The sequence below is a fragment of the Rhinoraja longicauda genome, chromosome 5 (genome assembly GCF_053455715.1).
Source record: "Rhinoraja longicauda isolate Sanriku21f chromosome 5, sRhiLon1.1, whole genome shotgun sequence".
Classification (NCBI taxonomy): Eukaryota; Metazoa; Chordata; class Chondrichthyes; order Rajiformes; family Arhynchobatidae; genus Rhinoraja; species Rhinoraja longicauda.
Genome location: NC_135957.1, coordinates 39,328,363 through 39,400,451, shown reverse-complemented (window position 1 = coordinate 39,400,451; position 72,089 = coordinate 39,328,363). Strand labels below are relative to the sequence as shown.

Here is a 72,089-nt window from a genome sequence, read left to right as displayed (position 1 = left end):
TAATGCGGATCAGGTAACATCTTATATATTAAGATCAAAATCTATGCACAATAGAGATTGAAGTCAAGTCAAGTTTATTGACATATGCACAAGTGCGCTCAGGTGCAGATACAATTGCAGCAGCATCTCACACAAAATACAAAACATTTAGACATAAATTATACATTAAAATCACTGAAAGAAAAATGACGGTGCAGTAAACACGACATTAGTGCAAAAATATAATTAGAAAAAAATGTCTATGGTCGTGCAAGAGGTGGACCATGATGTTGCATTGTCGAGGTAGCATTAGGATTGAACTAGTTGGTTCAAAAACATGATAGTTCATCTGTAAAAGTTCATTATAGTATTTGGAGACATATCAAATCTCTAAATCTTTGAGAAAGTAGAAGTGCTGATACACCTTCTTCATGATTACGCCAATGGGTTGGGTTCAGGACAGGTCATCTGAGATGTTAATGTCTAAAATTTTGAAACTATTAACTCTTTCCACCACCAACTCACCGATGATAACTGGCTTGTGATCTCCTGACTTCCCCTTTCTGAATTCAACAATTAGTTCCGTGGTTTTGTTGACATTGAGCAAAAGGTTGTTGTTGTGACACCATTCAACCTAGAGTTCTCTCTCCTGTACACTAACTTATCAAGTTAGCGGTAAAGTTGCTGCCTTACTGTGCTCGGGTTCAATCCCGACTACGGGTGCTGTCTGTACGGAGTTTGTACGTCCTCCCTGTGAACCGCGTGGGTTTTCTCTGAGAACTTCGGTTTCCTCTCACACTCCAAAGACGTACAGGTTTGTAGGTTAATTGGATTGATATAATTGTAAATTGTCCCTAGTGTGTGTAGGATATTGTTAATGTGCGGGGATCGCTGGTCGGCGTGGACTCGGTGGGCCGAAGGACGTGTTTCCACGCTGTATCTCTAAACTAAACTAAACATCTGAGAATCAGCCAATTACCGAGGTGCCATTGGCAAATTTATAGATGCCATTAGAGCTCGTTTTACCCCCACAGTCATGCATGCAAAATGAGTAGATCAGGGTGCTAAGCATGCAGCCTTGAGGTAAACATGTGTTGATGAACAGTGAGGGGGAGATGTTGTTCTCAATCCATACTGATTGAGGTCTGCAATGAGGAAGATAAGAATCCAGTTGCAAAGGTACAGGTCATGGAGGTGGGTGATGAGTTTGGAGGGACTGACAGTTTTGAAGGCTGAGTAGTAGTGGGCGAGCAACATCCTGATTCTTTGTTCCTAATATCCAGATGGTCCAGAGCAGAGTGAACAATCAGTGAGTTAGCATATGCTGTTGATCTGTTATGGCATTCAGCAAACTGAAGTGAATCTAGGTTGTTTCTGAGGCAGGAGTTGACTTGCATCATCACCTCTCAAAGCACAGTAGTCATTGAAACAGGTCACCATGCTCTTCTTGAGCATTAGTATGATAGACGGCCTTTTGAAGCAGGTTGAAACCTCAGACTGCAGAAGCGAGAGGTTGAAGATGTCCTTGAATAATCCAGCCAGTTGATCTGCAAAGGCCTTCAGCACTTGGCAAGGTACACCGTCAGGGACAAGAGGCAAAGTACAATAAAACAATTCATATTTGCACATATTTCAGTTTGGACGCATTAGAATAGACTATACCTATTTTGGAAAATGGTGGTACGACACATGCACATTGTGGTGTTCAATATGAAGGAAGACATGTGCTTGTTAAGGTCACTTCTGATGGGTATTCTGATACCATATGACCTGAATTGCATAGCTTATCAGGAATATGTCATAGGAATAGCAAATGAATGTTGCACCAGTCCTTGGTCGTCTGGTTGCTTTTGTTTTCCTGGTTGCAGAAGTTTTGTCTTGTTAAACAAATGGAAACTAACAGAGTGCCCCCAATCAGTGCCAAATATTTGTGATATGGTATGTGGAACTCTGTGGTCTTTAATTATCTTTAAATAAATAGAATGCTCTATCTTAGATGAAGGTGGGGAAAGCTCGTTTTGCTTTTGAATGTGCAGAGAAATAGGATTAACATTTGATGTGATTCCAAGAGAAGGAATAATATCACAAACCCTATGGAAGCATTGTGAAAGCTCATTCGGATCCAGCTATTGGCCTTGGTAAGAAAGATGTGCCTAATCTCACGGGGTATACTGGCTTCCAAGTTTAGAACGGTGCTATTAAAGGTCGAGGATGTGGAAAGCTCCATTATATGCAGTCCCCACCTTTAGCTCCACCCACATTATCAGTGGTGGGTGGGATGGAAGTAGTTGAGGCTCCAATACATCTGAGGATCTTTAAAATAGTGAATCAATTCTTACAAGCGTGCAAATAAAAATTACCAAAAAAATATTTGAAGACTTATATATGATGTCCTGATATTAATTATTGAAGTATTGAAACAACAAGCTTTGGACATTTTATAAAAAGCAATGAAAACTCCATGGAAAATATTAGTTTCATTGATGGTTATCAATAAAAAAGATTGCAATTAAATTAGAGTGACAGCAGCTCCAGAGATTTTTATGGTTCTTATCGAAATAGTTGTAAAAATGCTTTTAATCACAGCATGTTGATCTGAACAATCAGGCAGAGATGTGAGTGCGCAATACATAGGTCACAAACTATAGGACTTTGCACCCCTAGCTTGGCTTAAACTTTGAACAAGATAATAAATCTGTGTGCGTGGCAAGAATGACACTTGGTAAAAAACTTCATTACACAGTTTAAAAATTAGGTCATTTTACTTTTAATGTTATTTTCTTGTAGCAATTTTTACACGTGGAATCTCTTTTTTTGTGCTTAATGAACAGAATTCTATAAAATTGTGTTTATTTTTCGCTTAACGAGATGCAGTTAACAAGGCAGGAATGATCAGATAGCTTTCAGTATTTGTTTAGAATAACTTTTTTGACCGTTATCCTGTACATACGAACGAGTGTTTGGGAGATGGGTGGGATGAATTTGCCGGCTGCTGCAGGACTACAGATGACTGTTCTTGACGCTAGCTGTAATTTTCCAGGAAGAAAATGTTGCTGTCCATTTTGCAAATCCTATCTCAGAGACACACCATTCAGGCCAGCAGCAGTGTCCTTTTAAAACCAATCAATGACAAGGTATGTAGGTTAATTAGTTGGGTAAAGGTAAAAATTGTCCCTAGTGGGTGTAGGATAGTGTTAATGTGCGGGGATCGCTGGGCGGCACGGACTTGGTGGGCTGAAAAGGCATGTTTCCGGCTGTATATATATGATATGATATGATATGATTTAAAACCTCATGTGCAGTAAAATTGTTTAAAAGGTATTATTATCATAGATCAGTCTGAAGAATGGTCTCGACCCAAAACATCACCCATTCCTTCTCTCCAGAGATGCTGCCTATCCCGCTGAGTTACTCCAGCATTTTATCATAGACTTGGCTACCCACCTCTGTGGGCATCAACTGCTCTGTGGGAACTCAGTTTGTGGCCACATTTGTAACTTGTATACTGTTCAGGTTATGAACTGTTGTCAGGAACAGAGCCCTGTGATAACCTGGGGATGATCTGTATTCAACTTTCAGATTGATCCTATAATAAGGGTGCGTCTTTTGACATGCCATTAAATTCAATTCAGTTTTCACAGACAATAGCAAGAGGCAGGTGGGTTTTTCATGGTCACCAGCACAAAGTTTGATAACCAAATCATCTTGTTGGAGTTTAAGATTATGTTAGATAGCCACTCATGCATTTGAAATGCCTTGTAGAGCAGTGTTAAAATCTGAAGACCCTACTACCAAATCCAAACAGCACAGACACATACAGCGATGACAAGAGGCAATACCTCCAGGAATAACGTCTCAAATGTTACAGGCCAGGTTCCTATATTTTTTTCATTATTAAGAAGCCTAAGGCAACCATTATAGGTTAAGCCATATTGGCCCATGTGCAAATGAGTAGAATTGAATAGATCATAGGCAATAATTAGGGTAAAAATAAACTTAATGTAATCTTTACCTGCCAAAGTTTGCAAACCCAGATAGTTTGAGACAGTTTTACTGTGTGTGTTTTAAAATTTCCTCTTTTGGGATGTGGCCATCATTGGCAAGGCCAGCATATCTCCAATTCCATCTCCAATTCACCTAGAAAGATGGTGGTGAATATAATAGAAACAGAACTACAGTTGCTCACTCATCAAGATCATTCCTGTTCCTGTATCTCAGCACCATTTTCCTGCATTAACATAAGCAAATGGGATTAGCATAGATGGGCATCTTGGTCAGTGTGGACGAGTTGAACCAAATATACTTTTTCCCGTTCTTTATGACAATATGACTCTAACCCCACATCCTTTGATTCCCATAACATCCAGAAATCTATCAATTTCAGTTTTGAATGAACAGTAGCTGAGTTCATTGGTCCTCCAAGAAAAGAATTCTAAAAAAAATCCCATTTCTCTGCATGAATGGACATAGTATTCCAGGAGGCAGCCACATCCCTTAATTTAACTATCTCTAAATTGGCAAATAGTCAGGGAATAGTCAGTATGCTCCAGATGGTACCACCCTAATTTCATGCTATTTAACCTTCTGGTCATCTCCCAATATTCACTTTGCACTATTACAGTATACATATGTGTTTTCAACTGGTTGGGCATCCTCCCTGTAATCCCCACCCCTATCCACACAAGGAGCAAAAGAGGCAGGTAGAACGATCAAGAGGCTAGTTCCAGAAGAGTCTTTGGCCTTACCCCTGTTCAACAAGTACAAGGTTCTTGCTCCCTGTGTGGACATGGAAGGGAATTACAGGGAGGATGTCCAAACAGTTCAAAGCACATCTAAGTCGACTGTCATGGTGCAAAATGAATAGACAGATTAGTCAGAGGTTAAAAAGCAGGAATTTTAGGGTTGCAATATCTGGATTACTATTTATGCCATGCACTAGTGGGGGCATGAATAGGAGTTTATAAAAATTGAAAATGTGACTAATGAACAGGTACAGATGAGAAGGAAAGCACCTGGACCTGATGGTATACCCAGTCGAGTTCTCAAAACCTGTGCAGACCGACTGACTGGAGTTTTTGCAGACATTTTCAACCTCTCATTACTGAGGTCTGAGGTTCCCACCTGCTTTAAGAGGGCATCAATAATACCGGTGCCCAAAAAGAGTAAGGTGACGTGCCTCAACGACTATCGACCAGTGGCACTAACATCTGTGGTGATGAAGTGCTTTGACAATAGACAATAGGTGCAGGAGTAGGCCATTCGGCCCTTCGAGCCAGCACCGCTATTCAATGTGATCATGGCTGATCATTTTCAATCAGTACCCCGTTCCTGTCTTCTCCCCATACCCCCTCACTCCGCTATCCTTAAGAGCTCTATCATGCTCTCTCTTGAGTGCATTCAGAGAATTAGCCTCCACTGCCTTCTGAGGCAGAAAATTCCACAGACTTACAACTCTCTGACTGAAAAAGGTTTTCCTTATCTCCGTTCTAAATGGCCTTCCCCTTACTCTTAAACTGTGGCTCCTGGATCTGGACTCCCCCAACATTGGGAACATGTTTCCTGCCTCTAATGTGTCCAACCCCTTAATAATCTTATATATTTCGATAAGATCCCCTCACATCCTTCTAAATTCCAGTGTATACAAGCCTAGTCGTTCCAGTCTTTCAACATATGACGTCCCGCCATTCCGGGAATCAACCTGGTAAACCTACGCTGCACGCCCTCAATAGCAAGAATATCCTTCCTCAAATTTGGAGACCAAAACTGCACACAGTACTCCAGGTGCGGTCTCACTAGGGCCCTGTACAACTGCAGAAGGACCTCTTTGCTCCTGTACTCAACTCCTCTTGTTATGAAGGCCAACATTCCATTGGCTTTCTTCACTGCCTGCTGTACCTGCATGCTTCCTTTCAGTGACTGATGCACTAGGACACCCAGATCTCGTTGTACATCCCCTTTTCCTAACTTGACACCATTCAGATAATAATCTGCCTTCCTATTCTTACCACCAAAGTGGATAACCTCACACTTATCCACATTAAACTGCATCTGCCATGCATCCGCCCACTCACACAACCTGTCCAAGTCACCCTGCAACCTCATAGCGTCTTCCTCACAGTTCACACTACCACCCAGCTTTGTATAATCTGCAAATTTGCTAATGGTACTTTTAATCCCTTCATCCAAGTTGGTTATGGTGGTAGGTTGAACTCCTATCTCAACAAGAACCTCGATCCACTACAGTTTGCCTACCGTCGCAACAGGTCAACGGAGGATGCGATCTCACTGGCTCTCCACTCCACACTGGGCCACTTGGACAATAAAAACATTTGCATCAGGCTGTTGTTTATAGACAACAGCTCGGTATTCAATACCATCATCCCCTCCAAGCTGGTTACCAATCCATGGGTACCCTGGGGGATTTCCGAGACCTTTGGGCACCGCGGGGGATTGGATGCATCCTGGATAGGGATTGTAATATAGTTGTATAATAGTTTCATTTGGTATATTTGTTTGTATTGTATTCTGGTGGTGGGTTCTGTTTTGTTCTATTGCATCGTAAATATTGTTTTTAAATAATTGAATACATTTTTTATAAAATATAAAAAGCTGTTTACCAAGCTCAAGGAACTGGGTCTCTGCGCATCCCTCTGCAATTGGATCCTCGACTTCCTCATTGGAGGTGGCAGAAATTTTGGAGGATTATGTATTGTATGCGACGGCTGATGGGGTGGAAGGTAAGAACTAGGAGGACTCTGACTATGTTGTGAGTAGAGAGAGGGGGAGCAAGAGTAGAGCTGCGGGGTAGCGAGAAGACACGAATGAGCGCATTATCTATGATGTGAGAGGGGAACCCCTGTTCCCTAAAGAATAAGGACATCTCGGATATCCTGGTATGGAACACTTCATCTTGGGCGCAGATGCGCCATAGACGAAGGAATTGTGCGTAGGGCATTGAGTCTTTGCAGAAAGCAGGGTGGGATGAAGTGTAGTTGAGATAGTTGTGGGAGTCAGTGGGTTTGCAATAGACGTCAGTCAAGAGTCTATTTCTTGTGATGGAGACTGAGATCAAGAAAGGGGAGGGATGTGTCGGAGATGGTCCAAGTAAATTTGAGTGCAGGATGAAATATTGGTGGTGAAGTTGATGAAGTCCATGAGTTCTGCACAGGTGCAGGAGTAGCTCCGATGCAGTCATCAATGTAACGGAGATAGAGTTTGGGGATAGGGCCAGTGTATGCCTGGAACAGGGATTGTTCAACGTACCCTACAAGGAGGCAAGCATAGCTGGGGCCCATAGTTACACCTTGGACTTGGAGGAAGTGGGAGGAGTCAAAGGGGAAGTTGTTGAGGGTGAGGATCAGCTCCTCTAGGTGGAGTAGAGTGTTAATAAAGGGAAATTGAATGGTTCTGTGGTTGAGGAAGAAACCGAGGGCTTTAAGGCCTTCCTGGTGGGGGATGGAGGTGTAGAGTGACTGAACGTCCATAGTGAAGATGAGGGAGTGGGGGTTCAGAAAGCGGAAGTTATTAAAGGGACGAAGGGCATGTGATGTCTCTTGGACATAGGTCGGGAAAGGTTGGACCAGGGGGGTAGGATGGAGTCGAGGTACGTGGAATCATTTCCGTTCGACAGGAGCAGGCAGAAACAATAGGTCTGCCAGGGCAGTTGTGTTTGTGGATTTTGGGGAGAAGGTAAAAACGGGGTGTGTGGGGCTGGGAAACGTTAAGGTTGGAGGCTGTGGAAGACGGACAGACAGAAGTGATGATATCAGTAATGGCGTTTGAGATTAAGGTCTGGTGCTCCAGCAAGGCCATTTGGGTAGAAATTAGAAATAAAAAGGGGAGATCACTTTGATGGGATTGTTCTATAGCTCCCTTGCCAATAATTAGCAGGAATTAGAGGATCAAATATGTAAGGAAATCACATATAGAACTAGGATTAATAGGGTTATAATAGTAGGTGATTTTCACTTCCCTAATACTGACTGGGACTACCAGAGTGCTAAAGGATTAGATGAGGCGGAGTTTGTTAAGTGTGTCCAGGTATGTTTTCTGAAGCAAAATATAGACGACCCTACTAGAGAAGCTACACTCGATCTTCACTGAGCAAATGAGGTTGGGCAAGTGCTGATGTGTTTGTCGGTGAGGTCTTTAGGACAATGATCATAATTCTATCAATTTTAAATTGGTTATGGAAAAAAAGATAGGACAGGTCTGCAAGATAAAGTCCTAAATTGGGCGTCTAATTTTGATGGCATTAGACAGGACTTTGCAAAAGTTGATTGGGAGAGGACGTTTGAAGGTAAAGATATGTTTGGCAAGCCCAAGAAACAGGTGAATTTATAATGGGAAACAAGGAAATGGCAGACCAGTTAAATAAGTACTTTGGTTCTGTCTTTACTAAGGAAAGCACAATCTCCCAGAAATAATAGGGGACCATGGATTAGCGTGAGGGAGGAACTGAAGTAAATTCACATTAGTCAGGAAATAGTGTTAGGTAAACTGTTTGGACTGAAGGCAGATAAATCCCCAGGGCCTGATGGTCTGCATCCCAGAGTACTCAAGGAGGTGGCCCTAAAAATCGTGGATGCATTGGTGATCATTTTCCAATGTTCTATAGACTCTGGATCAGTTCCTGTGGCATGGAGGGCAGCTAATGTAACCCCACTTTTTAAGAAAGGAGGGAGAGAAAAAACAGGGAATTATAGACCAGTTAGCCTGACATCGGAAGTGAGGAAGATGCTTAAGTTGATTATTAAATATGTAATAGCAGCGCATTTGGAAGGCAGTGACAGGATCGGTCAAAATGTGTAAGAAGGAACTGCAGATGCTGGTTAAAACCGAAGATAGACACAAAAGCTGGAGTAACTCAGCGGGACAGCCAGCATCTCTGGAGAGAAGGAATGGGTGACATTTTGGGTCAAGACCAAAGTCAACTTGGATGTATGAAGGGGAAATCATGCTTGACTAATCTTCTGGAATCTTTTGAGGATGTAGCAAGTAGAATGGATAAGGGAGAGCCAGTGGTTGTGGTGTATCTGGACTTTCAAAAAGCCTTTGACAAGGTCCCACACAAGAGATTAGTGTGCAAAATTAGAGCACATGGTATTAGGGGTAGGGTATTGACATGGATAGAAAACTGATTGGCAGCCAGGAAGCAAAGAGTAGGAATTAACGGGTCCTTTTCAGAATGGCAGGCAGTGACTGGTGGGGTGCCGCAAGGCTCAGTGCTGGGACCCCAGTTATTATCCATAAATATTATCGATTTAGATGAAGGAATTAAATGTAACATCTCCAGGTTTGTGGATAACACAAAGCTGGGTGGCAGTGTGAGCTGCGAGGAGGATGCTAAGAGGCTGCAGGGTGACTTGGCAGATTGGGTGAGTGGGCAGATGCATGGCAGATACAGTATAATGTGGATAAATGTGAGGTTATCCATTTTGGTGGAAAGAACAAGAAGGCAGATTATTATCCGAATGGTGTCAGATTAGGAAAAGAAGAGGTGCAACAAAACCTGAGTGTCCTTGTACATCTGTCATTGAAAGTAAGCACGCAGGTACATCAGGCAGTGAAGAAAGCAAATGGCATGTTGGCCTTCATAGCGAGAGGATTTGAGTATAGGAGCAAGGAGGTACTACTGCAGTTGTACAAGCCCTGGTGAGATCGCACCTAGAGTATTGTTTTGCAGTTTTAGTCTACTAGTTTGAGGAAGGACATTCTTGCTACGAGGGAGGGCAGCGTAGGTTCACCAGGTTAATTCACGGAATGGCGGGCTGACATATGATGAAAGAATGGATCCACCGGGCTTATATTCACAGGATTTTAGAAGGATGAGAGGCAATCTTATAGAAACATATAAAATTCTTAAGGGATTGGACAGGCTAGTTGCAAGAAAAATGGTCCCGATGTTGGGGAAGTCCAGAACCAGGGGTCACAGTTTAAGAATAAGGGTTAGGCCATTTAGAACTGAGATGAGAGAAAACATTTTCACCCAGAGAGTTGTGAATTTGTGGAATTCTCTGCCACAGAAGGCAGTGGAGGCCAATTCACTGTGTGTATTCAAGAGAGAGTTGGATATAGCTCTTAGGGCTAATGGAATCAAGGGGTAAGGGGAGAAAGCCGGAACGAGGTCCTTCAAAGGAATTGGAGGAAATCATTATTGCCTAATTTGAGTTTACTGGATTAATGCCCGAAAATACAAAAAAGTGAGTAATTTTGAATGTGTGAATTAGACAATAAAAAGGGTTCATGTCGAGTTAAATTATGCTTGAGAATATTTTCACAGCTCCACTCCATATCTTGCAATCTTCGTTACTTATTGGACACGTTTAAGGAATATTGACCCTGATTTTTCCTTTTAAGAATGACTCGTCAAGCTATTTAATTCAAAAATACTTCACAGATGTGTGGCCTCCAATTCCAATGTCTGTGCATTCCAGTAAAAGTATCTAAACATCTCAAATTCAGGTTCATTTTGTCACCCTGGAGCACTCTGAAAACTAGGCAACCCATAATTCTTGCTCAGCCTGAGATCAACTAAAACGATACATATCAGGAAATGACCTAACACCCTTTATGCCATATGGTTTATTCTATCATCTGATGTTTTTATGCTCTTGAAGAATTGTAAATATTAATTTTCAGGATACCATTACATGTTTCGTATTATAGAATACTGATAGAAAAGATAACTTGCTTATATGTACTTCATTGTACTTTCGACCTGTAAATGGACGTGCAACAGCCATGAACCATTTGTAAACATTTCACATCCCCATTTAAAACCTTGACATATTTGAACGGGTTTAGCTACTTTATTGACATATTGACAAAGTCAACAGGCACAGAACACGGTATCACTAATTTCAACTTATTAAGAATCTGGTCTGCATCCCAGGGTACTTAAGGAGGTGGCTCTGGAGTCAATTAAAAAAGACAAAATTGCGGAGCATTTGGATAGCAGTAACAGGATCGTTCCGAGTCAGCATGGATTTACGAAGGGGAAATCATGCTTGACTAATCTTCTGGAATTTTTTGAGGATGTAATTAGGAAAATGGACGGGGGAGCCGGTGGATGTAGTGTACCTTGACTTTCAGAAAGCCTTCGACAAGGTCCCACATAGGAGATTAGTGGGCAAAATTAGAGCACATTGTATTGGGAGTAGGGTACTGACATGGATAGAAAATTGGTTGGCAGACAGAAAGCAAAGAGTAGGGATAAATGGGTCCCTTTCAGAATGGCAGGCAGTGACTAGTGGGGTACTACAAGGCTCGGTGCTGGGACCGCAGCTATTTACAATATACATTAATGACTTGGATGAAGGGATTAAAAGTAACATTAGCAAATTTGCAGATGACACAAAGCTGGGTGGCAGTGTGAACTGTGAGGAAGATGCTATGAGGTTGCAGGGTGACTTGGACAGGCTGTGTGAGTGGGCGGATGCATGGCAGATGCAGTTTAATGTAGATAAGTGTGAGGTTATCCACTTTGGTGGTCAGAATAGGAAGGCAGATTATTATCTGAATGGCGTCAAGTTAGGAAAAGGGGACGTACGACGAGATCTGGGTGTCTTAGTGCATCAGTCACTGAAAGGAAGCATGCAGGTACAGCAGGCAGTGAAGAAAGCCAATGGAATGTTGGCCTTCATAACAAGAGGAGTTGAGTATAGGAGCAAAGAGGTCCTTCTACAGTTGTACAGGGCCCTTGTGAGACCGCACCTGGAGTACTGTGTGCAGTTTTGGTCTCCAAATTTGAGGAATGATATTCTTGCTATTGAGGGCGTGCAGCGTAGGTTTACTAGGTTAATTCCCGGAATGGCGGGACTGTCGTATGTTGAAAGACTGGAGCGGCCATTGTATACACTGGAATTTAGAAGGATGAGAGGGGATCTTATTGAAACATATAAGATTATTAAGGGGTTGAACACGTTAGAGGCAGGAAACATGTTCCCAATGTTGGGGGAGTCCAGAACCAGAGGCCACAGTTTAAGAATAAGGGGTAGGCCATTTAGAATAGAGATGAGGGAAAACCTTTTCAGTCAGAGAGTTGTAAATCTGTGGAATTCTCTGCCTCAGAAGGCAGTGGAGGCCAGTTCTCTGAATGCTTTCAAGAGAGAGCTAGATGGAGCTCTTAAGGATAGCGGAGTCAAGGGGTATGGGGAGAAGGCAGGTACAGGGTACTGATTGAGAATGATCACCCATGATCACATTGAATTCTGGTGCTGGCTTGAAGGGCCGAATGGCCTACTCCTGCACCTATTGTCTATTGGCATACACGAGCTATTTGATTGGAGTATTTACTTTAGTAGATAAGAACAGTGATGTTCGACCATGCTATTTGCCTAAAAACAAGAACATATAGAAAATACCATATTCAGCATTATAGCTTGGCTACCCAATTTGACTTTGATGGGACCTGACACAGTGGCTGGGCAGGTCACCTGTATATTCAAATGAACTATTCGGGATTGTATTGAATCGGGTAGGGTCAGGCTGCACCACACTTGCTCAGTTCAGCATCCTGTCCAGTTCAGGATGATCCACCAGCGTTCCTGCCACGTGAATACATGCCCAAGAGTGCTGTAGTCATGGACAGAAAATCACGCTGACGGAATGACTGAACGACTTATTGTTTTTGAAACTGAATAAACTGCAAATATTCTTCTTTCTTTATAATATTTGTAACGTACTGCTAGATATTTCTGATTCTACATGCAAAATTCTGTACATTCTCGAGCTTTAAACGATCACGGAGATGATCCTCCAATGTTCTTAATTCTTTCATTGTCCCTAAATGATCAAAATGTGTTCAACATTGAGGACTGGATGACCAGTAGGTTGATCCAACTATAGGTTGGGAAAACCAAAGTGCTTATCGGCACACAAACCTTGTTCACTAGACACCAACTTCATCAACCTCTGACAACTGCCTGAGGATTAACAACCCCTGTGTCACATTTTAACCTGAAATTAACTTTACATCACATATCTTCAACCTCCATAAAATTGCCAGGCTCTGACCTGCCATATCTCATCTACTGCTTAAAGCTTTATGAAGCACTATTGTTTCAAAACATCACTGCTCCAATGTAATTCTGGCCAAACTCCCTCTGTAAAGTTCAGTTTATTTATAATTCAATTCTCCATTTCTCTTCACTCCAATGCTTGCTTTGTCATAAATTACAAAGAAGCTGTGTGAATAGGTCCATGAGGTTATAAGTGATAGGAGTAGAATTAGGCCATTCAGCCCATCAAGTACTTTGCCATTCAATCATGGCTGATCTATCTCTCCCTCCTAACCCCATTTTCCTGCCTTCTCCCCATAGCCTCTGACACCTGTACTAATCAAGAATCTATCTATCTTTCTCACAGTTCCCAGCCCTCAAATCCAGCAGTGGAAAGAAACTCTCTGTAGATCCACTTTTACAAAAATAATAAAACTGCAGATGCTACAATCTTAAACAAAAATAAAAATGCTGAAATAATTCCTTTCCCTTTTTGAATCTTTCTGTCTCTACCTCAGAAGATAGACAAACTGTTAACGTCATTTACAAGCCCATAGAATCCTACAACTATCTTGACTGTACGTTCTTTCACATTGCCTTCTGTATGAAGGCCATTCTTCCTTCCAGTTTCTTCAATTCCATCAGATTTGTTCCAATGATGAAGCATTCAGCTTTGGTAACTCTGAAATGTCCTCCTAATTCCTAAAACATAGCATCCCCACTGCATATCCTCAATTTCCCCCATGTCTGCCCTCACCCTATGACCCCATTTCCCAGCTACACACCATTCAAGGGAGCACTTAGTTTGTGAGTCCCTGGTCTGTTCTTCCATCCCTACTCATCACTCCCCTTCCAACCTTCCAACCTTCCCATGCAACCAGAGGAAAAGCAATACATGTCCATACACCACTTGCTTTCCCACTATTTAGGAACCCAAACAATAATTCCAGTTGGTGCAGAGATTTTTCTAATCTAGTCTGTTGCATCCCATCTTTGCAATATGACCAGCTCTGCATCAGAGAATCCAGATCCAGATTGGGTGATTGCTTTGTGAAGAACCTGCACTCAGACCTCAAGGGTTATTTGACATTCCCATTACACGCCACTTTAATTATCAATCCCATTCCCATTCCGCTCTATCTGCCTGCAGTGTCATCCACTGCCACAGTGAGAGCCAACATAAATTAAAACATCTTCTGTTTAGGCAGTTTGCAACATTCTGGAAGAAACACTGAATTTTCTAACATCTGACAAATTGTTCTCTTGATGTTTCCCATTATCATAGTCTCACAACCCTTCCATTGCAATCTCCTATACACCACAATCCAATTATGACCCTGACTATGACCAATGTCACATGCATACCCTGATACCCTCTTCACAATATGCAATCTGTTTTCCACTACTTGGCCCATAATGGTGGAACCATGCCATTTCATGGTGTTTTGTACTGGCAAACTCTCAGAGAAAGCGATCACCATTTACTGCACTTATTACGTGTTTTTTCAGCCACCAAATCATTTTGCGACCTTGCCTTCCATTTTTTAGGTTGTGGTCTCAAGAAGCGTGGCGAGGCAGATGGCTTGCTTAAATTTGAAAAATAAATTGACTGAATCATCCATCGCAGGCAGCATTTCTGGAGAGCGACACTGTGAGTGGGTTAGTTGTTCATCTCCCAACTCTATTTAAAAAAGAAGTAGGCATGTCGAGATTAGGATTGATATTTTTTTTTAATTCGCATTTCATCTGATTCTAACCCACCGTTTTTGAGGGTTAAACTTCCTCTCACTGAATCAGGTGATTGCAGTTCTTGTTATTTATCCATGACAAATGACCAGGTACAGAAACAAAACGATAAAGTTCTAGGTCATTTGCTGTTTGCAAATGCAATGTTTTCTTCCAATGTTTAAATAAAACATTTTCAAAGAAAATATTGACTAGTTATTTCATTTGAACAAACTTTGAAAGAGACATCAGAAGTTTTTGAACTAAAATGAACAGCCTTCAAATAATTGGCACACATTCCCTTAATTTCAATATAACATGAGCAGATTTTTGACAGGGCCATAACATGGGCTAAAGTCAGCAGATTGGCCAATTCAGGGCTAGTTTCAGGGGTCCTGAACAATCAGAGTCAAGAGTGTTTTATTGTCATATGTACCAAAAAGTAACAATGAAATTCTAACTTGGTGCAGCACAACAGGTTTGTAAACACATAACTCAATAGATAATATAATAAACAAACATAAAAAAGTTCAATAAATAAAAAAACAATAAAGTGCAAAACAAAGCCCAAATTCCCTAGTGCAATCAAGGCAGTTCATAGTTTGGAGTTTAGTAGGAGTTTGTAGTGTTCAATAGCTGATGGTCGTTAAGAAGAAGCTGATCCTGAACCTGAACGTGACAGTTTTCAGACTCGTATACTTTCTTCCCAATGGCAGGAGAGAAATTAGAGCAAATGACCAGCTAGCTCCAAGAACCAGTTAAGCATTGTACCATTATTTCCTACCTATAAGAAGGCAGGTATCCTACACTGCAGAGAGGCATTCTGGACTAACAGGTGCTATTGTTGATTCAGGTCTCACGCTGCGTAACAAATAAGGGCTCCAGGAGGAAACTACAGTGGGTTTGTGATGGTGTATGTATGATTTGCCTGTTGAAGGAAACTATATCTTCGGAAATGTAAAATTGTTAATGAAGGAAGGTGCATTTGGTTTCAGCAATGCAAAACTTTCCAAATTGAATTTGAATTGAAAAACTTTGAATTCCCTGAGACTCCTGAGTTGTATACAAGTATGTTGTGTGAGATTTCAGGCAGAAGATTGTATATGCTATAGTGGTTGTGAGCGGCAATTGTTACTTTAAGGCCGGTACCCTTTTAAAGATTGTGTCAGGTGACTACTGCTCTTTGGTTTCCAGTGGTATTTTGTTGATAACACACTTTGTCTGATCTCTACTTTTCCCCTGCATATACATTTGTAGATTCTACAGTGGCCTCTGTTAGGTATTGAAAACTTGTTCAGTGAATATAAGTACAATGGTGATGAGGAAAGCAAGAATCATAGCCACCAAAAGTAAAAAAGCTGTTGATAACATAACTGCAATTACTAGGTGAGCCTGAAAGTCTTGTGAGTTACTGCTGAAGGTCTGAGGTGCAAACTCAAGTGTGAGATTAAAAAGAGAGTAGACATACAAAAATTGAACAATAAATTCAGTCCAGCAATCTTTGCAGTTGTAGACTATGGTATGTCAGTCACAGAACCATCCATGCTTATGGCAAGGCCCAGGAGTCCTTAAATTTGTACATCAAATGGACAGATGTGTGCTTTAGATTATTAACGTTACTGAAATAGAGGAGGGGGGGGGGGCAAAGATATTCAGAATGAAGCCATATACAAACACAGGGAAATTGATCTTGTTAGTAGAAATAGGACCAGATATCTTTCCATTGTGGGTAAACATATTTGCACCTTGCATTGAAATGTATGTCCCATTATGGAGGAATAGATAAATTACAGAATAATTCCAATCCAGCAACATCAGAGATTTAAAGAAGTTACAAGTTTAGAAGTCACAACCAGAGGTCAGGATAGACAATTACTGATTAATTAATGATTATATAGTTACTCTAAAAAATCTGTCATAGCATTGCAAGTTTGATGGGTATCTAGATTGCTTATCAAGGGATATGTTTATGTCTGGATTTATAAATGAGGATTTCAAGTTTAAGTCACTTCATTTTCAAGATTTAATATTTGAATGACATGCAAAATAGAAAGAGGAAGAGGAAGAAAACCTTCAGCTATTATGTTTAGGAGCCTATATTGATATAAAATGAAACAAATAAATCATATTTTCTTTTGTCCAAATGGAAGTAATTGATCCAGGTGTGAGAGTAATTGCTGAAGAGAAAGTTGATGCTGTACTGGTGCCACAAAAAACAAAATTGTAACAGAGCTCTGGTTATTTCTCGGTATGATCCGACGCTACACTAGATTTCTGTGAGACTTTACCTCAGTTTGGCATCACTTCATCAGCTTTTAAAACCATGATAGTAAAGATCTGTGTTAAGTATATGATCTGTGCAAGAAAAGCCTAGGGAACAAGTCATGGTGCATGATGATATCTTGTAATGTTTCAGTATGGCAGTGATTAGCTAAGTCATGTTCACCAGACAGAGTTCCAACTTTAACCAATATTTGCTGGAAATACCATTCACTTTAGTTATTAACCATTAGTTTGGGCATTTCATGTTCTGAGGTGAACTATAAATAATCGCATATGTAAAGGGAAAAATAAACCTGTCTTTATTGTGTGCTTTATTCCTTTTTCAGCATTCCATAACTAATGGACTACTTTAAGAAGTCCAGAGAGTTATTATTATTACACCAGTAAGAAATCCAACAATTTGTGGACAGCAAAATGTCACAAACTGCAAATGAGTTGAAAGAACATTTCATTTTGGCCAATGTTAATAAAAAAAGAAAATTTGCCCGAGATATGAGAGAGACTGCCTATTTTTGTCTAATGAGCCAGTGAGTACATGACATAAAGTCCCATTACAAAAAGGCACCATGTCCAATGCTGCTGTTCTTTTAGCACAATTTAAATGTTTAAACCAAGATACTCTGTTTATGAACAAAGTCCGATTTAACCCAATACCTATACCGCAACCAACAGAGAGATCTAAAGTTGACTATAAGAAAAATATGCAATGTAAGCCTACCTGAATTTCCAATATGCTCCACTAGCAGGCATACATCCTACTAGAAAAATGTGAGTAAAACTTTACAGCTTCCTTATAAGATATAGTATCCACAGTTTTGTATTTTGCAAGAGAATTTTTTTGCTTTTTTCATAAGTGAAACCCTATCTGATATCAAATTAACAAAAAATAGGGACAACGACATTTATAGATGTTTTGGAGCCTAGGATGAAATTAAAATTGAAGGGACATCCCAGCTCTATGTTTTGGTTTACATTTTTGGAGATTTTTGCTTTATATTCAGCAAAATGTGTTATTCTTGGCTATTAGAAATAAACAGTCAAGCAATACATGAAATCAGCATGTGCAAGGTACAATTAAATTGAAATTGGCAATAAAATTGTCATGTTTAAATTACCTTATTAAAATTTAATGCAGTTTACTCAGTTAACATCATCATCATCATCATCATCAATCATCATCATCATCATTATTGTGTGACTGACCATTAGATCTCAATGGGAATGATCAGTCATTAATCAAAACATTTTGATTGAGCAAAACAGAATTCTTATTTTATTTTATTGTACTGCAATTATCACATCCTCCAAAAGCTCCAATAATTTGTTTTCACTGGAGCATCAGAGAATGCGGGAGATCCGATAGAAGTTTACGAAACTGTGAGGGGTACAGATGGGTAGACAGTCAGAGCCATTTTTCCTGGGTAGAAATGTCAAATGCTGGACAACATATCTAAGGGGAAAATTTAGAGGAAGTTGTGAGGCAAATTTTTTACACAGAATGGTTTAGTTGTCTGGAATGTGTTACATGGGGCAGTGGTGGAAACAGAATCAATTGTGACATTTAAAAAGCTTTTGGACAAACACATAAATATGCAGGGAATGGAATTTCATGGAGAACGTGCAGGCAGAACTGATTAGTAAAAGTAGGCATCATGTTTGGCACAGACATTATGTGCATTGTTTACTATAGGATTTTTTCTATATCCCATATAATTACTCAAACATAATAATTTCCTTATATGTCCACGCTGATTCTGCTCAATCTTCTTATTCTTTTTAAGGTTCATTATAGATTCCTGCATTTTTCCTATCACTGATGTTCAGCTACTCGGTTGATGGTTCTCTATTTTCTCCCCTTCACTTTTACTTCCCTCCAATTCACAGTAGAAATTTGGAGGATGACAATTTGAGAATGGAGAAAACCATTTTCTTAACTCCATCTCTTTTAAAACTCTGGGAATGTAGGTCATTGGTTTCTTGAAATGTATTGATTTCAACCTTGTGGACTTGTCTGGTGCTATTTTTTGACTAATACCTATTTCCTTCAGAATCGTTAGACTTTAGACCAGAGAAATAGGGCAGAAACAGGCCCTTCGGCTCACCCAGTACACTTGCACTATCCTACACACTAGGGACAATTTATAATTTTATCAAAGCCTGTACGTCTTTGGAGTGTGGGAGGATCGATTAATCACTGTTGATCATAAACAACATCTCAAAGACTCGAGGGCCTGAGCTATAGGGAGAGCAGGCTAGGACTCTATTCCTTGGAGCGGAGGATGGTAAGGGGTGATCTTGCAGCGGCATATAAAATCATGAGAGGCACAGTCTCTTGTCCAGAGTAGGGGAATCGAGAACCAGAGGACATCGATTTAAGGTAAAGGGGAGAAAAATTTAATAGGAACCTGAGGGTTAAGTTTTTCACACAAAGAGTGGTGGGTATATGAAGCGAGCTGCCGGAGGAGGTAGTTGAGGCAGGTACGACTGCAACATTTAAGAAACATTTAGCCAGGTACATGGATAGGACACGTTTAGAGGGATATGGGGCAAACGTAGGCTGGTGCGTCTGGTGTACGTGGGACTTGTTGTGGGCAAATTGAGCCAAAGGGCCTGTTTCCATGTCGTATGACTTAATGACTCTATCTCCTCCTTCTTGACCATCACCACAGGTGCAGTTCAAGGCTGCGTGCACAGCTCCCTGTGCTACTCTCTGAGTGTGTAGCTAAACACAGCTCCAATGCCATCTATAAACGTGCCAATGACACCACTGTTGTTGGCCGAATTACAGGTAGCGATGAGACAGTGTACAGGAGGGAGATAGAACACCCGGTTGAGCAATGCCACAACAACAACCACTCGCTCAGTGTCAACAAAACCAAGGAATTAATCATCTAATTCAGAAAGGGGGAAGATGGAACATCAGAAAATAGTAATTACCTTGTGAAAATTTGAGCCAAATCCTGTGTAGTTCATGTTCATCACTCAATCCTTGCAAAGGGTACTTGCAGGAGATAGCAAACAAGACTGCAAGGCTAAAGATATTTCTGAAGTGAGTCCAATTAATACATTTTTGTGATTCCAAACAGGCAAATATTCTCCAGGTTTGTTTATTTTCTGTTCTTCAAATCAATTGATTGTGTGCGATATGGAAGCACCACATTTGCAGATGAATAATTCCATACAATTCTATTTCCTTAATCAGCAGCCAACCTTCATGGAACTTTTTCTTTGTTTTAATAAATTCGAAATAGTTGCTGGTGACGATAACTGTAATATCCATGCAGGGACATTTGCTGATGATTTTAGGTCGGGTTTTAATTAACATGGCAGAAGAATGGGGAACTTGATGGAAAGTTTAAAATGTTTTTAACGTGGGAAGCAAAATAAAACGGCAAAGGAAACATAGACGGACAGGAAATAAGTCAGAGTACAGGAAGTTATTAAAAGTCATATCTCTCCCGAGATGCTGCCTGACCTGCTGAGTTACTCCAGCATTTTGTGAATAAATCTTATATATCTAAAGGCACTATGCCTCAAATAGTCACAAATGGATATGTTCCACAAGCCATCAAAGAAATATGTTGCAGCGTAACTAAAGCTGAATGTTTCAGGATATTTATTATTCAAGAATAACAGAGAAGAGGAGATGAAATATAGCTTTTAATAATCAACGGTACTTGGCTCAGTAGATCACTGGGAAGAATTAGGATTGGTTTGGATGGAGCCAAGCAGCAGTAAAGGGCAAGGACATTAGTGGGAGTTGTTTATAGACCTTTAAATTATCGTAGTGATGTAAGGCATGGTATTACATAGAAACATAGAAAATAGGTGCAGGAGGAGGCCATTTGGCCCTTCGAGCTGGCACCGCCATTCATTGTGATCATGGCTGATCACCCACAATCCATAACCTGTGTCTGCCTTCTCCCCATATCCCTTGATTCCACTAGCCCCTAGAGCTTTATTTAACTCTCTTTTAAATTCATCCAGTGAATTGGCCTCCACTGCCTTCTGTGGCAGAGAATTCCACAAATTCACAACTCTCTGGGTGAAAATGTTTCTTCTCACCTCATGGATTACAGGAGTAATTAAAGTTAATATTAAATTTAAGGAAAAGGCATAAGATTATCAGAAAAAGCAGTAAATGTGATTGGTAGTGTTTTAAACTTCAATAAAGAATGACCAGAAAGTTGATAAAGGAAAGCAGAATATGGGAATAAATTTGCAGGAAATATAAGTTGGAGTTGCTACGGATTTTGTATTTATTATATATGTGTGTACAGTGATTAACTAAATTAACCAAAGGTCCAGTGCAAGTTAGGAAGCAAAATAATCAATATGTAACAAAATACTACTAGAGAAGATAATGAACCTGAAAACTAATAATGAACCTAAAAGAGGTGATGAAAGCTTAGGTTATCATCTTCCAAAAACTCTATTGATTGTGTGATGGTTCATGCAGAGTGGAGGGTGACAAATGAGGCCTCACTACTTAAACGAGGAGAGAGAAAAGAATTGGGAACTACTGATCTATAATAAAGGGTGTGATATGAAGATACTACTTAATGAGAGCAGACTGTATGGCTGATAAGCTCCTTGGTAACGATGTTACTGGCTTCTGGAAGGAGGTGAGAGCTCTGAACAGAGGCAGTACATCGTTACCATGTACCATAGAAGGAGTCTCAGGAGCCGACAACATAGCTGATTTGTGGAGGCAACATTACTCTGAGCTATTCAATTGTATTAAAAGTGATCCCTACAAAGTGGGCAACATTGCCAAGTGACAAAGTGGGAATCACAGCCAATGTCTATCAAGCAATCACACAGCTAGCTGATAACAAAGCTAGCGGCTTAGATCAGATCACTGCAGAGCACCTCAAACTTGCAAGCCCGAGGGTTGCTGTCCTTCTTGCAATCTGTTTTACTGGCCTTATGAATCATGGTCTGTTACCGGACTCCATGTTGTCCGTTACTCTGGTGCCTGTCATCAAGGACAAAGCGGGCAAGGTGGGGAGCTTGGATAATTACAGACCGATTGCTCTAGCCAGTGTGTTATCCAAAGTCCTGGAAAGAATTTTATTAGATAGATTATGTTTTTATTTGGGTACTAGACAACCAGTTTGGCTTCAAGGCTAAGCATGGTACTGATTTATGTATCTATGCCCTGAAGGAAATGGTTGAAATGTATAGAAGGCAGCATTCCTCTGTGTTAATTGGTTTTATTGATGCCTCGAAAGCTTTTGATCGAGTCAACCATCATAAGCTGTTCCAAAAACTGAGTCAAAGAGGAGTGCCTAACAGTATAATTAGGGTCCTGGCATATTGGTATGCCAACCAGAGCATGCAGGTCAAATGGGGTAATGCAGTCTCTGTAACATTTGGTGTTGGTAATGGGGTTCGCCAGGGGGGGCTACTCTCACCAGCCCTCTTTAATGTGTACATGAATGATTTATCTGAACAGCTTAGAGGCTGTAAAACAGGATGTATGATTGGTAACACCCTGGTAAACCATCTTATGTATGCCGATGATCTGGCGGTTTTTTCTCCTAGCAGTGCTGGGTTTCAGCAGATGTTGAATATATGCTCTGAGTATGGTGTCCAATTTGACGTGAAATACAATGCTAAAAAGAGCGTTGTCATGATTTGTAAAGTAAAAGGGGACAAAGATCTAGTCTTCCCATCATTTTACCTGTCAGGGCAGGTTCTATCTGTCTGCTGTAAAGCTAAGTATCTGGGACATGTCATCACAGATCAAATGTCTGATGATGAGGACATGTGGATAGGGTGGTGAAGAAGGCGTTTGGTATGCTTGCCTTTATAAATCAGAGCATCGAGTATAGAAGTTGGGATGTAATGTTGAAATTGTACAGGGCATTGGTGAGGCCGAATCTGGAGTATGGTGTGCAGTTCTGGTCGCCAAATTATAGGAAGGATGTCGACAAAATGGAGAGGGTACAGAGGAGATTTACTAGAATGTTGCCTGGGTTTCAGCACTTAGGCTACAGAGAGAGGTTGAATAGGTTGGGTCTTTATTCTTTGGAGCGTAGAAGGTTGAGGGGGGACTTGATAGAGGTTTTTAAAATTTTGAGAGGGACGGACAGAGTTGACGTGGGTAGGCTTTTCCCTTTGAGAGTGGGGAAGATTCCAACAAGGGGACATAGCTTCAGAATTGAGGGACAAAGGTTTAGGGGTAACATGAGGGGGAACTTCTTTTCTCAGAGGGTTGTGGCTGTATGGAATGGGCTTCCGGTGGAAGTGGTGGAGGCTGGCTCGATTTTATTATTTAAGAGTAAATTGGATAGGTATATGGATAGGAGGGGATTGGAGGGTTATGGTCTGAGTGCAGGTAGATGAGACTAGGTCAGGGAGAATGGTCGGCGTGGACTGGTAGGGCCGGACAGGCCTGTTTCCATGCTGTAGTTGTTATATGTTATATGTTATATATATGTATAGACAGCGCCGCATGTTGTATGCACAAGCTAACATGTTGGTTAGGAAATTCCACTGGTGCTCAGGAAATGTCAAGATAAACCTGTTTAGAGCGTACTGTACTCCTCTTTACACTGCTCCTTTGTGGATAAAGTTTAATAAGTCAAGCATCCATAAACTTAAGGTTGCCTATAATGACTGCATGCGCATATTGCTTAGAAAGCCAAGGTGGTGCAGTGCAAGTGAACTGTTTTGTAGTGCAGGAGTCAATACGTTTCATGCCCTGTTGAGGAATCTCATGTTTATCTTTATATGCCGATTGAATGGTTCTCAGAATTCCATCATTGTGCTGCTGGTAAATCCTGGTTTCAGTGCCGTGAGATACCTGTCACCTATGTGGAAACATTGGTATTGTTGCCTTTTCTAATTTAATTTAATTTTATATGTATATACTGTGTACTGTATGTGTATTCTAATGGACCATGAGTCTGCTTATCATATCATATAGCCGGAAACAGGCCTTTTTCGGCCCACCAAGTCCGTGCCGCCCAGCGATCCCCGTACATTAACACTATCCTACACCCACTAGGGACAATTTTTACATTTACCCAGCCAATTAACCTACATACCTGTACGTCTTAATAAAATTTAATAATAATAATAATAATACTATGAAAATTATAATAAAATTCAGTAGAGCTAATGTAGATATGTAAGATAAAATATGTTTGACTAATATTTTTAATTCTTTTGACAATTCATCTAGGGGGAAACAAGTGGGCGAGATGTTTTTGCATTTCAAGAAAGCTTTTAATAAGGTCATAATGGTATCAGATTTGTTAACAAAGTCAGTGTACAGGGAATTGGTTTCATAGATTGAGAATTGGATATTTGACAGAATGAGTGGGAATAATCCAAATTTTCTCAGGTTTGATAGGCTGCGGCGCAGGAGACATAAGAGATCATGTTTGTCACCCTAACCAACACAGTCTGTATTAATGATTTGTCTGAGCAAATTAAAAGTAATTTTACCAAGTTTTTGCTTCGAGTATAAAGGAACATGAAAAAATAATTCAATGGGATATGGACAAGCCGAACAACTTGAAGTGAACATGGAAGATCATAAGTGAAAGTAGTAGAATTTTGGATATAATGTGGAAGATTTTGCGATCACCCACTTTGGTGCCTATGTCGGAAAAACAAATACAGTATTTGTTAACCAGTGAAAGGTTGGCAAACGGATCTCCCAGCCTGAATGTCCGGGCATAACAGATTATTTCCAAACATAGTCGCTTTCACATTTCCTTTCTTGGACGAGTTGCATCAGCGGGATTGGGATGGGACATCATTGGCTGCAGTATTGGGCAATGTTGGGATCATGTCCATGCATCTGGGGCATCGCCGGTCGTCCAGATGATTTTCACCGGGGATGCCGCCAACCCTACGCTTGTGCAGTTGCTGCCCTTCCCAGTGTTGCTTGCACCCGGCTTGTCTGGACCTTGCCAAGCACAGGCCGGATCATTTCTAAATTGTGGCCAAGCTTAGGTGTCGCCGGCCGATTTTTCATGGCAATGATGCGCTCCGGGAGTGAGATTGGAAAATAACTGCAGATGCTGGTTCAAATTGAAGGTAGACACAAAATGCTGGAGTAACTCTGTGGGTCAGGCAGCATCTCAGAAGAGAAGGAATGGGTGACGTTTCGGGTCGAGACCCTTCTTCAGACTGATCAGTCTGATGAAGGGTCTCGACCCGAAACATCACCCATTCCTTCTCTCCTGAGATGCTGCCTGACCCGCTGAGTTACTCCAGCATTTTGTGTCTACCTTCACGTCAGGCAGCATTAGTCATTTTAATGGCTGTCAAGGGTTTTTAACTAACCATTTCACCAATTCAAATTTTCTTGGTTCTAAGTATAAAGTTAAATGTCTTTTTAATTATATTGTGGATTCAGTAGAGTTCTATTGTTTGCAAATGCCTAATCTCTGCTTCCATGGCTTAAAATTTTAAAAATGAGATGCAGCTCGTGGAGGTGAAATTAAAATTAACAGAGAAAGCAAAGAACAGTTTATTAAATATGATCAATTGGCCTGATACAGAGTGGATCTCCAGTGCAAATATTCAATCAGTAACATCCAAAGTTTAAAGATAACAAAGCAGCAACTCTTCAAGAAAAAGTTATAAATGTCAACTCTCAACTTATCCAAGAAGTTGAACAAAAATAATTGTTTGCAAACATATTTTATGTGCGAAGAAATCGCAGAGTTATGAACACTGCCCAGTCTAGCACACAGAATCTGCTTACTAAAATGGCGCTGAAATGTACCCCATGCCCGACTGCGGTTGTTAGGGTCGAGTGGTCGAACTTGCTCCTCCGGTATCTTTGGTTTAACCGGCATCGCGCGTGGCCGCGGTAGCGCGCGCCCGGCCGCCCAGGGAAGCCGCGGCACGTGCGCGTGCGCGTGCGGCCGGCCTGGGCTCCACCCGCCAGGTGATGCCTTGGGGACGGAGTTGTCTCCGCATGCGTGTGGGTGGAGGCCGCGGAGTAACTGGCGTGAGAGAGGGAGAGAGAAGGTAAAGCGAAGGTAAAGCGTAGGTAAAGCGTGCTAAAAAACCCCACCCCGACAGAAGAGCAACGAAGCGAGCATTCCCTGATGATATTTCGACTCGTGTCGATAACTTGTCGATATTTATTTCCCCACCGTCAAATGTAATTGTTTTATTCCCTTGTAAAAAAAAAAGGTTGCAGAAGTTGAGCTGACTTTCTGCAGATTGTGGTCGAAGAAAGAGCAGTCATGAATCACAAAATACTGATGACTGAAGACTGGGTGATGCCGCTTAATTTTGTTGTAAAGATTTTATTAAGTTACCTCCTGTGCTCGGGAGGCATTTGTTTTCTGACAATATAATTGATGAAATGCGATTCGGTAAAGCCTGAAAGTTTTCGCCCTTCATCTGCCTTAAAATGAAAACAATTCTTCATCTCCCAAACCTAAATTACTAGTTTTTTGTGGAAAAAACTTTGACTTGAAAGTTAAGCAGTTTCTCTTTACAAAGATACAGCCTGACCTGCCGACATTTTTTATTTTGTACGTTTTGTGAAAACTCGTATATTTCATAACTGTTTTAGAAAAACTCCAGCAAATTTTAACATTGTTCCATGTTTGATATTTTTCTTTGTGTTATTTCTATCCTATTTGGAAGTGTTTAAATTTTCTTAACGTTATAGTATGTGAAATTAAATCACTTCGGACTTCAAACATTTGCCCACAATAAAACGCAAAAACTGCAGTTTAGGAATGCAACATACACTTGAGTTGAGGTGTAATCTTAAAACAAACATACAGGAATGTGAAAATATGTCTAACCAGCTGAACTGAAATCAAAACATGTAACTCATTACTAAGATTTGGGTTAAAATTCTGTCGCAATTAAGGATTACCATAATTTTGAGACATTTTTGGAAGGAATAAATTGTACTAGAACATTTGAATGAGTTGTACATTTAACAGAAGATGTAATGAGAAATTAGAGTACATCTGTAGTCTAGAAGGAATAAATAATGTATTTCAAGATACACTGGTCTGTTTTATTTCAACAAGAATAGGTCTAAGCAAAATTCTTAAAGTAAGTCTGAATTATTGAGTAGGAAAAAAAACTGCAGATGCTGGTTTAAATCAAAGGTAGACACACAATGCTGGAGTAACTCAGCGGGTCAGGCAGCATCTCGAGAGAAGGAATGGGTGACGTTTCGGGTTGACGCCATTCTTCAGACTGATGTCAGGGGAGGGGATGGGACAAAGATAGGATGTAGTAGGAGACAGGAAGACTAGTGGGAGAGCTGGGGAGGGGAAAGAGAGGGACAGAGGAACTAACTGAAGTTAGAGAAGTCAATGTTCATACTACTGGGGTGTAAACTGCCCAAGTGAAATATGAGTTCCTCCAATTTGTGCTGGTCCTCACTATGACATTGGAGGATGCCCAGGACAGAAAGGTCAGATTGGGAATGGGAGGGGGAGTTGAAGTGTTGAGGCACCGGGAGATCAGGTTAGCTCTCCCATGCGTTCCAACCTTCCAGAGGAACCTGCCATTTTATCAAAGGCCTTGCTTAAATTCACATGGACTACATCCACTATCCTGCCCTCAATGACCTTCTAGGTTACTTCAAAAAAAAAACCAACAAATTCACAGGACTCTTAGGTGCAAATAGGTGACTATTTCTAATCATTTCTCGAATTTCCAAATGCATGTATATCTTATCCCTCAGAATTCCCCAAGTATAGCACCAACATTCAAAACGCTCAGTACTATCCAGGAGAAAGCAACCCAATTCATTAACACTGACCTATAAATTCATGCTACCTAAGACAATTTTTAATAGGTGCAGGAGGAGGCCCTTCGGCCCTTCAAGCCAGCACCGCCATTCAATGTGATCATGGCTGTGATCATGGCTGATCATTCTCAATCAGTACCCCTTTCCTGCCTTCTCCTCATACCCCCTGACTCCGCTATCCTTAAGAGCTCTATCCAGCTCTCTCTTGACTAAAAGACTAAAACAGGCTGTCTTCTATCTGCAAAATACACTTCAATTATTCATCTTGTTTGCTTCAACAGGAACTTACAAACACCATAACCTCTCTGAGCGGAGGTGTTGAGCGAGGTGTTTCTTTCCTGGGTCTAAATAAAAGGCTCGGCGATCGTTTCGCTCAACACCTCCGCTCAGTCCACCTTAACCAACCTGATCTCCCGGTGCCTCAGCACTTCAACTCCCCCTCCCATTCCCAATCTGGATACATAATTCACTGCACTATCGTAGGAAGCAGAGGGGGTTGGTGGAAGGTTATTTTTTGGACTGGAAGCTTGTGCTGGTGGTATGGCTCAGGAGTCAAATACGTCTATGCCGCATCTGCGCCCGGGATGAGGTGTTTCACACTAGGGCTTCCGAGATGTCCTCTTTCTTCAGGAAACGGGGCTTCCCCTCCTCCATTATAGATGAGGCTCTCACTAGGGTCTCTTCTACATCCCGCAGCTCCGCTCTTGCTCCCCCTCCCCCCACTCGCAACAAGGACAGAATCCCCCTCGTTCTCACCTTCCACCCCACCAGCCAGCGGATCCAACATATCATCCACCAACATTTCCGTCACCTACAACGGGACCCCACCACTGGCCATATCTTCCCCTCCCCTCTCTGCGTTCCGCAGAGACCGTTCCCTCCGTAACTCCCTTGTCCACTCGTCCCTTCCTACCCAAACCACCCCAACCCCGGGCACTTTCCCCTGCAATCGCACGAGATGCAACACCTGTCCCTTTACCTCCCCCCTCAACTCCATCCAAGGACCCAAACAGTCTTTCCAGGTGAGACAAAGGTTCACCTGCACCTCCTCCAACCTCATCTATTGCATCCGCTGCTCTAGATGTCAACTTATTTACATCGGCGAAACCAAGCGCAGGCTCGGCGATCGCTTCGCTGAACACCTGCGCTCGGTCCGCATTAACCAAACTTATCTCCCGGTGGCTGAGCACTTCAACTCCCCCTCCCATTCCCAGTCTGACCTTTCTGTCATGGGCCTCCTCCAGTGCCATAGTGAGGCCCACCGGAAATTGGAGGAACAGCACCTCATATTTCGCCTGGGCAGTTTGCAGCCCAGTGGTATGAACATCAACTTCTCCAACTTTAGATAGTTCCTCTGTCCCTCCCTTCCCCTCCTCCTTCCCAGATCTCCCTCTATCTTCCTGTCTCCACCTATATCCTTCCTTTGTCCCGCCCCCTGACATCAGTCTGAAGAAGGGTCTCGACCCGAAACGTCACCCATTCCTTCTCTCCCGAGATGCTGCCTGACCTGCTGAGTTACTCCAGCATTTTGTGAATAAATGGCTCAGGAGTCAGTTTCTTTCCCTATTGGTGTTTGTCATCCATGTCCATGATTTAACCGAGGAAGGACAGTAGTACAAGTACTTAGTTCTCTAAAAGTGGCGTCACAGATAGGTAAGATGCAGTAGACAAAACAAAAATCACGTGGGGCCAAAGTTTACTTTCAGAACAAACTCTCTTTATTACAAATTTGCCAAACTCAAGAATCACATGCCTGTTTGTACATGCTTCTTGTCACCAGGCTGATGAACTCAGATACAAAGCACATCGCTTCTAGACTATTCTTATCTCTACCTCACATGCTTCATTTTCTGAGAAGTTACATGCAGAATTATGCAAGGGTATATGGACATTTGGAATTCTAATTTCAAGAATGGAGGTAATTGATTAAGCATTCAAATAAAATGTCCCATACCCAGTCTCCGTTGGTTAATTGAAATCCAACTACTAGAAGCATCTTTCTTTGTATGGAGCACATCCAAACTATAGGAATCCTTTGACTTCAGTTTTACCTGGGTTCATTAATGGCTCGTGTGTTCATAGGTTGCCTTTGTCAATGTTGATCAACCTTTGGAAGTGGACTATTGAAGTCATATGGGAAGTGGGGTTCTTGCAAAACCCCAAACACTTGGGTTCTAAATGCTGCTTGCTGGCACTATTCATGACATCTTTCATCGTTTTAATGATTAAGGGATTTTTCCTGTTTTTATTTTAAGGATAGTATAAATCATGGATATTTTTCTACATCGTTCAAAGGATGCCAGTGTTTTAACTGTTTTGGAATTGTTTGGATAGAGGCATTGCTGGTTCTGGAGTGCAAAGCATTCTTATAACCATGGATGAGTGAATATTGACGCTTTTGATGGTGTGGATCACAAAATAGAATCTGAGATGGATTGCCTACTTGGTACTTCCAGGTGGATATTGTAAATGTTTATCCTTTGGTATTCCATTGGGCACCATCATTTCCCAATAACCATTTTCTATCCGTGCACCTGTCCAAATGTATTATAAATGTTGTTATTCCACCTGCCTCAACTACTTTCACTTTTGTATTGTTTGTAATATATATTAATAATGATTTGGCAGAAATGTAGAAGGTCAGATTAGTCAGCTTGCAGATGACACAAATTGGTGGAGTTGTGGGTAATGAAGGTTGTCAAAGGATACAGTTTGGTGGGAAATTAGGGTAGAGAAATTACAGGTGAATTTTAATATTTTTTTCCTTAACAATTTTGCTCAGTTATGCTGTTTTGCACTCGACTTTATTTCTTTATGTATACTGTTTATTCATTATATATACTGTTTGTGAGCTTCATGTGCATGAGGAATTTCATTGGATCCTGGTGTTTCTGACACAAAAATATTCTAAATCTGAAGTGTTATATTTTGATAGATCAAATTCAAGAGGATGTGTAAAGTAAATGGCAGGATTCTTTGGAGCTTTGATGTACAGATGGATCTTGGGATGGCATTCCAATGGTCCCTGAAAGAGGCAACACAAGTAGATAGAGTTGTAAAGAAGGCATATGGCATCATTGGTTGGGGTATTGAATGCAGGTGCTCCTGATATCCTGAATCCAGGTGCTTACGGTAGGGTTCCATTCCGAGAAACCCATCAGAAACTGAAAATATCGTAAGTCGGAATGCATTGAATACGCGTGATCACGTGGCCGGAAGCGAGCTACGGGTCGCTGCCGTTTGCACCATCGCAAAGTCAAAATATCGCAAGTAGAAGCATCGTAAGCAGGGGAGCACCTGTGTGTGAGTTTGGAACTATATAAAACGTTAGTGAGACTACATTTGGAGTATTGCATGGAGTTCTGGACTATGGGAGGGACATGGAGATTTAGGAGAGGGAGAAGAGGAGGTTCACTGGGATGTTTGCTGAATTATATTATTAGCTATAAGGAGACTTTGGACAAATTTGTATTTTTCCTCTGGGGCAACATGATGGAAGTGCATGAAATTGTGAGAAATGTAGACAGGTAGAAATATCAAAAACTTGGGGCCATAGATTTAACATGAGAGGGGAGATAGTTTAAATAAGATTTTTGCGCCGTTATTTTTCACTAGGTGCCTGTATCTCACATCAAGGGGAGGTGTGAGAAACAGTTGGGAAAGAGACATTTAAACAGACATGAACTGGCAGGAATAGAGGGATACGGACCATGTGCAGGCAGATCAGATTAATTTAGATTGGCACCATGGTCTGTATAGATATGGACCAAAGGGCCTGTTCCTGTGCTGTATTATTCTATGTTCTATGATATTAGAGAGTAAATAAAATGACAGTTTGCAACAAAGAAGTGGGGATAGAGTCCAGTGCACAGCAGGTTGGTTTCATGGACATAAAGCTTACAGGAACACAAAGAAAGATGGGAAAGTGGAATAGGATATAGGTTTTGGTCTAGAGTTGAAAGTAACCTTTTGACATTTTGTCTGGTGAACTAGAGAAGGAGAAAATTGCATGAGGTGTTGATCAACTCTTCAACCTAGGAGAACCAAAAAAAACCCCACTAACTATCTTTGCACAACTCATGTAATGAGCTGTTTTGTCAGATGGGTACAGGGCTATTTTGTGGGTTTGGGTTATCTGGTCCAACTAGACTTGGCAGCGAATTACCAAAACAGTTGTTTACTATGTTGATTCTTTGCATTAAATGTTGGGGAACAGTTGAAGATTTTGCCTGAGAGCAGCCAGGGTGAGTGATTTATTAATAGTGACTGAGGCATGAATTGTGGAGGCAAATATGCAGCTTAGGTGTTGTAACAAATGGAGAACATAGTGGTTGTGATTTTGAGGGTGCAGATGCACCCAAATCGGAAGGGAACCTTTCACAGTAGTGTTGTGAAGGGGAAGGTAAATATGGATGATGGGTTTCTTCACAGATTGATTACAGATGTCCCCTTCTGTGGCTGAGACGTTGGGAGCAGCATGATCATATTGTATGGTAAATTCAAGAGGATGGGCGGCACGGTGGCGCAGCGGTAGAGTTGCTGCTTTACAGCGAATGCAGCGCCGGAGACTCAGGTTCGATCCTGACTACGGGTGCTGCACTGTAAGGAGTTTGTACGTTCTCCCCGTGACCTGCGTGGGTTTTCTCCGAGATCTTCGGTTTCCTCCCACACTCCAAAGACGTACAGGTATGTAGGTTAATTGGCTGGGTAAATGTAAAAATTGTCCCTAGTGGGTGTAGGATAGTGTTAATGTGCGGGGATCGCTGGGCGGCATGGACTTGGAGGGCCGAAAAGGCCTGTTTCCGGCTGTATATATATGATATGATATGATATGACTAATATGGATGGGGGAACATGGAGGACAGGGATTGATGGAATCTGATAGAACTTGATGAAATGAGATGGATATTGAAATTGTCAAGGATAGCTAGATGAGCAGCTGTAATTGCAATGCATTTAACTATGCAGACATTAAATGAAGTTCGCACTTTGTTGCTTTTTCACAATTACTTCATCTGGATTTAATTACAGATTATAATTTACTTTTATCTTGTCCCTGTTCCCTCCCCTTGTGCTAGGATGTGATTTTTCTGTTTTATTTGTTGGGACTGATATCAGGAAGTTTCCTTTTTTGTGGGAAACTTTTCCTAGTGCATCAGTCACTGAAAGGAAGCATGCAGGTATAGCAGGCAGTGAAGAAAGCCAATTGAATGTTGGCCTTCATAACAAGAGGAGTTGAGTATAGGAGCAAAGAGGTCCTTCTGCAGTTGTATAGGGCCCTAGTGAGACCGCACCTGGAGTACTGTGTGCAGTTTTGGTCTCCAAATTTGAGGAAGGATATTCTTGCTATTGAGGGCGTGCAGCGTAAGTTAACTAGGTTAATTCCCAGAATGGCGGGATTGTCATATGTTGAAAGACTGGAGCAGCTCGGGGGGTGGATGTTCGGCAACTGTGGCTAGGCTTGTATGCACTGGAATTTAGAAGGATGAGAGGGGATCTTATCAAAACATATAAGATTATTAAGGGGCTAGACACATTAGAGGCAGGAAACATGTTCCCAATGTTGGGGGAGTCCAGAACCAGGGGCCACAGTTTAAGAATAAGGGGTAGGCCATTTAGAACGGAGATGAGGAAAAACCTTTTCAGTCAGAGTTGTAAATCTGTGGAATTCACTGCCTCAGAAGGCAGTGGAGGCCAATTCTCTGAATACATTCAAGAGAGAGCTAGATAGAGCTCTTAAGGATAGCGGAGTCAGGGGGTATGGGGAGAAGGCAGGAACGGGGTACTGATTGAGAATGATCAGCCATGATCACATTGAATTGTGGTGCTGGCTCGAAGGGCCGAATGGCCTACTACTGCACCTATTGTCTATTATCTACTATCTATTGGAATAATTTTACTGCGTCAGTGGATGGTTGTGCTTTTGTCATCATGTTTAGAAAATGCAGTTTATTCTGGTTGCTGTTAGGATGATCATTATTTCCATGAGAAGTGCTTTATATGAGCTGGGAGAACATATTAATTTAATCCTTGCGATGCTCCTGGTGATATTTCAAAGCATCACATTTGAAGAAAGAAAAACTTGTATATGAATATTAGCTTTCATAAAATTCCAGAGTCCTTTATAGACTATGAAGTACTTTGTGATCACAGTTATCAGAAATTCAGGAACCAATTTACACTCCATGCATCCATCAACATCGTTATAATAATGGTCAGATATGTTGATGGATAATTTGCAGCTTTTATGTCCAATTAACGTAGCAACTGGAAGTTCAGCTAAAAACAAAATAATAAGGTACTGGAAGGACTCAACAAGTCAAGCAGCATCAGGGTAAAAGGGTTGGGTTGACACCCTGCAACAGGAGTGGGGGAAGTGAAGAGACTGCCAGTGTATAGCAGTAAGAGAGGGGAAGATGTGGTTGCGATAGTTTCTGGCCGGTGATAGATGAAACCATATGGAGACTTCTGAGATTTGGTTTAATATTTCTATACTCGTGAATGTGTAGCCGGATATAGTGTGAACTCCATCTTCAAGTTCGCCGACGACACCACTGTTGTTGGACGAATTATAGATGGTGATGAGTCAGAGTGTAGAAGTGAGATTGACCAGCACAACAACCTGGCTCTCAATATCAGTGAAACCAATGAACTGATTGTGGACGTTGGAAGAGGAAGGATGAGGACCCACAATCCTGTTTATATCAACGGGACGATGGTGGAGAGAGTCAAAAACTTCAAATTCCTGGGCATGCATATTTCCAAAGATCTTTCCTGGACCCAGCACACTAATGCAATTATAAATAAAGCACATCAATGCCTCTACTTGCTGAGAAGATTACGGAGATTCGGTGTCAAAGAGGATTCTCGAACTTCTACAGGTGTGCAGTAGAGAGCATATTGATTGGTTGCATCATGGCCTGGTTCAGCAACTTGAACATCCAGGAGCAGAAAAGACTGCAAAAAGTTGTGAACACTGCCCAGTCCATTACCGGCTCTGACCATCGAAGGGATTTATCGGAGTCGCTGCCTCAAAAAGGCAACCAGCATCATCAGAGACCCACACCACCCTGGCTACACACTCATTTCACCCCTGCCATCGGGAAGAAGATACAGGTGCCTGAAAACTGTACCGTCTAGGTTCAGGATAGCTTCTTCCCTACAGCCATCAGGCTATTAAACACCTCAACCTCAAATAAGCTCTGAACTGCAAATATTATTATTATTATTGCACTACTAAATGCTTGTTTTTTGAGTGTGTGTGTGTGTGTGTATATATATATATATGTATACACTATATGTATGTATACATATATATATATATATATGTATATACATATAATGTGTATATATATCTATATACATATATGTGTACTTGTGAGTATGTAAATAAACAAGCTGAGCATTTTTTTCACTCGTTTATCATTGTTTACAGTGTACTATGTTTACATATTCTGTTGTGCTGCAGTAAGTCTGAATTTCATTGTTCTATCTGGGACATACGACAATAAAACACTCTTGACTATCACTATTCTAAAGTAAGTTAAAATGGTTAAAAAACACCATTTGCTCCATTCACCTAGTGGTCATTCCATGAAACAGCAAACGGTCTACAACAGATTCGATCCTTTACAGTTGCTCCCCGGCTTACGATACTTCGACTTACGACATTTCAACTTTGCAATGGTGCAAACGGCAGCGATCCGTAGCAAGCTGTGCTCGCTTCCGGCCACATGATCAGGTGTATTAAATGCATTTCGACTTGTGATATTTTCGGTTTCCGATGGGTTTCTCGGAATCTGTTGTAAAGTGGTCTGTTAAAATGAGGGTTTACTGTAACTACACAGTATTCATCTTCTGTGAAAAAATTGACCTCCGAATGTGTGGTGTCACTTAAAGAACAGTGTTTATTCATTGTCCTCCCATCCACACCCAAACCATTTGTGTGAACTATCTTTCTTAAACTACACTGATGATAGGATGGCGGAAATAACCAGTCAAATATGAGCTTGTGGCCAAGTATCACTGTAATTTGTGTTCATTTATGAATTTTGATTTGTGCTTTCCATAATATGGCATATTTTAATGTTTCAATATAATTTTATTTTAAAGTAGTCGTCTCCATGACCATGATTTATATGCCAAGATAGATCAGGAGACATAGGAACAGGGACATGGGATTAACACAAAGGAATGGAGGCAGTTGAGAGAACAAGTCGTGAGACATTGCCATGAATAAGATTTGATGGAAGCACAGATGAAAAAAGGAAAACTATCTTATGCCAATTATTTTATTTGTAATGATACCATATTCCATAACTGATAAGGCGTGCATAAAATCTTCAAAAAAAATGTAACCACAAATAATTGAATGTTATCTAGCTGCCTGTCTGATCTAATTATTATTCCCTGTGATTTTTATATTTCCCAGCTTAACTCAGCTTTGTGTTCTTCTTGCGTTTGAGGCAGCAGAAGTTATGAAGCTACTTCTGTTTCTGCTGTCTCTGTTTGTTGTCATTCGCCTGACTCAGGTCAGTTGACAGGACTTACCACGGGGAGGTCTACAACGTGAGCCCCAGCTTTGTGTTGATTAAAACATAGCCACAGCTCCTTTCCAAATGGCAGAACCAATTGGATCTGTTGGCTTTTGAGTGGAAGCCCCAGGACTCGAAGACAAGCTGAAGTGCAGCTTTTCATTAGAGCTAAATTTCAGAGCTAGGGGATCTGCCTTCATCAGTGGATCTCTGCGGGAGTCCAATGGACAGTGCAGACTTCCTTTCAATTTCATAGCTCATTATAGGCAACCTTCCTGCTAAAACTATGCCAACATTGACTGGAAGTAAAACTGTTGCCCATTGAAATCCATAGGAACGAGGAACTATCAGTTCAAATTGGTATGTTTAAATGTTACTTGTATTGTTATTTTTGATTTTTATATACTTCTATTTTTGTTTGGGTCTTGAATATTCACAGCCGTATAATTTCATTGACAATTTTGATGGCCACAACTTGGGTACAGGGCCTCACCAGCTCTTAAAAATCATTTTGGAGCGAGCTGGAAAACCATGCTGAAAGAGATGATGTACTGCATTGAAACCTAATAATATGCTTGGAGCAATACTCACAATGGAAAACTGTAAACTGAAAGAAATAGCGGTCCAAGCACAAATGAGATTTCCGGTTCATTGGAATATCTCTGTTCCATAGATTTTCACGTTCAAAACCTTGATCTCTGTACAATTAGCAATGGAATATAACAAGGAAAAGTTTAAAGTTATCCACTTTGGTGTAGAATAAAAAAGCATAATATTGTTTAAATGGTGAGTTTATTGAATGATGGTATTCAGAACGATCACAGCAAGGCAGCATGCAAGGGCAGCACATCATTAAGAGGGCAATTAGGATGTTGGCCTTTATTCCCATTAGATGCAGTAGAAATGTGGACATGTTTGGCTATAACAGCACAGGACTTTAGGACTGTACAGAGTAGTATTTTGGTCTCCTTTTTTAAGAAAGATACATTTGTCTTGAATGTGATATAGAGAAAGTTCCTCTTATTGGGTCCAGGTATTAACAGTGATCCAAAAACAAAAGATTAAACAAATTGAGGCTTTTCAGATTTGAGTTTATAAGAATGAGTGTGATCTTAATCAAATATAACAGGATTCCTAGAGGCTTTGATAGGGTAGATCTTGAGAGGAGATATGCTTGAATTGGAAAATCTAGAACTAGGGGCCATTGTCTCTAATGGAAGGGGTTACTCATAAAATCAAGATAAGAAATTTCTTATAATTTTTTATATTTTTACATTTTCAATGCCAGAGAGCTGTGGAGTCTAGACCGTCAAGCAAACTGAAGGTTGAGTTAAAGATATATTTAGACAGGAGGAACTGAGGGTTCGAGGAACTAGGCAGAAAACCAAATTGAGGTCAAGAGTTTACTCTTACTGAATAGTGGTGGAGGCATGAAGGCTATTTTGCTGCCTCCTGCTCATTGTTTACTGTGTTAAAGGCCTAACTTCTCTTTGCACATCTATTTCAAATTAATTTTCAGCTCATCAAAAATATATATATTCTTTGTTCCTACACAGACTTTTCAGCTTTACGGTGAACAATCTTTATCGGATTATTATTCTACCTGGATCCCTCTGGTTATTGGACCTCTCTAGATATTATTGGGAGCTGATGATGTGGCATGCCTGTTTCCATTTCTCTGGTACCCTCACTCCCAATACTTTCAGCACTCTTTTTCAGGTTCAACCTTGATAGGCATCAAATTTGCTGTCATTGTCAGTGCCCTGCAAAGGTTTAACATTGCGTTCAGTGTCACATCCTATTTTCCCCTGCACAAGGATTCCAAATAGTGAACTTCAAGCCATCATTTCAAAGATAATCTCTACTGTCTCTTGAGATCTTTTCTCCACCCACATTGATATTCTACTTTACCAGTCCCCTACAAAAGCTTCTAATCTCTCATTCTTTTAATCCCATGGATAATTTCCAGTACTGAGTTAGTGTGTATATAAATCTCGAGCTAAACACGGTGTGCAAACTTGGTGTTAGCAAGCTACCCACACTCAATGAAATTTAAGTCCTAAGTATAGACCTGCCTTCCGTAGTTCTGTTTATATGACGATGTGCTCCCAAGTCAGCCTAAAACTTAATAGCAGGACCGTCTTGCTGGCATTGTCTAGCCTGTTGTAATGTTATTGGTACAATTATGTGAAGTAGAACAAATTGTGCATTAGGAAATGACTGGAAAATGAATTGTCAAAAACATTGGTAGTTCCTGAATGTCTTTGCTATTGAGAAGCAATCAAAAGTGTTAACAATCAATATTTAAAATGTTAACATTTATTTAAGCAATATTTATATTAACTTTAAAACAATTAACAAACCAAACAATTGCAAAACAAACAATTCAAAAATTCTGCACTAATATAACTCTTACTTTTTTCAGTGTATGCAGTTTCATTAAACTTCCATGAGGGGACAATAAACAACATCAAAAGCCACCATTCAGATTGCGGGTGTCCCAAATGATTACAAATATGGATCTAAAAGATGCATTTCATAGAGATTTTTATTTTGTACTTTGATTTTTACATTGTAAAGTAAGGTTATTTTTTTAAAAGGTGGGTTTAATGTCAGTTAGTCCCTTGAAAAATATTGCAGCATGTCCTTGCATATGCACAATTTTGTTAGCAATGTACATGGAAATTAACTGTCTTTTTCATTAGTTTATAAATAATAAATCATCAAACTATGTCAAAGTTGCATTAGTTTTTATCTGCTTGCAGACCAATTCTTGTATAGTTCCTGAAATTTGAATTTGTACTCTGTATGATGGCATGATATCTATTTTTGCATTTTGTTTCAGATTTTATCACACACAGCTGGTTGCTGAAACAATTTGCTTTCCTAGAGTTCCTTCAGAGTAACAAAACATCTGAAGGTGCTTTAAAAGAATGTAAAGCAAGATTCGGACATCTGAACAGAAGAGTCACCAGATCAAAGGTAATTATTGAGGTTTTTGAATGGACTGATTAAACGGATGGAGAATTTTAGAAAATAAATTCCAGGAAGCAGGACATTTCTATCTGAATACAAGGATACGGAAGCTTTGCCAGTTTATTTTTTGCATAAAATATTCAGAGAAGCATCACCTTGTATTTGTATCATGCAGTCACTTGATATAAATGATGAACTCCAAGTCTACTTTGGGCAGTTAAATATTTTATTTAATCTTAAAATGTAAAATAGGTAAAATGCATTGTGATAACTGGTGAAGGCTAAAAATCTATCTCTTTGAACTCGGCCAAAGTGTTAAATATTTATATAAAATACTACAAATATTAAAAATCTAAAATTAATCACAAAATACTGGAAATATGCAGCAGATCAGAGAGCATCTAAAAGAAACGAAGATTGTCCATTTCCCTTCACAGATGCTATCTGGTCTCCTGAGTTCTTCTAGCAGTTTAAAAAATATATATATATTAGAATGTAATTTCAGGATCATGTATTAAACCAAATATCTATTGTGCCAAAAGAGGAAGAGGTTTCTTTCCATTGTGATGGCTAATATTTATTCATTAATCTGAGCAAAAACAGATTAGAGCATGTATACACTGCTAACGTTATGTTTTTCTGTATAATATAAAAAACTATTGGCAGGCAGTATGAGAAATTTCCTGATAAAATGCAAATTGTAATGCAAATGCAAGCTCTTTAATTCATACTTTGGACAACAGAATTTGTGTGCCATGTTAGTATTTTATGTAATGTTTCTGAAAACTAGGTGAATAACCAAAGTCATGTCATATATCTTGCTTCGTCTGGCATTTGGATGGTTTAAATCTATACACTTAACCCTTGAGTTCTGTGATCAAATATCCAACCATATGCGTGTATAACACAAGATCAGCTATTAACTATTATATTCTGCTTGCTCTGATCTATTTTTTTTAAATCTTTTGGTTTTAGGCTTTATGTGTTCACCATTTACTTCATCTTCATACATGGTGCACCTTGATCTGACTGTAACCCATGTTGACTGTCATCCAGAAAAAATACTGGTATATTTTTGGGCGCAGTACCGCAAAATATGTGAATTGGACTATCATATATTACATACTGAGATTCAGAATGCAACGAAGACTAGAGCTGATATTGCAGTTGATGAGTTTTGTTTTGCAGAGGACCCGTACCAAGGTGTATGGTATCGAGGAAGGATAATAAAAAAACATGAAGATGCGTATGAGGTTTTCCTCCTAGATGTTGGGACAGTCTTGACAGTTGATACTGGGCACATTTCTACTGCCCCTCAGAATCTGTTTCAACTGCCCCCAAAAATAGTATGTGGTGTATTTTCCAATATAGTTCCTGTAAGAAGAATATGGTCCCCAATGGCTCTCAAATATTTTGCATCATTGGCATCCTCTCAAATCAAAGGTTATGTTGAAGATTCCTTAATGAACCAAGTTGTTTTAGTCGAAGTCCCCACTGTTAATCAAAAACTCCTTGAACTTGGCTTAGCAAATATTCTTGATGGCAACACTTTCCATTTCCTATTGAAAATATCTGAAGATTTACTGAGATATCCCGGTTGTAAAAATTCTAAAATTAAAAGAACAAATGTGGAATGCTGGAGACCTGTGCTGGATGACACCATTATGTTATCACCAAGTTTTCAACATATTGTGAATATTTTCAGTCCAAGTTTGCAAGCTGGTGTTATAGAATCAGTAAGAATTACATGTGCATCAGGACTTCATAACTTTTACAGCCAACTGCAAAGACTGACTTCAGAGCTAGAAACAATGATGAAAGATATGCAATATTACTATGAAAACCAAGAAGATTTAAATGATGAACATATTAATAATTTTGGCGCACTCTGTGCTGCAAAAGGTAAAGATGGAAAATGGTACAGGGGAGTTGTAAAGCAGCTGTTAACGTCTGGCCAAGTAGAAGTTTGGTTTGTGGATTTTGGAAATTCAACAATTGTATTTCCTCATCATATTAAAAGATTGATGCCAGTTTTTTTCATGATACCTTTGATGTCATTTCCCTGTGCACTAACTGGCTTAGCAAACCAAACAAAAGACTGGATAAATTTACAGAAAGACATTTTTAAGCAATCCTTGTTTGACAAAGGATTACACATTCGTATTGATTCCTACTCCTGCAAAGAACATCTATACTTTGTTACACTCTGTGATCCAAAACACATTAATATCCATCAGATGACTGAAGTGTTGTCAGCAATTGATCTAAAAACTGAAAATGTCCCAAAGGCGATTGCAAGTAAGGATACAAGCAAACAATTTGTAACATTTTCAGGAACAATGATAAGCACAACTGGAAAACTGGCGAGTAATTCAATGCATTCTTGTTTAAGATCAGCTGAGATGAAAGTAAATGCTTCCTATGTTGGATTTGTTGAATATGTTATTAATCCATCTGACTTTTGGATTCGCACATCAGAACACAATCAGGAATTTGAATGTTTAATGAACAACATTGAAGATAATTACAACAAAATTGACATAAATGAAGGGCTCATTCAGAAACCAATAGCTGGCTTATTTTGCTGTGCAAGATACAGTAAAGATCTACATTACTACAGAGCAATTATTACTGATGTACTTGACAACTGCCTCAAAGTATTTTTCATTGATTTTGGAAATACTGAATTTGTAGATTTCACTGCTGTAAAATCTCTGCTTCCCCAATATAAACATTTGCCATCTTTGGCTATGAACTGTTCTATCGCTTGCGTTTTTCCTATTGAGGAAGTATGGACTAATGATGCCACTAACTACTTTAAAAAAGCTGTATTTAACAGAGAACTTTTAATCAAAGTAGTCGCAAAACAAGGAAACAGATATGTAGTCAATGTTCGAGACAAACAATGCATGGAACAACCATCTATGAGTGCACTGATGCTTCAGGCTGGATATGCTGACTTTTGGAATGTAAAGGCAGGCGATAATTTGCCTCAACAAAATCATAAACAGAAGTATTCAAGAAATAAAGCAATCAAGCTAACCAAACGTGAAACAAGGATATGCACAGATAAAGGCTCCAAGGTGAATAAATTGTGCATTGTTCCAGTTTCTCACACTAAGCTGCCTACTGTGAAGATGAAAAATAGCTTTCCAACTACACCTCTTACAATGTCAACATGGACTGAAGAATTTTTGGTAGCATCTCCATTCAGACAACAAGTGTTTAAACTTGGGTCTGTTCTTGATGTGAGAGTGTCTCATATAAATTCTCCAGCAGAATTTTGGTGTCAACTGCAAAGTAAATCAGATCAACTTGAGTTGCTTATGAAGAGTATCCAACTTTATTACAGTATTCCGAGGGAGACTTTTCAACCTAAACATACTGGGTGTGTTGCAAAATGCTTCAAGGATGGACAGTGGTATAGAGCAGCAGTTATTCAAAGGAATATTCAAGAGGTGACTGTATTGTTTGTTGATTATGGTATCCAACAAAGAATGGCTATGAGGAATCTTTGTGCTATCAATCCAACATTTCTTCAGCTGGAAGGGCAAGCTTTTAGATGCACCCTTGACAACGAAATTCGGTCCCTAAACAAAGACCCTGATGTTTGGGATCAAGTTTCCAGTAACAGATTTAAGCAGATTATTAACAACATGTTATCATCTGGCATGGGTCTGAAATGCACAATACTTGCAATGGTTTTGTTGGATGTAAAGGGACTGTGTAATGTGGTAGACCTTCATGCTCCATATATTAATATATGCCAACTACTTTTGGACTTGGGGTTAGCCACAAAAGTCAAATCAACATTTTTATTCAACTCTTCAATTCACTTGCTAACATTTCGTTATAGTGATCATGGCATAAAAATAGGAAGTGAAGAAAAAGTCTATGTAACACATGCTTCTAGTCTATCAAAATTCTATTGCCAACTTGAGAAAAATACTGTGGTTGTGGATAAACTTATGACTGATGTTAACTTTATTAGTAAACAAATGCAAGAACAAAAATTGGACTTGAACAAAACTTCTTTGTGCTTAGCTAAATATTTTGAAGATGGCCAGTGGTATCGTGCTCTAGCCTGTTCTGTGCAGTCGCCTGCACATGTTAGAGTATTCTTCGTAGACTATGGAAACACAGAAATAGTTGACAAAAATGATGTGGTTCCAATTCCGCTGGAAGCAAAGGAACTGTTATCAATACCAATGCAAACAGTGAAATGTTGTTTGTATCTTCCTGTTCAGAAATTGCCTGATGACATTATCACATTATTTAAAGAGATTGTGATGGGAAAGCAACTAAAAGCCTTTGTTGTAGCAAAGAAATCAGATGGTCAGTTGGTTCTTGACCTTTATGATGGAAATGTAAAAATCAGTACTAAAATAACAGACCACCTTGATGGAAGTGAGAGAAGATGCCTGTATGATGAACATTGGCAACGTACCAATTTCTACCCAACAAATGTAGTCACTATCTCAGAACAAATGAGTGAGCAACCTGATTATTTTGTGCACTTGATAAACAAAACAAAAGGACTGATCAGTTCCTTCTTGAGAGCAGACCTATGGCATAGGGGATGTAAAAATAAGGACCAGAACAGTTCTCTTAATAAAGAAAATGCACATCATAGAAAAAGGGATAAAAATCGAACCTCGAAACACGGCCAACAGAAAATTGCACCAAAATATAATTTACATTCAGCAAAATTGGGGAAAGCATGCACCATAAAGAACTCGAGTGGAACAGTGCATCTAGACAAGACCAAATACTGTGTATCGAAGACCAAGATGATACTTTGTGTGATTAATTCTGGAGAAATATCAACACCAACTCTACTTTATTTTCCTGAGCAAAACATTGCTGCATTATCGGATGTAAAGCATAGTTTTGAAATGATTTGTAGAAGTAGGAAGAGAACTCCTGCAAAATGGTTTACTCAAGTAGGTACCTAATTTGTACTGTAAGAAAATAACTGCAGATGCTGGTACAAATCGAAGGTATTTATTCACAAAATGCTGGAGTAACTCAGCAGGTCAGGCAGCATCTCAAGAGAGAAGGAATGGGCGACGTTTCGGGTTGAGACCCTTCAGACTGAAGAAGGGTCTCGACCCGAAACGTCGCCCATTCCTTCTCTCCTGAGATGCTGCCTGACCTGCTGAGTTACTCCAGCATTTTGTGAATAAATACCTAATTTGCACAGTGATCTGACCACGAGGTTAAAGTTTGAAAAATTAATTTTACATGCAAATGTTTTTTTCAGCTTTCTCATACAGCAGATAATGAAATGCAGTCGATAGACACAAAATGCTGGAGTAACTCAGCAGGACAGACAGCATCTCTGGATAGAAGGGATGGGTGACGTTTCTGGTTGAGACCCTTCTTCTGACACAAAACGACACCCATGCCTTCTATCCAGAGATGCTGCCTGGCCCGCTGAGTTACTCCAGCATTTCATGTCTATCTTCAGTGTAAACCAGCATCTGCAGTTCCTGTCTACACATTGAAAACAGGTCCACGAAAAAAATAAGTGGTATAGTAATTCCTGTAATGGAACTGAAATATTTTAAGAATCCTCTCTCAATGGATCTTAAGGATGAACCTTTGGAAAATGGAGCTTGGTATTGTGTAATTGGAAAATACTGCAAGTTAAGTTGCCTTTAAAGTTTGTGCAGGAAGGAACTGCAGATGCTGGTTTACACCAAAGACAGTCACAAAATACTTGACTAACCTGCCTTTAAAGTTAATTGATCTTGTTAATGCAGCAGATATTGATTTGGGTAATTCTAAATCAAATTTGTGTAAGAAACTTTTGCCATAGGCAATATTGTATGAAGCTCAAGCTAATGACAGGTGCATTGAAGTTGTTTATTTTTTACAAATGAGCTAGCAAGGAAAATTACTATTTGTGATGTTGTTCAGTCTTTTCATTAATTGTAGAAAAAGCTTCTTAGATTTGAGAGTAAATTACCAACTGGAAAATTCTTAGAAAATGGGTTGCCAATCATTACATCTTCCAGTCAGGAAGCTTTGATTCACAGCAGAGCTGAAATAAAATCATTTGATTTCTAAGCTGTCTGCCTTTACAGTATGTAAAGGAATAGACCTGAAAAACCTGATCACAATATGAACTGCAAAAAAATTGTCTTGAGCAACAATAAAAGAATCAACAAATTTGAATTTTGCACTTTAAAAAATATAATTCAGTATATTGTTGAAGTGTAATCTATAATAAAACTATTTTATGAGGAAGATATGATAATGATACATTTTGAGATTGTATTGCAGAATCATAAAATACAAGGTTTCTATATATTCACATTAATCAAAATTTTGCTATATTGGAATGTCAATGAAATAGAAATAAGAAATTGTTGAAACGATGTCTAACATTTCTTGTAATTATGTTTGACCAGAATTCCACCAGATTAAGCGGAATGTTCGGTTGTAGCATTTTGGAAGTTGATGCTGCTTCTCTTTCTAAAAAACACAAACAATTGGTCCATGCAAATGATGTCACCTTTATATTGAAAGATTGCTTGCTTGATTTGGGTGGATGGATGAATAAAATGGCTTTTGCAGATATGAACATCGCAACAGCGGTTAATTATTATGTGCCATTGGAACCTTTGCTTTCTGTTGTGAGTAGCGTGACATCAACGTTGAACCGAATTGCATGTGGCCCTATCCAGCCAACTAAAGAATACTGCGGTTTTGCTACTTCTGTGATTGACCCATCGGAATTCTATATTCAACTGTATGATACATTTGATGTGATGATAGCCCTCTATTCATTACTGACTGAGTTACCAGAAAAGTTTCAAGCATTATCTCTAAATTCCTTGAATCCTGGTGCAACCTGTGTAATAAATTGTGCCAATGATGAGCAGTGGTACAGGGCTGAAATTTGCACAGTGTCACAACAGGTAGTTCATGCCAGAGCTGTTGATTATGGACATTATATCTTCATTCAGCCTTCTGATTTTAGCAGAATAAGGGCACTTCCGAAAGAACTTGCTGAAATACCGCGCTTAACTTATCCCTGCAGTTTAAATGGAGTTGTGCCTGCAATTGGAGATTTTTGGACAGATAAAGCTATCACTTTCTTTCAACAATCTTTGAACAAGCCAAATTTGACTGTTATTTTCAGACGGCATTTTGCTGAGTTAGCCTGGGAAGTGGACCTTGTTATAAATAACAAGTGTGTGGCAGAAGATTTAGTTGCTGCTGGGCATGCTGAATTTCTGAAAGGAATTAATTACTTCTCCACAAGATGCCCATTGAGTTCTGCAGAAGATTTTCGGACTATGACTGTTCCCATCTTAAAACGTCAATTTCATAAATACGGTGACCTCCAATTTTATCAAGGAATGAGTCCATCAATGAGAAATTTGGTATCTGTTTAATAACAAAAGGTGAGTACTGATTTTCCAACATAATTATTTTGTAATGAATGGCATTTTCACATATTTGTAACTAATGGAAAATACCTTACAAATTGAATTAGATAATTTTAAAATGACAAACATGAATTAAATAATTTTAAAATGTCAGTGTTTTGGGTACTTGATTACTGATTGATATGACTTAAATAATTATTTTGCTTTAATGGCTGAATATTTTTTAAAGAATATGGATGAAAAATTAATTTTTAGTATCAATTTCTTTCATGCTACTTTCAACTTTATGCACAAACTTTTATCTTTTGTCATAATTTCTTATTGCTTTAATATTTCAACTACTTGTCGAGTGAAGTGAACCGATGTGTTCCACATAGATGTATAAATGCAGTTTATAGCCTCCGGAGTTAAGCAACGGTAACAACAGTAGCAGTCATGATGCAAAGTAAAGGTAAAGCAAGGAGATTAGTAAGTCAAGGCCACTTCAGAGAATGGCTTCAAACTGACAACAATTTCTACTCATAGAATAGCACCTCATATTCCACTTGGGTGACTTAAAAAACCCAGCAGTATGAACATTGAATTCTCCACTTTTAAGTAATACCATTCTTTCCCCCTCTCTCTTCCCAGTGTGTGCCCATTTTCCCATGATCCCACCCCTTTCCCCATCCCGATCCCCTTCCATCTATTTCCCTTCCACATTCTTTTTTCTTCTTTTCATTTCGAGCCTTTGTCGCATACTCCACCTATCTGCCAATCAAAGCATCCCCTCACCTGCATCCACCTATTTACTTGGCAGTGTTTGTCACAACCTCACCTCCTTCCTGTTTTCTCCTCCCACTACAATCAGTATGAAGAAGATGTCACCTCCACAGATGCTGCCTAACCTGCTGAGTTACTCCAGCACTTTTTGTTTTGCTGGAGATTTTGCAACATCAGTCCAGTGGTTTTAAAACATCCCTAAATGATAGTACAAGCATGGTGATTTAGAAGCCTATTGCTGATCCTGGTTCTTTGAATAAGAGGAGGAACATCATGCTGTTGCTTTGTTTAAAATTATAACCAGTTGTTAAACACTTCTTTGTTACACCAGCTGTTTTGTAAAACACGTCTGTTTTGCATCTCAAAGTTTTATCACTTTTATTTTAGCATTATAAATGTCGCTTAATAGATGCATGGCTATTTCTCTTTATTTAACTTGAAATCCAACCCTATAATTACATTTAAAACAATTTGTTGAACAACAGACTGACTTAACCAATTAAAATGAAAGGATAAAATGCACAATGTAAATAAAGGAAATAGTGTTGATGGTGGGGTATTACAAAAGGACATAATGGAAAAATAATTTGTTGAATAGAAATTGTATTTAAATAATTTACTATTTGCATAAGCAAGGTTCCATTGTTTTTATTACCTTTCTGGAATTCCAAGATCAGATTTTGTATTCAATCTAAAACTTATCCCATCAGTGCAATCTTTGTAGCCTATTCCAGGAGCCCTAATTTGGCGAGTTCAATTTGTACGTGCCTTACTCAGCCAGAATGCATGACAAACTGGTGCTTGAGTGGTCAGCAGAGTGCAGCTCAAATTACCTGGAAAATTATTACAAATTGCAGTTGTGGCATTGGTCTTTCTCTGGATTATTGAATAATTTACTGTTTGCTCTTTGTTTGGACTGTTAACTCTCTCTGTGTCACAGTTAATTCTTCCTGCATTTTTTTTAAAGAAACTATACTTGATAAAGTATCTGTTTTTCTTTCAGCATGAACTTAATTGAAGGATAATTGAATTGTCCCTGTCTGCTTCATTTATCCTTCTAATTTTGAATTTAAACTTGAAATTTGATGCGTCAGCTATTTGATTTGGTAAAGGCAATGCCGTTTATCTCCCCTCTGTACCAACAGGTGACAATGACCCTAGTGTGTACCTTGAACATCTGTGTGACTTTATAAGTTAAACAAAGTTCATTGAGTAAGAGGACTGAAATAAATTATCAACATAGTTATTTTGCTCTGTGTACTGTTTGCTTTTTTGAATTAATTTGTTTAACTTTTGTAAGTTGCTATATTTCAATTTATTTTAATGCAACTACAAAAACATGATGAGGGTGTTTTCAGTTTTGTTTGGATAAATATAGAGAAATCCAGGATAAAATATTGTCTTTTGATTTTGTTTTCTCGCAATCTCTGCATATTTTAAAATATTATCAAAAGATGGAAAAAAAAGAATTTGCAGTTAGAATCAGATGGCTTCTGAAAAATCAAACATACAGTGCCATCTAGTGTCATTGAACTGGTATTGTTTTCCTTTGCTGTATCTCGTTTAAGCCATGAAGATCTGAATTTGCATTTCCAGATGGGTCAGTTCAATTTAAATACAATTGAACTTCTATTGGACATGCTTCTCAATTTTTGATCACTGCTCCAGTTTGGGGGAAGAAAGTCTTCTACCAGGACAGATTTTAATGGTCTGACCCACTTTGTCTTTCAAGTAAAATAAAGTAACTTGCATGCTTTTTGTTGTTAAGAGAACACAGCAAGCAGCAGCATCTATCCACTTTCTTATTTGTTGATCTGTTGTACTTATCACACTTCTATCATTTCAATTAGGAATATTATTTTAGCTTTGATTCTAATATAATTGGGGGCGTGGCTGTGTTCTGCAGCTGCGGCTCACCGACAGTCTCTCTGTCTTTTTTTTGTTTTTTGTCTATTGTCATCGTTTAATGTACGTTTTGTTCTAATTTTAACTCTGTGTATGTGGGGGGGTGGTGGGGGGGTTGGGGGAAACCTTTTTTTCTAATCTCTTCCTCAACGGAGATGCGACCTTTACCGTGTCGTATCTCCGTTCGCGTTACGGCCTAACATCGTGGAGTCGGCGGCCTCCAGCTGGGATCGACCTTGAAGACTCCGGTCGCAGGGCCTGGACTTACCATCTCGGAGGCTTCGGCCGTGGGCCCTGCAGACCGCAACATCGGGAGTTCGCAGGTCCCTGGCTGGCGACCGGTTTTTGGGAGCTCCAGCCGTAGCAGCTTCGACCGCCCCGAAGCGCGAGGTAAGATCGACCCACTCGCAGGCCCTTCATCACCCTGCGTGGCTCGGCCGCAGCACTTTCCATCGCCCGGTGGGGGCTCAGGACTTTCATCGGCCTGCTCGGCTCGGCCCTGGGACTTTCCATCGCCCGGTGGGGGCTCAGGACTTTCATCGGCCTGCTTGGCTCGGCCCTGGGACTTTCCATCGCCCGGTGGGGGCTTCAAAAAGTTGGTAGCCTCGATCACCTCGTGGCACCATGGGAGAAGAATGAGGAGGAGATAAGACTTTGCCTTCCATCACAGTGAGGGTATGCCTAGAGCAATCACTGTGATGGCTGTTTGTGTAAAAATTGTATCTGTGTGTCCTGTGCTTTTTGTTGTCTACTGCCGGACCCTGATGTGAGAGGACGCTGGCGTTGTTTATTCGCCGCTTTTCCGTCAGGATAGTTTGTCTGTTTGTTTTTATGTTAATTGTTTTTGTAAAACACTTTGAGCACCCGATAAGGCGCTATATAAAATAAATGAATTATTATTATTATTATTATAATCAGAATTGGACCACTGATTCAAACTTGGGTTTAATTCTAGATTATTGATTGAACGATTGAATTGATTGAAAGGTACAGAATGACCCTTCTGCCCACCAAGTCCACACCAACTATTGATCACCTGTACACAATAGTTCGATGTTATCCCACTTTTCCAGCCACTCCCTACACACTCTCAGCAATTTACAGATGCCAATTAACGCAGAAACTTGCACATCTTTGGGACGTGGGAGGAAACCGAGAACCTGGAGAAAACCATGCAGTCACAGAGAACGTGCAAACTCCATTGCGACAGCACCCAAGGTCAGGATCTAACCCAGTCTCTAACGCTGAGCCAGCAGCTCTACCAGCAGCGCCACTATGCTGCCCAATGTGAGGTACCTTTTACTACCCACAGCATTCTACTATACTACTTACTTACTGATTACGATATGAAGTTAGGAATTCTATTCATTTCTAATTGTTTTTTCAGTGGGTAGAAGATAGTTTAAAAACCACAATTCCTTTGTTTTGATTTCGCATTATTCCCACCCCCAAACCTGTCCGAAATTGAACTGTTCAGTTAAATTGTTAAAACACTTTATGCATTAACACTTTTAGGAAAACATTTGCAGACAAAGACATTTAGAGTTATTTTAAGTAATATAGTCAGTTCTCGAACAATGTTTGATTGATAATTTTGTGTGATGTAAAAAATATTCATTTTGCTAAGCATAAATAATATTGTTTAGTTAATAAATTGTTAGCATGTGATGTGTAGCTGTTAAATCTACCTACGGTATTTTAATTTAATCAAAAATGATGTAATCTTGCCAGCTATATTTGAACCAAGTGTCATCTGCTGACACTCAAATTGATTATCACCTTCATTAAATGTGTATTTTTTTAAACAAGTATATATCTGTAATTGGACATAAATATACGGAATTAAGCATAGTTATTAATGTGTTTACTTTTTTCAGATATGAGATAACTTGCTGAAGATGTCTTCACTCAAAAAACATTCATCAAGACTGGCCTTTGCTATACAATTTTTCACTGACATGCGCTGCATTGAATCATGATCAGAATTGATTGGAGAGCTTTGAGATTACAAATAAAAATGAGGGAATGTGTAGAATATTACTTTGATATTTTCTGCACTGTATTTCATTGAAGGATATCATAAATGCAAATGTACCTAATCTGGTACTAGGGTTAATTGTAAAATAAGTTTAAAGAATCGTTACAAGTTAGTGAAAACAAAGAATCTCACCAAGATTTGAATGTGGAATAGAGATTTTGTTTTGAAACAATATTTGTAGATTTATTTTGTTGAAGTTAGCAAGTTCAAATGTACTTAATTAATAAAGGAAACTTATTTGTACACAAATGTTTGAAGATTTTAAATTAAAATCTGAAACACTGATTAAAATATCCATATCGAGAAATCTTGTAATTTGCAGTGTTTTGAATTGTAATCGAAATCTTTTGCTATACCTTTTGTTTTCTGCTGTATCTTAGATCTGAGATGCTGTGGGAAACTATTCCTGTGGGAATCCTTTTAGTTCCACCAAAAGGATTATAGCGGTTCCCGAAATTATCTCAAGTGATCACTGGTAAAAAATATTGGAAAGCAGGGGATGTTTTACTGCCAGAGAATTGGACAACAGGTATTATTCCCATGTGTGTCTCTAAAAGAAACTGAATGTTCATGGAACCAAGACCAGATAGTGTAACATTACTGCCCCAAATTATTTTTTTCTTCTAAGATGTAATAGAAAAACATTTTGAAACCAAAATTATAATAGTGGTCTCCATGTATTTCAAACGTGGAAGACCATGCTGAGATAAACAGGAAGAATAGTCGAGGGCAATTTTGCAGATATAATATATTTAGTTGCTCAAAACACACGAGGTACCACATTTTTAATGCTTGGAGCATGTAATGCTTCAGGACATGGTAGCAGATTGAATGGCAAATTAGATACTGCACAGAAATGTGTTAGGATTAGTGAAACGTGGGGAGTAGTATTAGCTTGACGTATTGAATTGAAATCCTAAGTATAAATTTAAAATTTGCAAATAACAGATAACAAAAATAAGTTGTGAATGTATTTACTGCTGAAGATTAATATAGCGTAAGGTAACATTCATGAATCTTCAGAATGAGTGACAAAATAATTTCAATTTGGTTAAATGTGACATCTTGTACTTTGCGAAAATGGAATGGGGATGGGTGAGGCAGGTAGATGATGGAGGAGGTGAGAGGTGAGGTGAGAGGTGGTGGACGCATACTCAAACTAAACAGGGATTCAATGGGGAAAATAATCTGCTGTGGAACTTTGTTTTGATCATATTCAATTTTGTGTATATTTTACTTTATATTAAGAGATCCAAGTGAAAGTGATCAATACCAGACACTATTTTTTATGCCAGAATAATCAGTAGTTTCTGTTATAACACCTGTTTCAAGGGTCAAGAGTGTTTGATTGTCATATGCACTGCGAGCAGAACAATAACATTCTTTCTTGCTGCAGTTTTACAGGCACATTAAATGAAACTACACATAAAATAATACAATAAATTATCAATTATAGGAGGCAACTGGACCAAAATAGTGCAAGTCAAAGTACGTCATACAATCTAGTACAAAGTTCACAGTGATTCACTGCTGAGGAAGGGGTGCGGTTAGGTTGCGCAGGGTAGTTCAGGAGCCTGATGAATGATCAGAAGTTGTTCTTAAACTTGAAGCTCACTGCTTAATAATAACTTAGTTCTTTCCAACAGTAACGGCACCTTTATAGGGTAGCACTTGGCACAGCTAGTAGATCTGCTGCTTCACGGTGCCAGAGACCCGGGTTTAATAATTTCCTTGGCTGCTGCCTGTGTGGAGTTTACACATTCTCCCTGTGATCATGTGGGTTTCCTCCGGGTGCTCTGGATTCCTCCCACATTCCGAAGACGTGCAGGTTTATAGGCCTCTGTAAATTTCCCCTAGTGTGTAGGATGCCAAGAGAAAATACCAGACAAACTTGTGTCCCAGTTTATTCACTCAAACACACGGAGAATATGGCAAGGACTGAATAAGATAACTGGCTACAAAGCAAGGTCAGGCAACATCATTGGTTATAGTGTGACCCTACCAGATGAACTGGATGCTTTCTATGCTCACATTGAACAGAAGGCCAACAGGGCAGTTACACCTGGCCCTTCAGACCAGTATGCCTCTCCCCAGCATGACTGTAACAGAAGGTAGATTGGCCTTGAGAGTAAACCTACGAAAAGCAACTAGTCCGGATGGTGTTCCTAGTAGTGGTGCGGACCAGCTAGTGGAAGTATTCAGGGACATAATTAATCAATCCCTACTTCCTTCTGAGGTACCCACCTGCTTCAAGAAGACCATCATCCCAGTGCCGAAGAAAAACAAAACCTGATGCCTAAATGACTACCGTCCAGTGGCTTTGACATCCACTGTCATGAAATGTTTTGAGAGGCTAGTTATGGAACGCATTAAATCCAGTCTACCCAGCGGCCTTGACCCACTGCAGTTCGCCTACCGCAACAACAGGTCCACAGACCATGTCATCGCCTTAGTCCTGTACTCATCCCTTGAATACCTGGATAAGAGAGATGCCTACATCAAGACCTTATTCATAGACTACAGCTCTGCCTTTAATACCATTATACCGTCCAAGTCGGAGTCCCTAAGGCAGATTGTCGTTGTCTACAGCCTCGTTCTGGCAGCTCCTGTGACGGCGCTGGTGCCAAACTAACGGCTCTGCTGTTCCTTTGGATCGATCAGCGACATGGAGAGGGGGGAGGTGCTGCTTGGGCAACAGCCTGTCCTTCATGTGACATCGCCCAGGCTTGCATTCACACTGCCCTAGCCGAAGTTTGGAGCAAGCAGCCAACAACCAGGATGCATTACCCATGGTCAGCCATGACCGAGAGGGGCCTTAGAGACCATCCAAGCTTATCACAAACTCACAGGACTTCGTGTCAGCACTCATCTTTGAAACGATCTTAGGCTTCCTAACCAACAGACCCAATAGACAATAGACAATAGACAATAGGTGCAGGAGTAGGCCATTCAGCCCTTCGAGCCAGCACCGCCATTCAATGCGATCATGGCTGATCACTCTCAATCAGTACCCCGTTCCTGCCTTCTCCCCATACCCCCTCACTCCGCTATCCTTAAGAGCTCTATCCAGCTCTCTCTTGAAAGCATCCAACGAACTGGCCTCCACTGCCTTCTGAGGCAGAGAATTCCACACCTTCACCACCCTCTGACTGAAAAGGTTCTTCCTCATCTCCGTTCTAAATGGCCTACCCCTTATTCTTAAACTGTGGCCCCTTGTTCTGGACTCCCCCAACATTGGGAACATGTTATCTGCCTCTAATGTGTCCAATCCCCTAATTATCTTATATGTTTCAATAAGATCCCCCCTCATCCTTCTAAATTCCAGTGTATACAAGCCCAATCGCTCCAGCCTTTCAACATACGACAGTCCCGCCATTCCGGGAATTAACCTAGTGAACCTACGCTGCACGCCCTCCACAGCAAGAATATCCTTCCTCAAATTTGGAGACCAAAACTGCACACAGTACTCCAGGTGCGGTCTCACCAGGGCCCGGTACAACTGTAGAAGGACCTCTTTGCTCCTATACCCAACTCCTCTTGTTACGAAGGCCAACATTCCATTGGCTTTCTTCACTGCCTGCTGTACCTGCATGCTTCCTTTCATTGACTGATGCACTAGGACACCCAGATCTCGTTGAACTCCCCCTCCTCCTAACTTGACACCATTCAGATAATAATCTGCCTTTCTATTCTTACTTCCAAAGTGAATAAACTCACACTTATCTACATTAAACTGCATCTGCCATGTATCCGCCCACTCACACAACCTGTCCAAGTCCCTCTGCAGCCTTATTGCATCTTCCTCACAATTCACACTACCCCCCAACTTAGTATCATCTGCAAATTTGCTAATGGTACTTTTAATCCCTTCGTCTAAGTCATTAATGTATATCGTAAATAGCTGGGGTCCCAGCACCGAACCTTGCGGTACCCCACTGGTCACTGCCTGCCATTCCGAAAGGGACCCATTTATCCCCACTCTTTGCTTTCTGTCTGCCCAAATCATCCTCTATGATAATCCTTAACACAGGGGCACCGAAAGGATGCGTTCTCAGCCCCCTTCTTTACTTTTTGTAGACCCACGACTAGCCATGTGCAAATCTAATTCAATTTTAAAATTCACAGAATACACCACCATTGTGGGCCGGATTTCAAATAATGACAGAATGGAGTTGAGGAAGGAGATCGAGATCCTGGTGTCGAGACAACTTTTCTCTCCAGGCACAAAAAGTTGGAGTAACTCAACGGGACAGGCAGTATCTCTGGAGAGAAGGAATGGGTGACGTTTCGGATTGAGACCCTTCAGACTGAAGCCTGTCCAGCTTTTTGTTTCTGTCTTTGGTTTAAACCAGCATCTGCAGTTCCTTCTTAAACCTTTCAATGTCAGCAAGACAAAGGAGATAGTGATTGACTTCAAGAAGTGAAGCGGTACACATACCCCAGTTTGCATTGATGGTGCCAAAGTAGAGATGCTTGAAAACTTTAAATTCCTATGAGTCAATATCACCAACAACGTCTGGACCACCCATATTGAAGCAACGACCAAGAAAGCATACCATCGCCTCTACTTCCTTAGAAGGATTAGGAAGTTTGGCATGTCCCCTACAACTCTCACCAACTTCGTCTGATGTACCATAGAAAGCATTTTATCAGGAAGCATCACAGCTTGGTTTCGAAAGAGCTCCATCCAACACCGCAAGAAATTGCAGCAAATTGTGGACGCAGCCCAGACCATCACACAAACCAACCTCCCTTCTACTGACTCCATTTATACCTCACGCAGCCTTGGCAAGGCCTGCATCATGATCAAGGATGAGTCGCACCTTGGCCATTCCCTCGTCCCCTCCCTCCATCATCAGGCAAAAGGAATCGGAAGAGTGAAAACGCACACCACAGATTTGGAGACAGTTTCTTCCTAGTTGTTTTCAGGCATCTGAATCATCCTACCACAATCAGACCGGAGTGCTGAACTACTATCTACCTTTTTGGTGACCTTCGGACTAACCTTGATCGGACTTTGCTGGCTTTACCTTGCACTAAACATTGTATTCCCTTATCATGCAGCTATACACTAAATGGCTCAATTGTAATCTTGTATTGTCTTTCTGCTGACTGCATAGCAAGCAACAAAATCTTTTCATTGTACCTCGGTACACGTGAGAATAAACAAAACTAAACTGTGCAGGGAGTGGATGAGGGGAGGGGGATAAAAAAAACTAGTGTGAATGAGCGATTGATGGTTGGTGTGGACTTGGGCCGAAGGGCCTGTTTTAAAGCTGTCTCTCGATGTTTTAAAACATCGCATATTCATGTCCTTCAGACACATTGTCTGACTTGCTGAGTTATTCCAGCACTTTGTGCCTTTTTGTTTGTAACCGTCATCTGTAGTTCCTTGTGTCTACATCTTTCTATGTGGAAATAAAGAAGGGTATTAAGGTCGTAAAGTCGAAGATAGACACAAAAAGCGGGAGTACTTCAATGGGACAGGCAGCAGAGAGAGAAGGAATGAAGGAGAGAAGGAATGGGTGACGTTTCGGGTCGTGAACCTCTAAGTACTCCATGTTTTATGCAAGTTTCACAATACCAATTGGATTATACAGGAGATAATCTAGGGAGAGATGTGAAGATCTTTCAAGAATGGGCAGAAACTTATTCTAAGACATTTTGATGAATGAGGCATATTGCCTGCATTCACCATTCCTGTGTGCTTATTCTGCTTCATTGGCTCAGAGCTAAGTAATGAGAACTTGAGCTTTGGCAGGGTCTCAAATGACAGCAGGAAGGTAGAATAAACCCTGCCAGCAAAGCTGCTCTGGAAAACTTTGACTTTGTCTCTGACTTTTACATTTTCTCAAAATTCTTAAAAATTAAATTAATTAAAATATTAACTAAATCTTTTAAAATAGTTACAATCATTAATCAAGAAGTTGAAAATACCTTTTATGCCAGATTACGTTACTTTCCTGACTTGCTAATAGTTGCAGCATTTTCTGTTTTGGAACATTAGGCAGTTAATTGTTTTTATCAATATAAAAGACCCTATAGAGCCGAGGACCCGGCAGCATTGTGGAGAGTTCAGTGCGGCGGTCGATGATGGCGCCGACTGACTGATGAGACGGACACATGAAGTAAGGATGTTACTGCAGAGGAAAGAAACGAAGGAGAACCCGGTGTGTGGGGGGACTGCATGGGGGGGGAGGGAGGAGAACAAAGAGGGGACTGCATGGGGGGGGGGGGGGGGGGGAGAGGAGAACAAAGGGGGAATTGTGGGGGGGGGGGGAAAGGAGAACAAAGGGGGAACTGTGGGGAGGGGGAATTTGTAACTTTGTAAGCGCCCTTCATGGGTGACTATTGCATGGTATGCAAGCAAAGAATTTCACTGACTTGTCACATGGAACAATAAAGTTTTCATTTATTCACCCCATCAGCCATCACAGCACATAATCCTCTTACATTTTTGCCAACTCCAATGGGATCACACCATTAGTCACATCTTCCGTTCTCCACCCCTTTCTGATTTCCACAGAAACCGTTCCCTCTGCAATTCCCTGGTTCACTCATCCGACCATCCAAACCAACCCCTTCCCAGGTACTGTTCCCCGCAACCCACTGGAGGTGCACCATCTGTATCTGTACCTATACCTCATCCCTTGACTCCATCCAGGGACCCCGGCAGTCCTTTCAGGTGAGACAGAGGTTCACTTGCAACTCCTCCAATAATCGCAATACATACAGTTATGTGAAATATTCAAAGTATATTAATTATTAACTGTAAAAGAGTGCAATAAAAACCAAAGTCCATAGAAGTTCATACCTGCTGAGATTCATGCTGTGTAGTAGACAATAGGCAATAGGTGCAGGAGTAGGCCATTCGACCCTTTGAGCCAGCACCACCATTCAATGTGATCATGGCTGATCATTCTCAATCAGTACCCCGTTCCTGCCTTCTCCCCATACCCCCTGACTCCGCTATCCTTAAGAGCTCTATCTAGCTCTCTCTTGAATGCATTCAGAGAATTGGCCTCCACTGTCTTCTGAGGCAGAGAATTCCACAGATTCACAACTCTGAGTAAAAAAGTTGTTCCACATCTCCGTTCTAAATGGCCTACCCCTTATTCTTAAACTGTGGCCCCTGGTTCTGGACTCTCCCAACATTCGGAACATGTTTCCTGCCTCTAACGTGTCGAACCCCTTAATAATCTCATATGTTTCGATAAGATCCCCTCTCATCCTTCTAAATTCCAGTGTATACAAACCTAGTCGCTCCAGACTTTCAACATACGACAGTCCCGCCATTCCGTGAATTAACCTAGTAAACCTACGCTGCACGCCCTCAATAGCAAGAATATCCTTCCTCAAATTTGGAGACCAAAACTGCGCAAGTGTTCAAGTGCCTGATGGTCGCTGGGAAGCAGCTATTATTGAACCTGGTGGTTACAGTTTTCAGGCTCCTGTATCTCTCTCCCATTGGTAAGAGTGAAATTAGAGCATTATCAGATGGCTTGGGTCTTTAATGATATTATTTACCTATTTGGGGCAGAGCCTCCTATAGATCCCTTCGATGGTGGGGAGGTCAGTACCTGTGATGGACCAAGCAGTGTCCACTGGGCAGCCTTGGTGACTAAGATTACTGTGTCTGATGGATTACACAGCAAAAGTGGCCATACTCGTACAGAAAAAGAGCATTTTATCTAAATATGCTGTTTGTGGTTTATATCAATTATTCGGATGAGTATGTACAATAAGTTTGCAAATGATGTGAAATGACATGAAAGTGGGTGGCATGGTAGATAGTGAAGATGGTTATCAAAGTTTGCAACACGATATTGAAGAGTTGGGCAAGGGAATGGTTAATGGAGTTTAATACAGATAAGTGTGAGGTGTTGCAATTTAGGAAATCAAACCATGGCAGGACCATCACAATGAATGGCAGCGCTCTGGGAAGTGTTGTAGAGCAAGGAATCTAGCAGTGCAGTTACATAGTTCCTTGAAAGTGGCTTCACGGGTAGATAGTGTCAGTTCTTTGCCTCCATCCAGTAACAATAAATGCGCATTTAACACCACTAAATGCAAACATGCTATATTTTATCCTGCCATTTTGTTATTCCTCCCCCCTCCCTCCAAATGTGCTGCCTGACCTTTTTTGTTACTTTTTGTGACCCTGTGACCAAGTGCGATACGTTGCAATACACTGTCAGTTACCATAACATCCCTCCCTTATCAAATAAGAAAAGGATTACTCCATCACCATGTTGTGAAGTGAACCACATCCAACACCATTCTGGAGATACTGTTGATTCCATTGTTCACTTCTCCACGGCAAAGCATCTCATAATCCACGTATCTTTTGGGTGTTCTTTTCTGACGCTGCTGCCTTCTTGGCCCATCGAGTTGGTGGCCTCAGGTCTGATCTCTGTCTCAACATCAGGCTGCAGTGTCCCTGGACTATCACAATGGTGATACTTTTTAACATACGATGTGTTCTGTCAAATGTGAACCCTTTTGCCCACTGGATTGTCACCTTATTTCCTTATCTGGAAACCATTGTGTATGTGTGTGGAAGGAAGGGTGTGTCCATTTTGCTTGGACCTTTTCTTCTCACCAGCACCTCATCTCCTGGCATGAGATCTGATGGTCTGGTCCATGAACACCACTTCTGAGACACCAAGCAAACATTTGTCTGCATTCACTGTCAATCCAGCAGCCTTCAACCAAGCTAGTGCCTGCCTGAGTTTCTCATCATTTTCCTCACATGTGGTACTGTGAATGATTAGTATAAGAAAATAACTGCAGATGCTGGTACAAATCGATTTATTCACAAAATGCTGGAGTAACTCAGTAGGTCAGGCAGCATCTCGGGAGAGAAGGAATGGGTGACGTTTCGGGTCGAGACCCTTCTTCAGATTATGTCAACTGAGATGTTTGCAGTTCCTGGAATCCCTTGAATTACCTTATGAATGTCATCCTCTTACATTTATACAGTGCTTTTAATCACAGCAGAAACTCAATGGGCCAGAAGGCCTATTTCCATAGTCATACATCGTGGAAACAGGCCCTTAGGCCCAATTTGACCATGCTGACCAACATGCCCCATCTACACTAATCCCACCTGCCTGGTTTTGGCCTACATCCTTCTAAGCCTACCCTCTCCATGTACCTGTCTAAATGTTCCTTAAACATCGCGATAAGTTCGGAGGCTGTGGTGCGAGGCTGGGAAACGATTAGGTTGGAGCCGGAAAACAGAAGTCACTGCTGAGACGAAGGGCATGTGATGTAAGAAAATAACTGCAGATGCTGGTACAAATCAAAGGTATTCATTTCACAAAATGCTGGAGTAACTCAGCAGGTCAGGCAGCATCTCAGGAGAGAAGGAATGGGTGACGTTTCGGGTCGAGACCCTTCAGACTGATGAAGGGCGTGTGAGGTATCTTGGACAATGGTCGGGAGAACAGGGGGGATAGGATGGAGTCGAGGTTCGTAGAAATCATTTCCGTGGTTTCCCAGCCCCATCCACAGCCTCCAACCTTATTGTTTCCCAGCCCCACACCACAGCCTCCAACCTTATCGTTTCCCAGCCCCGCATCCTGTCCCCAAAATCCATAAACACCACTGCCTTGGCAGACCCATTGTTTCTGCCTGCTCCTGTCCAACAGAAATTATTTCCACGTACCTCAACTCCATCCTATCCCCCCGGTGCAATCTCACATTGATCATGATCGCCATGATCACTTTGAATGGCGGTGCTGGCACGAATGGCCTATCACTGCACCTATTGTCTATTGTCTCATCCGATTATGTCCTAGATACCTCGCATGCACTTCGTCTCTTTAATGACTTCTGCTTTCTGAGCTTCCACTCCTCATATTTACTAGGGACATTCAGTCCCTAGTACCTCCATCCCCCACCAGGAATCCTTAAAGCCGTCCGTTTCTTCCTCGACTGCAGAACCATCCAATTTCCCTCTACTAATACTACTCTGCCTAGCGGAGCTGTTCCTCACCCTTAACAACTTCTCCTTCGACTCATCCCACTTCCTCCAAATCGAACACATAGCTATAATAATAATAATAATAATCCATTTATTTTATATAGCGCCTTATCACATGCTCAAAGCGCTTTACAAAAACAATTAACATAGAAACAAACAGACAAACCATCCTGACGGAAAAGCGGCGAATACACAACGCCAGCGTCCTCTCACGTCAGGGTCCGGCAGTAGACATTAAAAAGCACAAGACACACAGATATAATTTTTTACACAAAACAGCCATCACAGTGATTGCTCTAGGCACACCCTCACTGTGATGGAAGGCAAAGTCTTATCTCCTCCTCATTCTTCTCCCGTGGTGCCACGAGGTGATCGAGGCTCCCAACTTTTTGAAGCCCCCACCGGGCGATGGAAAGTCCCAGGGCCGAGTCGAGCAGGCCGATGAAAGTCCTGAGCCCCCACCGGGCGATGGAAAGTCCCAGGGCCGAGCCGAGCAGGCCGATGAAAGTCCTGAGCCCCCACCGGGCGATGGAAAGTGCTGCGGCCGAGCCACGCAGGGTGATGAAGGGCCTGCGGGCGGGTTGATCATACCTCGCACTTCGGGGCGGTCGAAGCTGCTACGGCTGGAGCTCCCAAAAGCCGGTCGCCAGCCAGGGACCTGCGAACTCCCGATGTTGCGGTCTGCAGGGCCCACGGCCGAAGCCTCCGAGATGGTAAGTCCAGGCCCTGCGACCGGAGTCTTTGAGGTCAATCCCAGCTGGAGGCCGCCGACTCCACGATGTTAGGCCGTAGCGCGAACGGAGATACGACACGGTACAGGTCGCATCTCCGTTGAGGAGGAGATTTGAAAAAAGGTTTCCCCCAACCCCCCCACCACCCCCCTACATACACAGAATTAAAAATAAAACAAAACGTACATTTAACAACGACAATGACAAAAAAACAACAAAAACAGAGAGACTGCCGGTGAGCCGCAGCTGCAGAACACAGCCACGCCCCCTTGGCATGGCATCCATAAGGCCCCCAGCTATGCCTACCTCTTTGTAGGGTATGATGAACAATCCCTGTTCCTGGCCCTAGCCCCGAACTCTATCTCCATTACATTGATGACTGCATCGGTGCTACCTCCTGCACCCATGCAGAACTCATGTTACTAATTCTATTTGGGACTACAAGACTCATAGAATAAATAAAAGACACTTATGTAAGTCTAAAATTAATGGAGGAATTGCTTTACCTAACTTTTTATTTTATTATTGGGCGGTTAATATTAAAAATATAACCTGCTGGTTGGATGATTCTGATCAACAACCGGATTGGTTAAAGATGGAGAAAGAGGATTGTTTACCATTCGATATTGGTGCGATCCTCTTAGCTCCAATAAATTTAAATAAAAAAACATATGGAGGTAATCCCATTATACATAGTGTTATCCGTACCTGGAAACAATTAAAGCTTACGTTAAAATTGAGTAAATTATCTGTTTTCCTTCCTATTGCGAATAATCCTTCTTTTAAACCGTCTGTTTTAGATAGAGGCTTTGCTCAATGGAAAAGTTATGGAATCAAAAGGGTGGGAGATCTTTATCATAAGGGAACTTTTCTTTCGTTTCAGGAGTTACAGCAGAAGTACGGATTACATGTTAATAATTATTTTAGATATTTACAACTTAGAGATTATGTAAAATCACACATGCAAGAATATAAGTTTAGAGGTCCAGAAACACTTGATGTATGCCTGAATCGACATTATAACTCAAATAAATTAAATTCTTTTATTTACAATATTCTCCTTGACATTGACATTCCGTCATCAGAATCTTATAGACGAGCATGGGAGGACGAATTGAATCAATTTATAATGCAAGATATATGGGATGAAAGTTTACAACATATACATCAATGTTCATTGAATACTAGACATTCCTTAATACAATTTAAAATAATACATAGATTACATTATTCGAAGACGAAATTAAATAGGATTTTTCCTAGTACCTCTCCTATGGATGATAAATGTCAATTTCAAGAAGCTAATTTAACTCATATTTTCGTAACTTGTATAAAAATGCAAAACTTCTGGTTGGAGATTTTTAAAATAGTTTCTAAAGTTATTAATAAAAAATTAGATATGGACCCAAAATTAATTATATTAGGATTATCAGAACATACTACAAATTTTACAGTAAGTCAGGTACATTTTCTTGATTACAGTCTAATAACTAATACTTAAATTTTGGAAAAAACCAATAACCCCCACAATTAAAATGTGGACTATGGAAATGACAGAGACCCTGCATTTGGAAAAAATAAGGTTTGCCTTAATCGACAAACCTGAGTTATTTTTAAAAATATGGTCTCCATTTATTGAATTTTTAGAAAAGTAAATGGGTTTGGCACAGGACTAAAATAAAAAATAAAATAAAAATTTAAATAAAAAGTTGAAACTTGAGTTGGGGGTTGGATGTACAGCTGTGGTTTTTGTCTCCCGGATCTACTCCCGTTAATTTTTATTGTTAGATCCTTTTTTTTTTTTTTAACCCTCTTACTCTCTCTTCCCAAGTTTATAGTTTTATATTTTTATTTTTACTTTCTCTCTTCAAAAATTAAAAAATTGAAGCTATGTAAGAACTTTGCAACAAATGTGTTTTTTTAAAATTTCGATTTGTACATATGCTTTTTAAAAAATAAAAAAAAATAAAAATAAAAAAAAGAACTCATGGACTTCATCAACTTCACTACCAATTTCCATCCTGCACTCAAATTTACTTGGACTATCTCTGACACCTCACTCCCCTTTATTGATCTCACAGTCTCCATCACAGGAAATAGAGTACCGACTGACGTCTATTACAAACCCACTGACTCCCACAACTATCTCGACTACACTTCTTCCCACCCTGCTTTCTGCAAAGACTCTCTCCCCTACTCCCAATTCCTCTGTCTATGCCGCATCTGCACCCAAGATGAGCTGTTCCATACCAGGATATCCGAGACGTCCTCATTCTTTAGGGAACAGGGATTCCCCTCTCCCATCATAGATGAGGCCCTCACTTGTGTCTCCTTGGTACCCCGCACCTCTGCCCTTGCTTCCCCTCCTAGTGGCAACAGAGACAGAGTCTGTCTAGTCCTTACCTTCCACCCCATCAGCCATTGCATACAACACATAATCCTCTGAAATTTCTGCCACCTAAAACGGGATCCCGCCACTAGCCATATTTTCACATCTGCACCCTTTTCCGTCTTCCGCAGAGACTGTTCCCTTTGCAACTCCCTGGTTATCTCATCCCTTCCCTTCCCATCGAAACCACCCCCTCCCCAGGTACCTTCCCCTGCAACCACAGTGTTTTGTTAGTGTGTTTCCTTTCTGCAACCTGTTACAGTACAGCTACACAACTAATTAACAGAGGCTTTACACTCGAGTCTTGGGTTCAGCCATTTTAATTCAGGATCACACTGGCTACAGCCTCATGGGTAATATATCCCCGGTACTGCACCACCGGGTGCGCTATTCCCATAACATCCCCCTTTATTTACAAAGCATATGTACAGGAACTTTACATGTATAGCCATAAATTAAATTCTTCCATGGCATCTTAGTTCAGTGCTCGGAATTATCTAAACTTTGAACAACACATGTCTGGTTCCTCATTCCCTTTCCCTTTTTATTTATTCAGTTTTATTAGCCATTAACACTACTTCTACATAAAACAATGCATATCAAACTATAACCAAAAATATAACATTAACTTTTTAAACATAACCTAATATCCTTTACATCTATATTCAACTACATGTACAGGCCCTATCCTTATATGGGCACATAATCCTGCAGATAGCGTGGTTTTCGAACGCATCTACCAGATCTTGTTGTCAGGGTTTGATGCTCCTTGGGGACCGGTGGTCGGCTCATAGGTCGATTTTCTCGCTCCGGTTCAGGCAACGTCACCAGGTCATCTAGGTCAACATCAACACGATGAAATGGCTCGTTGGTCTTCCTCAGATGGCGCCGATTCCGACGATAGATGACTCCGTCCTCGGTTCTGACTTCATAAGATCTGGGTTGCGCAACACGGCCTACAACCACAGCCTTCCTCCAGGACTGATGTCGATTATCGGTCGGCTTCACTCGAACTGGATCGCCAGCTTTCAGGGGAATCAGATCTTGAGATCCTCTGTTGTAGTAGTCTACTTGTCTGTCTCTAGCTGCTCTCAACTCATCTCTTACTTTTTACGGAATTTCAGGTTTGAGCAGCCTCTGAGTAGTCGGTAGAATGGTCCTGGTGCGTCTGTTCATCAATCTTTGAACTGGACTGCTACTCATGCCAGGTGTTGGTGTGTTGCGAAAAGCTAGTAGGCTCAGGTAAGGGTCAGCTCCGGCAGCCTTAGCCTTCCTCAGCAATGACTTCGCAACTTTCACACTGCTCTCCGCCTTTCCATTACTCTGTGGATAATAGGGTGATGCGCTCGTATGTTCAAACTGCCACTTCTTGGTAAAACTCTTGAACTCCTCAGCTGTGAACTGTGGCCCATTATCTGTGATGAGCTGATCTGGTATTCCATATCTTGCGAACTGGCCTTTCATTTTATGGATGACATTCACTGCCAGTGTTTTCTCTAGATAGTCTATTTCCCAATATCCTGAGAAATAGTCCACAGTGATCAAATAGTTCCTTCCATCCAAGTGGAACAAATCTGCATCCACCTTCGCCCATGGTCTCTGGAATTTCATGGGAATGCAGCGTTTCTTTTGGTTGCTCTTTCCCTTGAGCTTGACATGTCTCACATTTTTGTATGAAGTCCTTGATTTCTGCACTCATTCCGGGCCAGTGCAGACATTCTCTTGCCCTTCTTAGACAGCCATTCACACCAATGTGGGAATCATGTACTCTTGTGAGCATGTTGCGTCTCCTGGCTTTAGGGATGATTACTCTCTCTCCCCTAAATATGGGACCATCTCCAACACTCAGCTCGTCCCTCACATGGAAATAGATGAGCTCTGGGTCAACATCCTTCTTGTTCTCTGGCCAGCCTCGTTTGATCACCTCTTGCTGTTTCTGCATAGTCTCATCTTCTCCTGTTGCATCCCTTATGCCATTTAGCAGAGGCTGTGCTATTGGGATGTGCCTTGCCAGGTTTACAGTCTCCAGTTCTCTCATGGTCTTGTCAGTCTTGCCAGTCTGAATATACGCTCTGCTCAGCGTGTCTGCAAGCTGCATCTCCTTCCCTGGTCTGTATCTTATTGTCACATCATAGGTCTGCATCCTCACCAGCATCCTCTGCAATCTCTTTGGTGCCCGATGAAGTGGTTTTGTGGCGATTATCTCCAGTGGCTTATGGTCTGACTGCACATTCACTGGCCTTCCATATGTGTACACATGGAACCTCTCTAGACCAAACATCACTGCCAGCAATTCTTTTTCTATTTGTGCATATCTGGTCTCTGCATCCGTCAGGGCCCTGCTGGCATAGGCAACTGCATCAGCGCCGCACCAATTCCAGTTTCTGACGCGTCGGCCTGTACTGTCAGCTCCTTGGATGGATCGTAGTATCTGAGTACTGGCTCGGCAGTTACAAGCTTCTTTATGTCCATCACCGCCCTGTCATGCACCTGTGCCCACCACCAAACTACATCCTTCTGCGTCAGCTTGCGTAGCGGTTCACATAGACCGCTTAATCCAGGAAGGAATTTGCTCAAGTAGTTAACAAAGCCAATAAATCTCTGAACTCCTTGGACATCCTTTGGGTTAGGCATCTGTAGCACTGCTTCTACCTTCCCTGGATCTGGTTTCAGTCCTGCATCAGAGACTCTATGTCCTATGAAAGTGACTTCCTTCACCTTCAGCTTTGCCTTCTCTATGTTCAGCTTCAGGTGACGGTCACGACATCTCTCCATCAGAGCTTTAACCTTCCTGTCATGGTCTCTTTCTGCTTCCTCTGCCGTTTTTCCTTTCCCAAACACTAGGATGTCGTCAGCAACAGACCTCACTCCTTCCAGGCCCTCCAGCACTTGGTTCTGTCGTCGCTGGAACTCCTCAGGGGCCGTGGACAGCACACAACAAAACAGAGGCTTTACACTCGAGTCTTGGGTTCAGCCATTTTAATTCAGGATCACCCTGGCTACAGCCTCATGGGTAAAATATCCCCGGTACTGCACCACCGGGTGCGCTATTCCCATAACACACAGAAGATGCAACACCTGTCGTTATACCTCCTCCCTCGACTCTGTCCAGGGACCCCGACAGTCTTTTCAGGTTAGGCAGAGGTTCACTTGCACTTCCTCCAACCTCATCTACTGTATCCGTTGTTCAAGATGTGGACTCTTATGCATCGGCGAGACCAAACGTAGACTGGGCGATCGTTTCGCGGAACACCTTCGCTCAGCCCGCCTGAACTTACCTGATCTCCCAGTTGCCGGACACTTTAATTCTCCTTCCCATTCCCACAGACCTTTCTGTCCTAGGTCTCCTCCATTGTCAGAGTGAGGCTAAATGCAAATTGGAGGAACAGCATCTCATATTTTGCTTGGGCAGCTTACAGCCCAGTGGTATGAATATTGATTTCTCTCACTTCGGGTAGCCCCGGAATTCCCTCTCTCTCTATCCCTCCCCCAGCCAAGTCGCACTAGCTTCTCGTTTACACCCAACAAACAGCAAACAATGGGCTGTTTCCTTTAACAGCGTTACTTTTATGCATATCTTTTATTCATTGTTCTTTATCTCTCCACATCACTGTCTATATCTCTTGTTTCCCTTATCCCTAACCAGTCTGAAGAAGGGTCTCAACCCGATTCCTTCTCTCCAGTGCTGCTGCCTGTCCCACTGAGTTACTCCAGCTTTTTGTGTCTGTCTTCATTGTGGAGTTCGCCCGTCGTGCTGACCAGCGCCCTGCTCCAATTGGCGACAACCAAAAATACTATCGGAGCAAGATGAACCACTCCGTCTAAATCGCCTATACTGAAGTGTAGTGCACAAAGGAGCGGAACGTCCACCATTTTAGTCGGCAAAACCCATGGTCCGCTATGCTTCTCGCAGTGAAATCAGTGTTGATGGGGAACAAAATGCAGAAAATATCTCATCTATCAACTCACATTTTTTTGTTAGTCTTATTTTTTTAATGTTTTCCCCTGCTCAATTTCTCAGATTTTATTATTTCTTACTGTTTCTGCCCATTTCCCTCCCATCCTTCCTCCCCAGCCCCCTCGTGTGTGTGTGAGAGAGGCAAGATAGAGGTAAAGAGATCTCAAAGTTCCTTCTCATGGATCAGAAGCAACTTTGATTTAAAGCAATGCTCTATTTCTCTCTTCATCTTATTTCTCACATGATGTACATAAATCATAAAGGCGATTCGACCTTTATGGTTTATGTATATGCATAGGCAAATGTATATGCGGGGCAAAGCGAGCAGCGAAGCGAGGCGAATACAGAGGCGAGCGACGAAGCAAGGCGAGTACAGCGGCGAGGCGAGTGGCGAAGCAGGGCGAGTACAGCAGCTGGGCGAGGCATGTGCTTTGCGGAAAAACGTGAGGCAAAATCAGAATGGCGGAAATGCAATAAGAAAGCGGAAACTTTCCACCAAATTCAGAAGGGTTGGGAGGTCTGCAATATAGCGCTAACCCTCACTTTTGTGAAAAATGAGTTACATGTATTAACACTATCCTTACCCACTACCTTACAACCTGTAAAATAATCATATTTTAATTCAACCGATAAGTCAGTCAAATAACATAGGCACCTTCTTGTTTTTTGTTTGTGATTTATGGATTTTTCAAATGTGAATATCTCATAATGACACATTTGTGGGTTAGCAGTATATTACACCAACCCCCTTCAATTTTACATCATTCAAAAATGAACTTCACAAACAAGGGTAACATTTTTATTTCTGTCATTCATCGTAAGATTTACATAATTTTCTGTGCGAGATATACACTGTTTTGCATATCAGCCATACAATGAAAAGATCAGGTCCTGATTTATACCAGCTCTTTACCTCCCCCAGCACCCCTCCCCCCCCCTCCCCCCTCCCTTCCCCCCCTCCCCCCTCCCTCCTCCCTCCTCCCTCTCCTCCCTCCCTCTCCTCCTTGTCTGAAGAAGGGTTCCAATCTGAAACATCACCCATCCTTTTTCTCCAGAGATGCTGCCTGACCCGGTGATTTACTCCACCACTGTGTCTATTTGAATTGGATTCATACTTCTGTACCACGTCAGGCAGCATTGGGTCATTTTAGTGGCTGTCAAGGGTTTTTAACTAATCAATTCACCAATTCAAATTTTATTGGCTCTAAGTATAAAGTTAAATGTATTTTCAATTATATTGTGGGTAGAGTTCTATTGTTTGCAAATGCCTAATCTCTGTTTCCATGACTTTTAGCTAGGGGTTGTAGACAAGGATGTCCACTATCACCACTTTTATTTGCCCTTATTATAGAACCACTTGCTGAGAGTATTAGATCAAATTCAGATATTCATGGCGACAACACTAAACATACAACCAATAAAATTTCTTTATATGCGGATGATGTATTAATATATATTACAAAGCCAGAAATTAGCATTCTGAATTTATTAAATCTCATAACTCAATTTGGTTCATTTTCAGGTTATAGAATTAACTGGTATAAAAGTGAAATTATGCCAATAATGGAGCATAATCCGGCCATACTTCAACAATTTCCTTTTAAAATTGCCTATGAAAAGTTTAAATATCTTGGAATTTACGTGACTAGGAAATATACTTCTTTATTTAAATCAAATTTTCCTCCTTTACTTGCTAAATTACACAGAAATATCCAATTTTGGAAAACACTTCCTATATCATTAGTTGGTCGTAGTAATGCTATAAAGATGATCTTTCTTCCACAGCTACTATATTTATTTCAAGCAATTCCGATCTATCTTCCAAAAAAGTTTTTAAAAAAAATTGATTCAATTGTCACTAATTTTATTTGGGACTACAAGACTCATAGAATAAATAAAAGACACTTATGTAAGTCTAAAATTAATGGAGGAATTGCTTTACCTAACTTTTTATTTTATTATTGGGCGGTTAATATTAAAAATATAACCTGCTGGTTGGATGATTCTGATCAACAACCGGATTGGTTAAAGATGGAGAAAGAGGAATGTTTACCATTCGATATTGGTGCGATCCTCTTAGCTCCAATAAATTTAAATAAAAAAACATATGGAGGTAATCCCATTATACATAGTGTTATCCGTACCTGGAAACAATTAAAGCTTACGTTAAAATTGAGTAAATTATCTGTTTTCCTTCCTATTGCGAATAATCCTTCTTTTAAACCGTCTGTTTTAGATAGAGGCTTTGCTCAATGGAAAAGTTATGGAATCAAAAGGGAGGGAGATCTTTATCATAAGGGAACTTTTCTTTCGTTTCAGGAGTTACAGCAGAAGTACGGATTACATGTTAATAATTATTTTAGATATTTACAACTGAGAGATTATGTAAAATCACACATGCAAGAATATAAGTTTAGAGGTCCAGAAACACTTGATGTATGCCTGAATCGATATTATAATTCAAATAAATTAATATCCTTTATTTACAATACTCTCCTTGACACTGACATTCCGTCATCAGAATCTTATAGACGAGCATGGGAGGACGAATTGAATCAATTTATAATGCAAGATATATGGGATGAAAGCTTGCAACATATACATCAATGTTCATTGAATACTAGACATTCCTTAATACAATTTAAAATAATACATAGATTACATTATTCGAAGACGAAATTAAATAGGATTTTTCCTAGTATCTCTCCTATTTGTGATAAATGTCAATTTCAAGAAGCTAATTTAACTCATATTTTCGTAACTTGTATAAAAATGCAAAACTTCTTGTTGGAGATTTTTAAAATAGTTTCTAAAGTTATTAATAAAAAATTAGATATGGACCCAAAATTAATTATATTAGGATTATCAGAACATACTACAAATTTTACAGTAAGTCAGGTACATTTTCTTGATTACAGTCTAATAACTGCGAAAAAATTAATACTTAAATTTTGGAAAAAACCAATAACCCCCACAATTAAAATGTGGACTACGGAAATGACAGAGACCCTGCATTTGGAAAAAATAAGGTTTGCCTTAATCGAAAAACCTGAGTTATTTTTAAAAATATGGTCTCCATTTATTGAATTTTTAGAAAAGTAAATGGGTTTGGCACAGGACTAAACTAAAAAAAATTTAAATTAAAAGTTGAAACTTGAGTTAGGGGTTGGATGTACAACTGTGGTTATTGTCTCCCGGATCTACTCCCTTTAATTTTTATTGTTAGATCCTTTTTTTATTTTTTTTATTAACCCTCTTATTCTCTCTCCCCAAGTTTATAGTTTTTTATTTTTATTTTTACTTTCTCTCTTCAAAAATTTAAAAATTGAAGCTATGTAAGAACTTTGTAACAAATGTGTTTTTTCTTATTTCTATTTGTACATATGCTTTTCAAAAAAAAAAAAAAAAAAAAAAAAAAGAAAACAAAAAGATGCAGCTCGTGGAGTTGAAATTAAAATTAACAGAAAGCAAAGAACAGTGCAAATATTCAATCAGTAACATCCAAAGTAAAGATCACGAAGCAGCAACTCTTCAAGAAACCGTTATAAATGTCAACTCTCAACTTACCCAAAAAGTTGAACAAAAATAATTGTTTGCAAACATTTTATGTGCGAAGAAATCGCAGAGTTGTGAACACTGCCCAGTCTAGCACACAGAATCTGCT

General features: G+C 40.5%; 1 protein-coding gene across 4 annotated transcripts; it reads left to right on the top strand.

Annotated features, from left to right (window-relative positions):
* The first annotated feature begins 14,526 nt into the window (after nt 1-14,526).
* On the top strand, nt 14,527-51,585 carry LOC144593564 (tudor domain-containing protein 15-like). 4 transcript variants are annotated; one of them, XM_078399316.1, is made up of 5 exons: nt 14,527-14,631; nt 39,124-39,260; nt 40,230-44,197; nt 45,671-46,669; nt 51,199-51,585. In XM_078399316.1, the coding sequence occupies exons 3-4, from the start codon at nt 40,235-40,237 to the stop codon at nt 46,658-46,660; spliced, it is 4,953 nt and encodes a 1,650-aa protein (XP_078255442.1). In that variant the 5' UTR covers nt 14,527-14,631; nt 39,124-39,260; nt 40,230-40,234; the 3' UTR covers nt 46,661-46,669; nt 51,199-51,585. The 4 variants fall into 4 exon arrangements, with proteins under 4 accessions (XP_078255442.1, XP_078255440.1, XP_078255443.1 ...); XM_078399314.1 differs by lacking the exon at nt 14,527-14,631 and adding an exon at nt 25,922-25,985; XM_078399317.1 differs by lacking the exons at nt 14,527-14,631; nt 51,199-51,585 and adding exons at nt 25,922-25,985; nt 50,277-50,859.
* The last annotated feature ends 20,504 nt before the right edge of the window (nt 51,586-72,089 follow it).

What these genes read in the sequence shown, in the direction of transcription:
- LOC144593564 (XM_078399316.1), top strand. Translation starts at nt 40,235, where the DNA reads ATGTGTTCACCATTTACTTCATCTTCATACATGGTGCACCTTGATCTG. An exon ending in CTGCAAAATGGTTTACTCAA is followed by an intron (nt 44,198 to 45,670) that starts GTAGGTACCTAA and finishes ATGTTTGACCAG; the next exon opens with AATTCCACCAGATTAAGCGG.